At 41.1% G+C, this 71,605-nt stretch overlaps 5 protein-coding genes across 6 annotated transcripts; 2 read left to right on the top strand and 3 right to left on the bottom strand.

Annotated features, from left to right (window-relative positions):
- Positions 1–13,654: 13,654 nt before the first annotated feature.
- On the top strand, positions 13,655–16,760 carry nceh1a (neutral cholesterol ester hydrolase 1a). The gene is made up of 5 exons (XM_066662421.1): positions 13,655–14,277; positions 14,721–14,949; positions 15,150–15,219; positions 15,543–15,714; positions 15,804–16,760. Exons 1-5 carry the CDS (start codon positions 14,011–14,013, stop codon positions 16,416–16,418), a joined length of 1,353 nt encoding a protein of 450 aa, XP_066518518.1. The 5' UTR covers positions 13,655–14,010; the 3' UTR covers positions 16,419–16,760.
- Positions 16,761–18,387: 1,627 nt separating this feature from the next.
- LOC136688386 (E3 ubiquitin-protein ligase MSL2-like) lies at positions 18,388–24,202 on the bottom strand. Of its 2 annotated transcripts, XM_066662424.1 has the most exons (4): positions 24,080–24,202; positions 23,464–23,711; positions 22,769–22,910; positions 18,388–20,259 (listed from the first exon to the last, which is right to left on the bottom strand). In XM_066662424.1, the coding sequence occupies exons 3-4, from the start codon at positions 22,908–22,910 to the stop codon at positions 19,097–19,099; spliced, it is 1,305 nt and encodes a 434-aa protein (XP_066518521.1). In that variant the 5' UTR covers positions 23,464–23,711; positions 24,080–24,202; the 3' UTR covers positions 18,388–19,096. The 2 variants fall into 2 exon arrangements, with proteins under 2 accessions (XP_066518521.1, XP_066518519.1); XM_066662422.1 differs by lacking the exon at positions 24,080–24,202 and having other exon boundaries at positions 23,464–23,865.
- Positions 24,203–24,623: 421 nt separating this feature from the next.
- pccb (propionyl-CoA carboxylase subunit beta) lies at positions 24,624–31,212 on the top strand. The gene is made up of 15 exons (XM_066677954.1): positions 24,624–24,887; positions 25,439–25,558; positions 25,765–25,833; positions 26,047–26,103; positions 26,378–26,491; positions 26,621–26,731; positions 26,885–26,993; positions 27,086–27,206; positions 27,727–27,808; positions 29,013–29,136; positions 29,296–29,403; positions 29,486–29,586; positions 29,987–30,085; positions 30,271–30,370; positions 30,717–31,212. Exons 1-15 carry the CDS (start codon positions 24,669–24,671, stop codon positions 30,836–30,838), a joined length of 1,656 nt encoding a protein of 551 aa, XP_066534051.1. The 5' UTR covers positions 24,624–24,668; the 3' UTR covers positions 30,839–31,212.
- Positions 31,213–33,664: 2,452 nt separating this feature from the next.
- On the bottom strand, positions 33,665–40,051 carry gyg1a (glycogenin 1a). Its single transcript, XM_066662425.1, has 7 exons — positions 39,912–40,051; positions 38,632–38,767; positions 37,500–37,674; positions 37,113–37,275; positions 36,856–36,982; positions 34,766–34,979; positions 33,665–34,336 (listed from the first exon to the last, which is right to left on the bottom strand). Exons 1-7 carry the CDS (start codon positions 39,916–39,918, stop codon positions 34,163–34,165), a joined length of 996 nt encoding a protein of 331 aa, XP_066518522.1. The 5' UTR covers positions 39,919–40,051; the 3' UTR covers positions 33,665–34,162.
- A 2,837-nt stretch (positions 40,052–42,888) lies between these two features.
- Positions 42,889–51,735, bottom strand: LOC136702824 (ras-related protein Rab-3A-like). The gene is made up of 5 exons (XM_066677966.1): positions 51,686–51,735; positions 45,318–45,545; positions 44,163–44,281; positions 43,815–43,939; positions 42,889–43,724 (listed from the first exon to the last, which is right to left on the bottom strand). Exons 2-5 carry the CDS (start codon positions 45,543–45,545, stop codon positions 43,534–43,536), a joined length of 663 nt encoding a protein of 220 aa, XP_066534063.1. The 5' UTR covers positions 51,686–51,735; the 3' UTR covers positions 42,889–43,533.
- Positions 51,736–71,605: the final 19,870 nt, after the last annotated feature.

Here is a 71,605-nt window from a genome sequence, read left to right on the forward strand (position 1 = left end):
GGTGCTGGGTCATACAAATCACTCAATTCCTGGACCAGGTAACACAGAGGTAAGTGTGGTTTACATATAAACAACTCAGAAGCCAAGTAAATAGTATTTGAATAAGTGCCATTTTTATCCACATAACTGTATAAAAACCTTTTGTTATTTGTAGGGGATGGAGATTCCCAATTTTTAGTGTAACAAGAGCAGACTGATGACCACTCAAGCATCATTGTCCCACACACAGAATGCCCACTGACAAATGAAAGCTTTAAGACATGCATTTAACTCAAGAGCTGCATCCCACTCTGGCCGTAATATTTTCATTGTTGCTGTTCAGTTTTGTGAAAATTTTCTGTCTCTCTGAAACAACTGATCTGAGATTCGGAATGAATTACCTTTTAAACTCTAAATGTGACTGTTTAATATAAAAACTACAAAAATGGCAAATTCTGTAATCACTTTTTGGTTGGGCAATTAACCTGTCAATGAAAAAAAACTGATTCATTATTGATACCTTGGGTAATGTAAATTATTTACCTTGTATGAGACAAGTATGCAGTTATTAATTATAATCATACACAAGATAAGATGTAATATATCAAGCAGCAGGTAGTGTCGCAGTTACATAGCTCCAGGGACCTGGAGGTTGTAGGTTTGAGTCCCGATCCAGGTGCCTTGCGTTCAATTGCTCCGGACCCACCACCACCCTTAACTGGATAAGTGGTTACAGATAATGAATGAATGAATGAATGAATATCCATTGCCAATCCATTTGAGCTTCACATAGGGCCCACCACACTCTTCCTACCTGCAGCCACCAAAATTCCTGTTGAATCCTACAATTCAACACTAAGAATGCTGTGGCCATTTATGATCCAAACAGCAACCGGCTATCCTTAACAACTACGGATGAGTACCCAAACCAACCAATGTACCACTAGCTCATCAGGCAGATACCTCCTCTCATTGGTGTTTCGCTGAATTAAGCACACAACACCTCCAGAATGCTCAACAGTGAAGTCTGGTGTCCCAGACCGACCCCACCTCCAAGTCAGTGTTACAGTCCTACCTTACCCTTTACCATCAATAACCGTAAATCCACACTGACCTCCCTGGTGACTAAGGCTGTACCTAGCCCCACTGGTACTGTTAATGCATGCTCAGTGCCACCAGTTCCATGTGAACTTTACATGCTACATCACCAACAATCCTATTAGCACCTATACAGTGCATTTCTCCAAGTAATCTGTGCTCTCCTTATCCACAACCACTGACTAGACCTTTCAGCTGTTTCAGACAACTCCTTCACAGCTGCCCTTATCTTCCAGCCCCTGATGCCAAACTGCACAACAGGGATGTGGCAGATTTGGCTACAAATCCCCTAACACCTACAGTGCCTTGCAAAAGTATTGCCCCCCCCCAACAAATGATCCAATGTTGTCCCAAATGACTGATGATGATAAATAGAATCCACCTGTGTGTAATCAAGTCTCCGTATAAACGCACCTGCTCTGTGATAGTCTAAAGTTTAAAGCCGGATTTGGATACAAAAATATTTCCCAAGCTTTAAACATCCCAAGGAGCACTGTGCAAGCAATCATATTGAAATGGAAGAAGTATCAGACCACTGCAAATCTACCAAGACCCGGCCGTCCCTCTAAACTTTCATCTCGAACAAGAGGCCCATGATCAATCTGGATGAACTGCAGAGATCTACAGCAGAGGTAGGAGAGTCTGTCCATAGGACAACAATCGGTTGTACACTGCACAAATCTGGCCTTTATGGAAGAGTGGCAAGAAGAAAGCCATTTCTCAAATATATCCATAAAAAGTCTCGTTTAAAGTTTGCCACAAGCCACCTGGGAGACACACCAAACATGTAGAAGAAGATGCTCTGTTCAGATGAAACCAAAATCGAACTGTTTAGCCACAATGCAAAACGATATGTTTGGCATAAAAGCAACACAGCTCATCACCCTGAACACACCATTCCCACTGTCAAAGATGGTGGTTGCAGCATCATGGTTTGGGCCTGCTTTTCATCAGCAGGGAAGAGGGAAGATGGTCAAAATTGATGGGAAGATGGATGGGGCCAAATACAGGACCATTCTGGAAGAAAACCTGTTGGGAGTCTGCAAGAGACCTGAGACTGGGATGGAGATTTATCTTCCAACAGGACAATGATCCAAAACATAAAGCCAAATCTACAACGGAATGGTCCACAAAAAAACATATTCAGGTGTTGGAATGGCCAAGTCAAAGTCCAGACCTGAATCCAATCGAGAATCTGTATAAAGAGCTGAAGACTGCTGTTCACAATCGTTCTCCATCCAACCTCACTGAGCTCGAGCTGTTTTGCAAGGAAGAATGGGCAAGAATTTCAGTCTCTCAATCTGCAAAACTGATAGAGACATACCCCAAGTGACTTGCAGCTGTAATTGCAGCAAAAGGTGGTGCTATAAAGTATTAACGTAAGGGGGGCGAATAATATTGCACGTCCCACTTTTCAGTTTTTTATTTGTTAAAAAGGTTTGACACATCCAATAAATTTCATTCCACTTCACGATTGTGTCCCACTTGTTGATTCTTCACAAAAAAATAACAATTTTATATCTTTGTGTTTGAACCCTGAAATGTGGCAAAAGTTTGAAAAGTTCAAGGGGGCTGAATACTTTCGCAAGGGACTGTATCTCCACCGGTCTTACATTTGCCTGCTACCCAGGTTCCCTCACCTCAGCCACAAAGTCTGCATATTTCAGCTTCTTCCTTTAAAATGCTTCATCTACTGCCTCCTCAAATGGAACCGTTAAACTCTATAAAATAAACTATCAGTTTACTTTCAGTGTAGAGCACTATGTCTGGCCTCAGTGTAGTTCACACAATGCACTCTGGGACCTGCAGCTTTTTTCCTATATCCACCAGCAATTTTCAATCTCGTGCTTCACCCCATCTACCAATATTTGTGGCCTGTGCACTTTCTTGAAAACATTCCCCCTCACAAAGCTAACTATTTTGTTACTACAGCTACTCGTCAATCCATTAACCTCTAGCCGTTTGTTGTTCAACAAACATGCTGAAACCGTTTGCACATGATTAGGTCGCCACGTATACCGACCTTTTTACAAACTAACTTTACAAGCTGATAGAACATGCTTCAGCATGCCAACCCCTGTACATAATCCACAACTAGGGTCTTCACCTACGTCCAACACTGTAAAAGATTGCTGTAAATTTACAGCAAGTTTGCTACAGTATTTTACTGTGTATTGCAATGCATCCTGGGTACTGGGCTGGAAGCAGCAATGAAGCAACTAGCCAGTAACGGTAATAACATGGAAAGGCATCGGCATCTTACGTTTGGGTGATGCTGGCACATGCCAGTGACAGTGAACATCTGCCAGTAGCCTACGTTTAGGTAGCACATGAATGTGTAGGCTATAACTAGCACATGGATGTGTAGGCACTAGCACACGTATGCTACTAGCATGTAAACGGACCAAACAAGTAACATGCTACAAACATAATATATTTGCACAGTCTACTGTCAACGTGTTTAAGGACAATTGAACTACAAGCTTTTCCCATTCTAATATCACAATATATGTCTGCTTCGGGCACTACAAGCAGAGAACTGAAAAGTAATTTATAGGTGCAATTTATTTATGGCAAGTAATTTTAACATTAAAAAGCTTCTGATTATGTTTAATTAAAAACTGGATATATACAATAGAATTTTGACTAGTAACAATTATATTTTGGCTAGTCAGAATGACAATTTAAGATATCTGCCTTTACAATCTGACTAAGAACTAGTCAAAATGTATTTTAGGAAATTTGAAATTAGTATTAAAAATATAACAAATTCAAATTCGACTAGTCAAAAATACATTTTTAGATATCTGAATTCATTGTGTACGCCCCCCCTCCCATGTGCCAGATAATGATTGCCAGGTGTGTTCATTTTAACCGAATTTAGGCTTATTTCTCTGTAAAGTCTCATTGTAATCATTGTAAGTTTTTTAAATGTCAGAGAATGGGGGAAATACAGAAAAAATCTACAACTCTGAAGTTGGCTTCTTATTTGTCAGCTTCTTATTCAGATATACTGCAGATGTCAAACCAAAGTACACTATAATATGCGGATCTGCCAACATTTACATGACGCCAAATTGGGCTATGTACATCAGCTATATTTTGACTAGTCAGAATTATCATTTAAGATATCAGAACTACAAAATGTGAATAGGTTCAAGATATCTGTATTTGAAGATATCTTAAAAGGAATTCTGACTAGTCAAAATTATTCATTCATTCATTATCTGTAACCGCTTATCCAGTTCAAGGTCGCGGTTAGTCAAAACTACAATTTTGGATATGCCAGCGTCACCCAAATGTTGTATCTTAATTTACTTGCAGTATTGATAATTATAGGCTAATTATAGGGTATTTTGCTGAAGAATTATGAGCCCCATTCCAATTCTGATCTGGGATGCCCACATTTGTTTAGTTTAAAGTCAGATTTTAAAGGGAAGATACTATTTGCTAGCCAGGTATGCATATCTAGTAAATTAGCTTTGCGAAGTGTTTGTGTGTATATTTTAATTAGTCTTTAGTTAGAGTATTACTTTCAAAATGTCTAAATACAAAATGTTGAGCTATCAGTCCTTTTATCACAAATGTAGTGTGTTGGTCTATGTAATGCATATGAAATTACATCTTATTACTCTATGCTATTCTTTAAATGTGGGGAAGTTTTGTGCATTTAAGGCTCATTTACAGGTATGTGTGACTGGGACATGTCACATTGAAAACTGCAATACTTAAAAGATCTATATTCTCACTATTTAGGCTAGTGCCACAGCTGTTGATGTTGGAACCCTTAAAACCTGCCTGTGAGCCTTCAGATGATAATTCTGGGTATGTATGTATAATTGCAAGATTTGTCAAAATACTCCAAACACTACAAAAGTTTAAGACACTTTTGAATTATAATTACAGTGGAATTTTTGAACAATGCAAGATGGCAACTGACGTTGGAAGGACAAGTGGCCTGTGTTTGCTCAAGCCTTCATTAATCTCTGGAAAGGCAGCCCTATTCTCCTTGTAGTACAATTTCTGTCTCCAATATCGACAGGAAACTTCATGTGCAATTGAGTTAATCTAGAGATCTGTTTCTTTCTCTACTTGTGTTTACTTCCTTCTCTGCATTAAACTAGCCCCTATTTAGTATTTTATCTGTATTATTATATATCTTACCTGTAGTTAAAATTATTAGTAAATATCGAAACCTTGAAATATGAAAACCTTACTGTCACAGAAACCTGATGTATGAAAATGTATAAAACATTCTTAAAATGAACTGAAGGTAAATGCTTAGAAAATTTCACCCATTTCTGGATAATTCTTTATGAAATGTTTCTGAAGAGCAGTTACTGTTTTCATTCATTCATTCATTAGCTGCAACCACTTAATTTTAATCAGAGTCATTGTGGGTCCAGAGCCTATCTGAAATCATTTGTTGCAGTTGTAAATTGTGCTTTCATATGTGAAATTAAAAGTTAAATACAGGATTTTCTGATTACTGTGATAAAGGGGTGTGTGATATGACGATATCAGATCATGAAGGATAAGAATTTGTCCATGATACACCATCACAGGGAAATCATTGTATTGTGCTAATGCACATTCAGTCAGCTGCAGTTCTTATAAGTTGTTTATGTACTATGTACATATTGCACCTCAGTGTAATGGGCAGACTCTCAGGGCACAGATAATGTAAGTTAGTACTCTAAAATGTATGACTACTGAACTAAAACCAAAAGAATTATTTATTCCAGACATGAGATCTCTTCCTCATTAATTAAAATATGAATAAATAATTTTTAAAAAATTGTGGCTCAACAAAGCCTGAAGAGTCCACAAGCGATTCACACACACTCAGCATATCAGTGCTTACATAGGTTGTGCCCTTAAAAACAAGATGAAATTTGAGTCTTTCCGTCAGTTCACTCATTAGTAATCCTCATGTTTGTGTAAAGAGTACTTGCAAAAAGAAAAAAATATTAAAAAATAAATCTTCAAATAAAGTGTAGCCATGTAGCTTGGGCTCAGCTTTAACCTCAACCAAGGTGAGGAAGCGACAATGCTTCAGCACCAAGCTGACACAGATCGTTTTATATGGCAACAGCAATCAAAGTCAACAACACTCAAAACAATAAGTTTTCAAAGCTTAGATCCATTTCACTGTCTGCCCATACCGTACTGAGACCATTTAAACACAGGAGGGGGGTCAGGGAGGTGGCCTCACTCTACAGCCATCAGGGAAAGCTCCCTCCTTCCAACAACGTCTGGCCTTAAAGGGAACAATTTCTGGGTTAGAAAAAAGACTAAATATCAGAATAAATCTAGGTGAATCAGAACTTTTTTCCTGTTGGGTGAGGGCAAAAAGTCATTTGAAGTGGTGCATGAGATTAGTTTGTCTAGGAAAGTAAAATGTATAATGTTGCCATTAAAAATTTTTTTTTCTTCTTAAGTAAAACATATAATCTTCCTTATGGAGAGGTTGGGGTCTTTGAAGATTCCAAAGAAGATTGCAAATTAAATTTAGAAAAGTGCCTAAGATGTTTTGATCACTAAAGATTCATTTTAAAAGATTCATCTTTAAAAATTCTGAAGGCTTTTCATTAACATTACTTCATAAAATTGCCTCTAGTTTACTCACTGCCTCATTTGGGTTCTGCAAAGAATGAAGAAATGTGAAAGGGTTATGATCACAATAAACCACCAAGGGAACCAAACTTCCTCCCACATACGTGTCAAAATGCTGCAAAACCCCAAATCAGAGCCAAAGCCTCCTACTCAATGACTGAACAATTATGCTGGTATGAAGGAAACGTGTGTATCCCCTGCATACTCGATATAACGAATAGGGTCGTTTTCTAAATCGTGTCAAAAGTATTATGGAATGTAGCGTATGTTGTATATACACCGTGATATATATATAAATATATATATTATATATATTTATATATTGTGTTTGTAGCGTTGACCTTATTCAAACTCTTATGATTTCTGATATTTGACTAATGATAATAATTAAAATTTGATAATTGGCTTAAGTAATTAAAACGTTATTAATTAGTTTGAGAATGAATAATGGCCAAGCTAAGTGAGTTCTTCAGGATCTTCAGACTTTTCATGAACAGACTCCACACACTGTGATTTCAAATAATGGAAATATTTATTAACAAAAAGAATATTTACTTAACATAGCATAATCTCAAAATCTCACGGCATCAACGCAGGTGAAGCCGATTCGAATTTAAAGATAAGCTAGGCGCTAGGACTTGTGACTAATGTGTTGCTAACTGAGGTTTTACTTAATATATAAATTTATCAAGGGACTTAATTAGGCACCAGCTTCAGGAGAGTGAATGAATTTTGGCTTGCTTACTCTTTTTGTCGTTTTCACCGAGCCGTCGGGTCCCGCTGTTCTAACCTCCGTGCTCTAGGGGTTGCTTCTTGTCCTCCCCGCGTCGTTGAAGGTAGGCTCGTTGGGAAGGGGATTCCTTCCAGGTTGAGTCAGACACTCTCTGCCTTAGACGGGGCGACGTCGATCGGGAGTTCCCTTTTACGGAGGATTGCAGGCCTGGCTGGTCTTTCCCCTGAGTGGGGTGGCTTCTCAGAGTGGTTAGCTCATCAGTCGAGTCTCCAGGAGCTGTGCCCTCAGAAGTCGATTTATAACGCAAATATATCCGCTATCAACTAATCTAAAGGGGTGATATCTTATTCTGGCCACAAATAAGTTTCACCTGCTTTGATCACTCGTGAGATTAAACTTAGGTTGGGCGATAAAACATAAACACAATAATAAAAAAAAAGGATTATTCAGAATTACTTGACGTGACTGGTAAAAATTCTTTCACACTCTAGCTAGCGCAAGACGTCTCCTGGGGAGCTGAGTGAGGTCCTTTAAAGTTTTTGTTCGTCCGCGTAAAGAAGAGAAAAACATCTCGCTTGGAGAGGTTGAAAATTAGAGAGAGAGCGCAAGAGGGAGCGCGTGAAGCAGAGAAGAGAAACAGCGAGAATGCAAGGCGGAAGTCGAGAAGGTATCAGAGAGAGCGAAAATGAGTCAGCACCCTCTTTTCAAAGGTAGCGCGGTCACGCCCTATTAAGAGGTGTCCTTCCTTTGATAGGATCCTGGGTCTGAGGCTCACGTGACTTCACATGGGGGAGAGAGGATACACGTATACACAAAATTGAATATCATAGAAATTACTTATACATACTTGTGGTATAGCATAATGTGTCCTAGATTATCAATATCAAACATCTATGAATAATTTTATTTTGGGTACGACATGATCACATACCACTACAATATTACGTTAGAAGATATTAATTCGTTTTCTTAGTTAGAGACAGAAACTTTCTTTCATGATTGAAAACAGTAATACACATCACTTCATTGGTTGGTAGACGTTTATCTGAAGACACAAAGAGTGACATTCATACATATTGCGTACACATATTTATTGGAATTTGATTATTTCCATTATGTATCCAGGCGACCTCAGGCAAGACGTGATTTCGCCAATGTCCACTTGGGGTCGCTGTTGGTCCATGCTGTCCGTCCTTTGCGGATGAGTTTCCAGGGGTTCAGTGTAAGGTCAATTCTGGGGCCATCTGTTTAGTAGGCCGGAGATAACGTTCCGTCGTTTAGGCGCCACGGCCATAAAGAGTCCTTTTATCTCTGGTTCTCACCACTTTGTTTGCTCTTCTTTTGGTCTAACAGCATCATAAAATGGGTTTGTTATCTTTCCATTTCTGAAGACGACAGAGGGGGGTCACTGGAAAGTGTCCTGCTCAGTCTTTGATACTAGTTTGTGTGTGTGTGTGTGAGAAACACGGTCTGTGCGCACACACGCAATCCTGTGGAATGTGGGGTTTTGTCACAAACACAATCCTTATTAGAGTAGAGAGTTTTTCATTTCTCTATTCGATCCATACTCCACTACAGAAATGTATTGATATTTGCAATATATCCCCCAGTTCTAGCTTGAGCGCAAGTCACTTTCACGCACCTTTGTTGGAAGCATGCGCTTATGTCACAATATCGCTATATGGTAAAAGTCTTTTTGAATTAAAAAAAAACATACCAGAATTATTGTGAATATTTTGCCCACCTCTAGCAACAAGGTACACCTTTATAATCTGTGAAGCTCCCTACATTTTCCACAAGCTTCAGCACTTTATGTGAAGCACTATTTTTGATGGACACCCTTTTTTTATTTCTGATGTGCCATGTTGATCTGCCACATTTGCTTGTTGAGTTATATAGGCATTGAATATATGGCAAAACCCATATTGAGTCAGCTTCATCATTGTATTCACTTTTTGTCTGGGTCATCTCACATCTCTAATATTTCCAATTATTTGCAGGCACAGTTTTAAAAAACAGACACAATCTAATTTTCCCCTTACTGTATCCTCTAAGCTTTGTGTATACAATTTTTATTGCAACTTTTTTGTTCCTTTATTTCCACATGCTATGTTACTAATTATGGATTTTTATTTATTTTTTTTACAAATCCCCAGGGGTGGTCAAAGTAGACAGAAACCAAGAATTCCTGAACCATGCATCTGTGTGTATCCTCACTTTTAAAGAAACAGATGGAATAGAATTTTATTTGAAGTGTCATGTTCAATGCAAAACTGATTTTAAGTGTGTCTTGGTTGGTCAGTAACATGTAGAGTTCAATGATATTTGAAATACAAAGTTTTAGTAATCCAGATTTTTTTTTTAAATGTTCATGATGTATTAGTCAGTTTGTGTGATCTGGTAAGATCAAAAGTCATGTAATATAACTTGACTTGTAATATAATAAGATTTGGGCACCTTTCTTGTAATCCAAGGGCAATAATGGGAAAGTAGTTTGATATTGAAGTATTTTTGGTAAAAAAAAAAAAAAAGGTTAATCAAACATCATAAGGGGCAGAAATCTAAAGTGCAAGTAAAAAGATGAATTATTTGACATGTTATTTGTCGACATATATATTCTGTTTTAATAAAGAGCATTACTGATTTTAATTCTAAATGTAGATTTGGACTTTTATGTATGTAATTGTTATAGTATTTTTACAGTATTCATGCTTGGCAGTTTTTGGGTTGTTTTTCTTATTTAATTGTAACACCATAATCCTATTACACTATATTACATGCAGGTATTGTTCAGTATACATGAAGAATTTGATGTAATATGGATAATGTTTCTAATTAGTTTTCATCTGTAAAAAGGTACTGTTTCTGAAAAAAGGCAGTAAATGGCTGGCAAATCTGCTGAAATGTTTTAATGTACACTTAAATATTTACAGTAAAGTATTAATCAATTTAGTGTTCCTGTAAAAATATGGTAAATGGCTGGGAGCTCTGCTGTCAGTATTTCACTGTAAAATTTACAATACATTTTTTACAGTGAAGATTTTGCAGTGTTAGAAGGACGTCATAAGTTGCTCCCAGCAAAAACTTAATATGACTTGCCTCCATCGCCCACAAGTCTTACACTCTAAACTTGTGAGTGGTAACTCCAGTACCCCTCTCCCATACCTACCTACCACGCTACTTAAACACAAGCCACTTCCTTATAACCTTGTTAATAACCCTCTGCATCTTCAATACTTCTGTGATTGAAACATCATAAACTGTCAATGGCCACATAATACGAGGCAGTAAGCCAAACTGCAGACACCACAATCTTAACATCTAATTAATGCTATTAACAGCCTTCACCAGTCCAGCTTTTAGTCCCACAACTTGTTCTGTATCGTTTAGTGCTGCATGATACCATCTACATAAACTCTTCACTGGTCTCTTCAGTACTGTAGGGATGATTTTACTGTAGGGAAAAGTTTTCCTTTGACAATCGACAGACTTCTAGACTTGCTTGGTTTAACACTCAGCCTAGCCGAACTTAGATTATCATTTTACTTCTTCAGTAACCGGCGTGTGCAAAGCACATTACTCATTAGCATTGTCATGTAACCCATGTAAGCCCTAATTGGTTGGAGTCGAGCATTGTCATGCAACCTTTCCCTGCCTACAACCCACTTAGAGTCCTAAGATTGCACCTAGATTTCCATTGTAAATGTCCATTAAATCAGACATCCAGCCATTATACCCATTTCTAATCGCTGCCATGATGTAACAAATTCCCCTGTACTAAAGCAAAACTAAATATCCTCAAAGTATGCTTTAACCAATCTAGTAACCTTATCTGGCACCTGGAAGAATTCAAAAGCTTTCCACAAGTTGATGTGGCACTGATTCAAATGCATTAGCTAAATCTAGGAAAACAATATGCAAATACCTACCCTCTTTCTTAACTGTCTGAATCAGATGCCAGATCATGCTAATCATGCTATGTTCCAAACATCCTGCAAAATCAGAAACCCCTGCCTCTTGTACTGATGTCAATTAATTTGTTTGTTTGAAGTCCAGTTTTGGGACTTCCACCAGGCAGGACATGAACAATAGCAGGGCTGAGTCATGACAGGCATTGTCCTCAAGTGTCACTTCAGGTGTTTTAATCTCTGTGCAGGAACAAGACTTGCTGCAGGAAACTGCCTCTTTCCTCTGCTCTTGGTGGAAAAAAACCTGCGAAGGACCTATATAAAATAATAGTATTAATACATGAACTCAATTCTAAAACATTTTTTTCCTAATTACACTTAAAGATGATTTTAACCTTGTCTTGCATGACAAAGATAAACATAGGAAAAACTGTGATTCTGCTTGTTGTATCTGGTGAGCGTATTGAGTTATCATTTAAGGCCTTTAAAAGACACGACATTTTCCCACAAAGTTTATTAGCCATTACACATTAGACCTTTCTATTACATTTTTATATATTTTACTGCATGGTTACAAAATATTAAGTGCTTCCTTCCAAAGTTCTATAACTTAGATTTTAATGTCTGGAATACTGAAAAGAAGAATGTGCAACACAAGACTATGGTGATCATAATTTACTGTAAATAGCAGGTGGAACTTTGCATGTACAAATTAACAGCATTTAAAATAAATTTCATTTAAGACGTAACTGGTCTTCTCCATGTGCGTTTCTGGTTGAAGGGCTGAACTTACACTGAACTTCCTGCAGGATTGTACCCAATGATATTTATTAATTATCAATAAGTCAAAAAGTGAATATGTAAAAAAAAAAAAAAAAAAAAAAAAATACACCATACTTACATGAATTGAATTTTGTTAACCCCATATCTTGATGTGTGACATCAAAACTGTCTGTGCTTCGTTGTTTTAAGATGATTAGTAAGTCCAATATGCACCTGGCAGACTGTATGTACAATTTCAGCCTGACTACCCTCTCGTCACAAGTATAACACAAATAAGAATAAAAAGAATGTTACATATCAGCAGTACAATGATGACATTTTAAACGCCTAAACGCAACCAAAACATGAACTGTTTTGTCACAAATTTCCTGTCTATGCGTTTTATCAAACACTTTGGGTACCGTGAAATATCTGGTAATTTAATCTGTTACCTCGCTGTAAACGTACAGTCAGAAAATTTTAACGCATTGTCTGCCACGTGTATCATATTTAACTAACTGCCTTGTACCTGTGAGCAACGTCAGCGAAAAAATGCCACGATTCCAAACGTGAATATAAAAAGCATTTTACGACCGCCGCCTCAATAAAATCTCTGCGCAGAAGCCTCTTACTGAATCTTACAAACACCACAAAAGGCAAATATGTAAGTAAATGCACTCACCAAAGCGGTGCAGCTCAAGTTTGCCGCTATAGCCTCTGTCCTCCTGTAGCTTGCAAGCACCGCCGTCACGTGACCAGTGGAGCGTAACTTGATTGCTTGGATGTTGGCTCAATTGGAGACAGAATCTATTACCCTTTGTATCCCGGATGTGTACTCTGATTTTTTTTTAACTCGCATGTTGGCATCTGAATTTGGCCTATTGAATTTGAGCATCTTAAAAATATATTATTTTCATTTTTATAGCTTGATTTTTTTCTGATTAACCTTGAATAATAACAGTGAAAATGTGTTCTTGAATATTCACAAGATGCATAATTTCAATGCAAATCATTTAGAGGTGAAAATCTGAAGTGTTAAATTCCGAGGCAACACTATTCAAATGCATAATTTCATTGTAAAAAAAAATTAGTGCTATGATTTCAAAGGCTGTAATATTTAAAAATCTGATGAGACATTTGCTTCCATATGTATGTTCCACTGGTAACCGCTACACTGTGACAGTCTTTCTGTGTGTGTTTGTGTTTGTGTGTGTGTGGTGTTCCTCTGTGAGACACTGGGATAAAAGTGAGTGATACTTGTGAAATATGCTTTTGAGTGTAAAAAAAAAAAGACCCCTCCCCCAATCTCTCAGGGGGGTTACACTCAAAAACACATTTCACAAGATTCACTCACTTTTACCCCAGTGTCACCCTCAGAATATTTCCCACAATCCCCTTTTCGCCCACTTTTAGGGGAGGACGTCTGGGTCCACTCACACAACACTGTCCACTGCTCTGACTCACACAGGAATCAACACATCCCAGACACCATTTCCCAGAATGCTGTGCTGCTGAACTGTGATTGGCTACAGGCTGCACATAAGAGAGCCCTCAGAGAGAGAGAGAGAGAGAGAGAGAGTGTGAGTGATTGATTGATTGATTGGTTGATTACTGAGGGATTTTGACTGGTGTGTTACACAGATGGATTATAAAGATTGTCTTCAGTGTGTAGTGGTTTACAATGATTGATTGTAGTGATTGATTGCTCACAGAGAGTGAATGTGAGTGTAATTAGTGGTGGAGGAGACTGTTTACAGTGGATGGTATTGATTATTATGGTTATTGTTCAGTGATTATTTTTTTTGTTTACAGTGATTTTTAATTTGTTTATGGTGGTTGTGTGTTTAGTTTGTTTATAGAGATTGTGGTGTTAAGAAAGTTATTGACTATATTGATTGATTTTGAAATTCAGTGATGTCAGCTTGCTATGACTCTTGTGCAGGTGGTGCGGGTTCAGGGGAAGATTCAGTTGTTGTAGGTGCAGGTAAAGGTGTTTGCACAGGTTTTACAGGTAAAGGCAGAGGTGTGTATGCAGGTTTGAGTGTGAAGCTATTGTGTGTGTGGAGTGTGTGTTCTGTGCTGTGTGTGGCGTACTTGCTGTACCTGCCCCTCCCACCGAACCTCTCTGAGCCCCTCAAACTCATGCTTGTCGCTGCCACCTTCAGGGGAGTCACCAAGGCGGTAAGACACCTGTCTCACCTCACACTCACCCGTCTCCTCACCCACTCACCTGTGTCGCCTCTCACTTGCTATTTCTCAGGGAGAGCTCACAGAATCTCACTGAGATTTTATCCAATCTCTGGTTTTGGGAACTTCTCGGGGAGATCTCATTCAGTCTGTGTCTGCATGTATTTTAAAGGGATATATTATCTAGTCACAGTGTTTATGTGAATTGCACAGTGAGATCTCACAGAGTCTCAGTCTTTAAAGGAGATTTTCCTCATCTCAGTGTTTGTGTATGTTTCTTTGGGAGATCTTTCTCAGTGTGAATGTTTGTATACTTCTCAGTGAGATCTCATCAAGTCTCAGTGTTTGTATGTATTTCTCAGATTTTGTGTATACTTTTTTGTGTGTATGTCTCAGGGAAATCTTGCTCAGTCTTAGTGTCTGTTTATATTTCTCAGGGAGATCTTGCTCAGTCTCTGGGCCTGACCCATCATATCCACCTGATTAACTCAGTGGTGACCCAGTTCGAGAGCCTCGTTCCTCTGGACTATGAGGATGTGAGGACAGAGGACACAGATTTCAGTGGAGTCCAGGTTCGAGTTTATCAGCCGGGTGTAAACGATGCGAGTGGCCTGAGGGGGGCAGTGGTGTTCTTCCATGGAGGAGGGTGGGCCCTTGGAGCACCGAGTGAGAAACTAAATTTATTATTAACAACGGTCTCTGAATAAAGCAGTTTACCCTCCACAGACCGGGTCACCCACAGGGGGCGCCACAGGGCTTGTTAAGTCACCTGTAACTGTAGTTTGTTTTGATTGACCAGTAATTTTAGTTTGTTTGTCTGATGTTTGTTTAATAAATAGAGTTGATGTTGTTGTTTTATTTCTCAGAACTGGGCTCCTATGATCTCATCTGCAGGAAGATGGCGTCTGAGCTGAAGGCCGTGGTGGTGACAGTGGAGTGAGTGGCTTCCCACAATGTCTTTCAGCCAATCATTTACTTAATAAATAAATCAATACACCAATACATCAATCAATCAACATGTAATCAATCATTTAATAAATCAATCACTTAATCATAAACAAAATCAATCAATAAAACAAATATTTAATGAGTCAAACAAAAATTGTGATAATTGATGTCAGTGATATGGGTGTGGTCAGCAATGAGGGAGAGGTCAGTTATAGTTATATGGGTGTGGTCAGTGATGTGGGCATGATCAGTCATGTGATTGTGGTCAGTGATGTGGGAGTGGTCAGTGAGGTGTGTGTGTGTTTCTGTAGTTACCGCATGGCTCCGGATGTTCGGTTTCCTGTGCAGTATGAGGAGTGTCTGAAGGCATCCCGGTTCTTCCTGCAGAACAAGGTTCTGCAGTTCTACTCCGTGGACCCTCAGCGTGTTGCAGTGTGTGGAGACAGTGCCGGGGGGAACCTTGCAGCTGCAGTCGCCCAGCAGGTGATATCTGACCCTTGATCAACACCCTGATGGCAGTCATCATGTTCATGGTTCACTTGGGGCTGATGGTCTCTCTCTTTTCTCTCCAGATCGGACAAGACAACAGCACTGGGAAGTTTAAGCTGCAAGTTCTGATCTACCCAGTTCTCCAGGCTCTAGACTTCAACACAGCCTCGTACCAGCAGAACCAGCAAATCCCCATCCTGTACCGTGAGCTGATGGCTCACTACTGGCTGGAGTACCTGGGGGCGGAGCCTGAGCTCATCCACACTCTGCTCCTCAACAACCACACAGCTCGAGACCAGGTTCTCGCAGAACCGCACCGAGCCAAACTTGACTGGACAGAGGTGCTGCCCGAGGCTATGCAGAAGGGGTACCGGCGTGTGCTCCCTAAACATGGTTCTGCTCAGGTTCTGCGAGAGGTTCCGGGGCTGCTGGACGCCCGGGCAGCCCCTCTCCTGGCTGAGACAAACGTCCTTAAGGCCGCTCCTCGGGCGTACGTCATGACCTGTGAACATGACATCCTGAGAGACGATGGACTGATGTACGTCCACAGGCTGCATGACGCCGGTGTCCCCGTCACTAGCCATCACTACGATGACTGTTTCCACGGCTGTGTGAGCTTTGCCTTCTGGCCGGCGTACTTCTCCGCAGGGATACGCAGCGTGAATGACTACATCGCCTGGCTTCGGGAGCAGCTGTGACTCAGATGTCAGGTTACTGTATTGCTAACGCCACGCAGTCATCATCATGACCAGTGACATCACACACTGACAGTTCTGTACATACAGCATGGCATCAGAAGAACTCAAGGATTGAGAACAAGGCCTCACCTCTTCAGCACTAGAGTCTGTACTGCAGCTGAACTACTCCGCCGCCTCACACTGTGTTCACCACAGCTGTTTTACTTGTGTGTTTACGTTAAATCAAAAATAATCCATTCAGTTTGAGCATAGACATAAAACCATTACAAAATAAAGTCTTTAAATCCTACAACTCTTTAAGTAATAAAATATTTTTCTGCACATCACCGTTGATGTTCGTTTCATTCATTAATTCACTTTTTTGTAACCACTTCATCAGGTCAGAAAAGCAGTAGGTTCCCACCCAGAATTACTGACCACAAGACAGGAATACAACCTGGGTACAGCATTACACACTAACACCTGTGGACAGTTTCACACACTCAACTCAGTCACTCACACACAAACACACACCTGTGGACTGTGGGAGGACAGTGGAGCACCCAGAGGAAACCCACACAGACACAAGGAGACCACACCACACTCCTTACAGACAGTGACCTGAGGAGGGACTAGAACCCATGCCCCCAGGACCCTGGAGTGACAGACTCCCGCTGCAGCAATGCCCTCTGTTGTCTGTTTGTGTGTTTTGCAGAATGTGTTGTTGTTACAGGATGATATCACCTGATCACACATCACCATAAAGACTGATGGTATCTTCAGTCTTCGATCAAAATCACCTTTCAGTAAAGTCCTGTCTTAAATACAAACTTATTACATACTGGGGTCCATTTGTTGCTCTGCATCCTTTACCACCCTTTTCGCATTCTTCAGTGCACAGGACCCCCACAGAGCAGGTATGATGTGGGTGGCGGAGCATTCTCAGTGCTGCAGTGACACTGATATGGTAGTGGTGTGTTAGTGTGTGTTGAAACGAGTTAATCAGACACAGCAGTGCTGCTAGAGTTTATGAATTCAGCTTCAGTTCCATTGATTTAAAATGGTTCTTTAGTGAAAGAATAATAACACACTCACCCTATGAACACTGTGGAATTATAACCCTCTCACTTTATAAACAGTCATATAATAATAATCCTCACTTTGTAAACTCTGAAACAATAATCCTCTCACCAAATGAAGACAGTGGAATAACAACCATCTTGCCCTATGTACACTGTTGAATAATAACCGTTCTCACTTAATAAACACAGTGGCATAATAACCCTCTTCTCACCTTATAAACACAATGGCATAATAACCCTCCTCTCACGCAATAAACACAGTGGAATAATATCCCTCTCACCATATGAACACTGTGGAATAATAACCCTCTCACCCTATGAATACTGTGGAATAATAACCCTCCTACTCTATGAATACTGTGGAATAATAACCCTCTCACCCTACGAATACTGTGGAATAATAACCCTCTCACCCTATGAATACTGTGGAATAATAGCCCTCTCACCCTATGAACACTGTCGAATAAAATCCTTTCACTTTATAAAAATAGTGGAACAACAACCCTCTTACTTTATCAACACAATGGGAGTGAATAGGCGAGTCCTCTGTCCTGGGGTTGTGTTTAAAGGTGACCCTCACCCCAGTGAACTCTGCACACACAACTCTAGAACACAGTTCCGACAGTGTGTTCTCCCCACGAGTCTCAGAGGAACACACTCTTCCAGCACCCAGCTCCTCACACTTCACACATTGACCCTTTAATTCTCCTGAGGGTTTCTGATAAAGTGGCCAGAAACAAAGTTCCTCCATTAGGCAGTGGCCATTTTATTAGAAACACTTTACAGCTGAGAACTAGCACCGGTTTAGAATTAATCTTTAGAAAATGTTCTGATAAGAGATCCCTGTCTCAGTTCTAGATAAGCTGCTGTTCACTGCGATTGTAGTGTTGAAAATGAATAAACAGCTGAGCGCTGCCCTCGTGTGGCGCTGGGAAGGAACAGCAGCTGTGGAAAAAACCTCACAAAACTCAGACATGGGAAAAATCACAGCTTTAGTTCCGATGAATAGTTTTGATGAATACTGAAGTTAACAAATATTTGTTCAGAAAACACAGCTTAACCTTTAACTATTTCTGCTGCTCTTTATTTCATTAACATGGAAGGGAACAGAGTTCTCTCCTAAAATTCAACACTTTATTTTAATACAAAATTCAAATAAAGAATCTGAAGTCCAGAAATCAACACCAAGCTCCTGTTCTCACAGAATGGGGGATCCTCACGTCTGTCTGGAGAAAACCTACCTCCGAATCCGCTTCATGAAGAACATCAAAGTACGCTCTGGTCCAACACACACAGTTCAGAGCCAGGACACAACAGCATCACAACACAAAAAAACAACACAGTGGGACCCAGAACTCACAGCCCTCAGACAAACTAATCTCCCTAACTTTATAAAACCTCTCGAGAACCTCAGAGCCTCTCCGGGTCCTGAAAGTCATGGCTGATGAAGAGCTGAGGGACATATGTGACTCATAATCCTTCATCTCAGGCTTAAGTTATCTGGTTAAAGTCCAGTCCAGTCCACTCCTGTCTTCAAATAGGAACACTTCAAATAGACATCTGAATCTGGGTGCCCTCTCCCAGAAGTTCTAGAGGTTCCAGAAGTTCTAGAGGTTCTCAGGTTTTCTGGAGACCATCGAGATACGAGTGTTCCTGGACTGAGAGGCTGATGCCCAGACTGAGGCTCCTCTGCTCCAGAGCTTTCTCGGGGAGAGCAAAGGCCTCCAGATTCTTCTTCCCGTTGTCAGTGAACAGGTTCTGGCAGCCCCTGCACACGCATTGCACACAGGCTTTTCTGCTGGAGTAACAGGGGCAGCGCTGCCCCCTGCAGGTCAGAACACTTGGGTTCTGCACTGATCGTCCACACCGACAACCCTTTGTCTCCGTCTTCGCCATCCTCCCCTTCTTCTTTGGGGCCCATCTTCTGGGATTCCTCTGGAGCCTGACGTCTGTTCCTTTTTTCTGGGGCTTGACAGTTCTGGACGTGGAGGGGAGGTTTCTTGAGCTGAGATGTTCCACGTTTTTCAGGGAGGCGTTGTTTTGGACTCTGTCTAGAATTCTGTGCTGTAGTGAAGTCCGGAGAGACACGCCAACACTCCTGGACCGGGAAGGTTTCCATTTACTTTGGACTCTCCTCTGGGGCCCACAAGAGCGCTGCAAGTGAGAACAAGGTAAAGGTGGGTTCTGAGGAGAACATGTTGACGGTTCCATGGTGAGGGGGAAAACCAGGGGGGTGCTGTGGCAGGCAGCGCCAGAGTCAGAGATGTTCACGTTGAAGGTGTCTGTGATGAACTGCTGGAACACCAGGCTGTAATCCCTGATGGAGAACGGAGAGGAATCCACCTCAGTTTTCCAATGTTCCTCAAGCTCTTCAGAACTAGACCCGTTCTCTAAGGAACCACTAGGGCAAAAAGAACCCGGCTCTGTTTTACAGCCCAGAGACCCCTCAGCTCCCCCAAGAGCCCCCTGAGGGGACACTTCCTCCTCCACCTCTGTCTGCTCCTCCTCCAGCTCCAGGACTTCCTGCAACATCTTCAGAACCTCTGTGTGGCCCTGAATCTGGGACACATTCCTCCCTGAGGCCAGGAGAACCCACACATACTCACACAGGATCCTGTAACACTCCACTAGAACCCGCAGCTCCTGGTTCTCCTCCAAGACCCCCAGCGTCCTGCAGCAGCTGCTCATTGGCTTCGTCCTCATCGATTCCCCACAGCAACGACACACGGCATGACGACAGGATGGAGACGTGAGGGACACAGCGTCTTGCAGCAGCTCCCCTGCAACCAGACCCAACTAATCAATCACCTGTAACCACTCCCCTGCAACCAGACCTAAATAATCAATCACCAGTGACCTATCCCCTGCAACCAGAACCAAATAATCAATCACCAATAACCACTCCCCTGCAACCAGACCCAACTAATACATCACAATAACCAGACCCAATTCACCAATCACCAATAACCACGCCCCTGCAACCAGACCCAACTAATCAATTACCAATAACCAATCCTCTGCAACCAGACCCAACTAATCAATCACTAATAACCACTCCCCAGCAACCAGACCCAACTATTCACCAATATTCAGAACCAAATAATCAATCACCAATAAACAATCCCCTTCAACAAGACCCAACTAATCAATAACTGATAACTCCCCTGCAACCAGACACAACTTATACATCACCAATAACCAGACTCAATTCATCAATCACCAATAACCACTCCCCTGCAACCAGACCCAACTAATCCCCAATAACCAGACCAAGACCCAACTAATAACCAATCCCCTTCAACAAGACCCAACTAATCAATCACTTATAACTCCCCTGCAACCAGACCCAACTAATCAATCACCAATAACCAATCATCTGCAACAAGACCCAACTAACCAATAACCAATAACCACTCTCCTGCAACCAGACTCAAATATTCACCAATATCCAGAACCAATTAACCAATAAACAGATGCAACTAATCAATCACCTACAACCAGACTGAACTAATCAATCACCTACAACCTGACTGAACTAATCAATCACCAAAAGTCACTCCCCAATAACTATCCCCAACTAATCAATCACCTGCAACCAGACCCAACTAATCAATCACTGATTACCACTCCCCTGCAACCAGAACCAACTAATCAATCACCAATAACCACTCCCCTGCAACCAGACCTAACTAATTCCCAATAACCAGACCAAGACCCAACTAATAACCAATCCCCTTCAACAAGACCCAATTAATCAATCACCAATAACACTCCCCTGCAACCAGACCCAACTAATCAATCACCAATAACCAATCATCTGCAACAAGACCCAACTAACCAATCACCAATAACCACTCCCCTGCAACCAGACCCAAATATTCACCAATATCCAGAACCAATTAACCAATAACCAGATGCAACTAATCAATCACCTACAACCAGACTGAACTAATCAATCACCTGCAACCAGACCCAACTAATCAATCACTGATAACCACTCCCCTGCAACCAGAACCAACTAATCAATCACCAATAACCAATCATCTGCAAACAGACCCAACTCAATCACCAATAACCACTCCCCTGCAATCAGACCCAAATATTCACCAATATCCAGACCAAAATAACCAATCACCAATAACCAGACACAAATAACCAATCACCTGCAACCAGACCAAACTAATCAATCACCAAAAATCACTCCTCTATAACTATACCCAACTAATCAATCACCATTAACCACTCCCCTGAAACCAGACTCCGCCAATCAATCACTGATAACCACTCCCCTGCAACCAGAACCAACTAATCAATCACCAATAACCAACCATCTGCAACAAGACCCAACTAACCAATCACCAAGAACCAGATCCAACTAATCAATCACCTGCAATCAGACCAAACTAAACAATCACCAAAAAACACTCCCTATAACTATACTTAACTAATCAATCACCTGCTACCATACCCAACTAATCAATCACAATTAACCTCTCCCCTGCATCAAGGCCCAAATAATCAATCACAATGAACCACTCCTCTGCAATCAGACTAATCAACCTATAATAACTAACCACAAGCAAAAAGACCAAATTAATCAATCACAAATGCCTAATCACATTCAACAAAACTAAACCAATCAATCACAATTAACTAATCACCTGCAACTAAACAATACCATTTTATATGTAATAATTCTTTATTAATAATTTTATTGAAGATAATTAATTTGTTAAGATGATTTGTTAATACATATGATAATAAGGAATAATCCATTCACCCACAGAGTCATGAATAACTTCATTTGGTTTAACTCTAACAACCTAACTCTCAACTTATTTTTATAATAATAATAATAATAATAATAATAATAATACTGTAAATGTATTTGAAGCTGAAGTGGCATTGGAGACTGAATATGAACCAGAATGGGAACATGAATTGGAATCTGAACCGGAATTGGAATTGAACCTGAATCAGAACCTGACTGAACTCTCACTGTAAATTGAATCTGAACCTGTAAACTCTCGTGTGAGGGATGGTTGAGGATGAGACTAAAGGTGGGAGTCCTAAAGCAAGGGGTGGGTCAGTGTGTGCTGAGGTGGCAGGAGTTTAGTCGGTGAGTATGGGGGTGAGAGTTGAGATGGTGGTCCCAGACTGAGTAGTGGATGAGGGTGTGAGGGATGAGATGGAGGTCTTGTGAGTGAGGGTAGCATGGAGACTTGGGTCTTGTGAGTGAGGGTAGGGGTCGAGCATGGAGACTGGGGTCTTGTGAGTGAGGGTGTGTACCACAGAGCAGGCAGGACAGCGTGTCTCTGAAGAAGGGCAGCAAGGTGAAGAGCTGGGTGAAGGTGTCCGGGCAGCGGGGGTCACTCCGCAATGCCGCTCTGCAGGTGGAGAGGTACAGATAGGTGGAACTCCACGGATCCATCTGAAAACACAGACACAGAGACATGACATTTACCACCACGCTCACCTTTACCACCTCGGACCCCGGACCCTACGGCAGTAACCCTGACCCCACCATACCCCTGGAACATCTCAAACTGTCTCACAGTGTCTCCATGGGTAACGTCCCACTCAGACCCTGCCAGCCCCCCAGAACATCTCTCACTGTCTCCACGGGTAACGTCCCACTCAGACCCTGCCAGCCCCCCAGAACATCTCTCACTGTCTCCACGGGTAACGTCCCACTCAGACCCTGCCAGCCCCCCAGAACATCTCTCACTGTCTCCATGGGTAACGTCCCACTCGGACCCCTAGAACATCTCACACTGTCTCTGTGGAATGTTTAAATCTAATGCCGAACACAAACGTTCTCCGCACCTTCTGTCGTTTTTAGGCGACTGTATTAAACACCACACGACTGAGACGCTGTGGACACATGCCCGCTGCCCTCGTGGTGTACCTTAAGACTGTGTCCTCCATCAAACTGACCCTCGCTCTGAGAACAACGCTCCCCGGGATATCCCTGGCAAACTCACCAGATCCCCTGTTCCCCCAGCATCGGCACTCCCAGGTTCCACACGGGAGTGTCTGTTCCTTCTCCTGGGTGTTCTGTGTGTTCTCCCTGTTCCTTCTCGTGAGGGTTCTCTGTGTTCTCGCTCTGTTCTCCCTCAGGTTTCTCTCTCCGTTCTCTGTGTTCTGTCGGGTTTGTTTTTTTCGTGTTTCTCTGATAGTTCTGCTCCTTCGCCCAAGGTTTTCCGCGAGTCCGGCCTGTTCCTGAACTCCGCTGGGGAAATGTGAGTGAAGGCCGTAAATGTTTATGAAAATGTGTTTTAAATATTCAAAATTTTTTAAAAACCTGTAAATATTGATAAAGCGAGCCGTCGCCCGAAGCTCTAAGTGTGAGCTGTGAGAGAAGAAGAAACACTCAGCGCCGCCCCCTCTGCCGCCCCCTTCAGCACAAACCCACCTCGCACTGAGGCCGAGTCCCGCACATAAAAAATAATAACAAATATATAGCTAAATGACTAGCCAGATTTCTATTTTATGCTAGTGCTTTTTAATATTTATTAATTATAATTATTATATTATATATTATATATTATATATTAATTATAATATTAACGAGTTTTAAACCAAACACTAAACACTTACCGTAATATAGTGACGTCAGTTTTCTCCTCATTTGTGGATCGTGTGTTTGATGTTGTTGAACTTAAAGTTGAAAAACATTTTAATAAAATGCTTATTTATAATAAATTGTTGTAAATGAACAGCATATGCAGAGACTTTTACTGTGGCAATTTTGCTGACTTTCAGGTCCCATTGTTGAATAACCTCTCAGCTGAACTCCTCTCGGATTGGCTCACTGAAAGACACCACCCCTCTCAATTTTGATTGTGTGGGTTTCGCGTCTGTGAGATGTGTCCCAGATCACTCTCTGATCCCTACATAGTGAACTACAGTAGGACCTGAACTGAATTGTACTGTACTGAAATAAACCCCTCCCTCCTTCGCGAGTTCACACAGTAACCCTTTTGTGTTTAATGCTAAACGATGTAATTGAGGTATTATTAATAAATAAACTCAACTGTAAAGAAAACACGACCCATTTGTACTTCTTTAAAATATTAGAATTGTTTCTACTGCTGACACTAGGTCACTGGAAGAGACAGGGTTCTCCCGCGGGGACATAAGCTCAGTGCACTAGACAGGGATTTGGGGTTGGGCCCAGTGTGCAGGAATGGCGCTGTGTATACGGTCGCTGCTCGGTTTTTCCGCGGTTCGGAGCTTCTGTCTCCGAGGGAGAACCTTGTCTCTTCCCGTGAGAACAGTTTCGGTCTCCTGGCGAGCCCTCGCCTCCTCCGCGGCTCCGAGTTCCGTGCAGCAGCGGGTGGAGGAGAAGCGGAGGAGAGCGTTGCAGGGCGGAGGTGTAAAGAGGACAGAGGCTCAACACTCCCGGGTACCATAAATAAATGTCTTTATAAACTAACATTCCATCTTAAATAGATCGGCAGTTAATGGGACCGAAGAGGGATTTACATTGGAATTAATGGTGCAGCTGTCAGTGAGACCGAAACGAAATTTTAATTCCACCTTAAAGGGGGAAGCAGTCAGTGAAGCTAAAATTGTGTTTACGTGTCACCTTAAATGGTGCAGCTATTAGTTATTCACTTATTAGTTAAACACGTTAAAAGTTATTAGTAAAACACGAGTTTTATTCCATATTAAATGGGGTAGTATTTAGTGAGGCTATTACTGGTTTTATATTCCACCTTACAAATTGTGCAGCTGTTACTGAGACTACAATTTTAGTGTATTCCACCATAAAAGTTACAGTGGATTGTGAAGATGAAACTGTGTTTGAATTCCACATTAAACATTTCTGTAGTTTATAAAGCTGGAGCTGGTGTCTTACAGTTTTCCATTCCCCCTTAAATGCTGCAGTAGATACTGAGGCTGAAGTGTTCAGGGTGATTGAGGGCATGCTGGAACTGTGTTCTTTGTGTTCAGGGTAAACTGACGGCGAGGGAGAGGGTGGCTCTGCTGTTGGATCCCTGTTCCTTCACAGAACTCGATATGTTTGTGGAACACCGCTGTTCAGACTTCGGCATGGAGGCAGACCACAACAAGGTATCTCACCCAGTCATTACCACACTAACCAAGTCATTCAAACACTCACATTCTCACCCCCATATTAACCCAGTCTTTTACATGTTCACTCTGCCATTCACACACTCACAAGTGTGGACAGTTTCATACACTCTCTCTCTCATCTCTCTCTGTCTATCTGTCTGTTGCTTTGTTTGCCTTTCTCTCCGTTTGTCTCTCTGTCTCAGTTTCCAGGGGACAGTGTGGTGACGGGTCATGGCCGGATCAATGGGAGGTTGGTGTATGTGTTCAGTCAGGTGAGAAACCAATCAGTTCATTCAGTGATTATTCACCTGCTGATTATGAATGAATAAATGTCCTGTTAATGATCAATTAAGGAATCTCCTTATGATGATGATGATTATGAATACATGCCATGATGATGAATTCATAAATGTCCAGATGAAGATGAATGAATGCATGAATCAATATCCTGTTCCAGAGCTGAAGAATGTCTGTCTGTGTTTCAGGACTTCACTGTGTTTGGAGGGAGTTTGTCCGGAGGTCACGCTCAGAAAATCTGTAAAGTGAGTTATATCATTATGGCCCCGGGACATTTTCTTTTTCTACGGGACATGCTGGGCATTGTTGATTGGGTTTGGGACACATCGTGCCACTGTTGATTGGGTACAGGACACGCCGGGTCTTTGTCAGTTGTGTACGGGCTGGGTTGTTGTCAATTGGGTAGATGGGGAGACTGGGTGGAGTTTTGTGTGTAGATAGTTTTTGTTGATAAAATATGGTTTTGTTGTATAGATAATGTCCTGAGTGCTGTTTTATAATGTTTGTTTATTTGTGTAGATAATGGACCAGGCAATGACGGTGGGAGCTCCTGTGATTGGTCTGAATGATTCTGGTGGAGCTAGGATACAGGAAGGGGTGGAGTCTCTAGCAGGATATGCTGACATATTCCTGGTGAGTGGAGCTATCTCAGTGTCTTTATGTAGACAGTCCTACAGTGTGTAGAAATAGTTGTAGTTCAATGTGTAATATTTCTCATGAGTTTACCAATTTTACATTTGTGTTTGTGTGTTCTCTCCTCAGAGGAATGTGTTGGCATCAGGTGTGGTTCCTCAGATCTCTCTGATTATGGGCCCCTGTGCTGGAGGAGCTGTTTACTCTCCAGCCCTCACTGACTTCACCTTTATGGTCAAGGTACCACACACACACAAATACACACACAACCTCCCAAAACAAGCAAAACACCCCCATTAGGATGAATTAACCCCAACACCCAGCAAACTTTCACCACTTTGGACTTTAGCTGGATAAGGTACTGACTGATGGAGTTCTGGTGTGTGTGGTCAGGACACCTCCTACCTGTTCATCACTGGACCTGATGTGGTTAAATCGGTTACTAATGAGGACGTGACTCAGGAGGAACTGGGAGGAGCAAAGACACACACCTCAGTGTCAGGTAAAGGAACTCACAACCTTCCTCTGATTGGATGAGTGTTAAACACCGCACTAAGTTCACTGCTGCTTTTCCTAATCCTGTGTGTGTGTTAGGTGTGGCTCACAGAGCATTTGAGAACGATATTGACGCTTTACTGAGTCTCCGAGATTTCTTCAACTTCCTCCCACTTAGTAACAAAGACCCTGCACCTGTTACTGAGTGCCATGATCCCAGGTGAGTAGCCACACCCCTTTCAACATTCACACACACCAGCCAACTTCCACACCCCCAGGTAAACAGCAAAACCCCCAGGTGAAATAAATGTGGCCCCAGGTAAAAATCTACAACCCGGATAAATCGAGTGTAAACAATGCAGTGTTAAACAGCTGCTGTAGCAGTCACTGATTAAACACAGTGTGGTCCAGAGTACGGTGCCCCCTAGTGAATCAGTGGGATTACATTTTCTTCTGATACAGCAGACCATTGGGGCCAAAATATTTAGAACCATTCGCCTGGACAAGTAAAATACTTTGTGTTCACACATGACTGTTTTGCCCAGCTCCTTTATTGACATGCAGATATATTCCAGTAGGTGTTTTCTGATTGGCTGAGAGATGCCAAGACATGAACATGTGACTCTTTACTTTCTGCACATGTCATTTTTGTACTTGTCGTAATATTTTTCTAGACAAATGTCTCTAAAAGGATTTGTCCCAGGGCTTCTCCATGTTCTGATCTGTGTGTTCTCCCCTAGTGACCGTCTGGTTCCAGGCCTGGACTCTCTGGTTCCCTTCGAGAGCACAAAGGCCTATGACATGCTGGACATCGTCCACTCGGTACATCTTCTTTCATCTGTCTTTGTCCATCTTTCATCTTTTTCTGTCTTCATTATTATTATTAATAATATGTAATTAATAATCACATTCAGAATCCACAAGAACAAAAAAAATCACAGAGAAAACAGATTAATATATAATTTAAGATATCAGTGAAACTGAAACAATAAGTAGTATAGCCATAAAACCACATTGAAATTAAACATAGTGAAGGCCATGGTATGTCTTTAACTGGTTCTATAAAGAGGTGATGGACTCCAGAGTTCCAGAGTTTTGTCCTTAAACACGAAAAGCTCCATCACTGAATGTGTCTGACCTGGAAGAGGGACAGAATGCAAGCAGAAGACTGAAGACAGCCAGAAGGAGAGAGACTCATCAACAACAACAAAGAGGTGTGAAGGAGCCAAAGCAGGCAAAGTCTTAAAGACGAGAGAGCAGCTGAACCAGAAGCCTATGCAGAGTTTGGAAGTGTTTGAGACAAGGTCCCCACAAATATCCAGCGAATATTGAATTGTCCCCACCAATAATATGATCCCCTCCAAAAAAAACTCCAGATCTGACGTTTCATTAACCTAGAAGTGCAGATAGGGTTAAATCATGTTCTCTGTTTGAGTCCTACGTCCCTGTAACACATTGCCAGTGTGATTGGCTATGCCTTTCCCTGCTGTCATGTGAGACTGTAGCTGTTAGCAGCGCCAAAACTGGAAGGAAAAATATTCAGTCATATTCCAGACTTACTGTACAAGACTTACAGTGCAACAGGCGTGCAACAGTACTTACGGTGCAACAGGGGTGACACATAGGTGTCAAAAACGAGTATGGCAGCAACAAAAAGGTGGAAATATGTTGCTATTTTTCAAAGAAACATGGAAGTCACTTAAAGTCCAAGTTCACTAATGAAATGAGTCCATCATATGAGACCTGTTTCATTTGCACTATGGCTGAAGTAAACTGAAGGGGGTCAGGATGTATTGTGACCCCTTTGAGCTACAGGCAGGAATCCTGAAGCAGGTGGAGTCACTGTGGTGCAGTGGGGTTTAACAACTGCAGTGCGTTACACACAGGGCTGTTTGCAGTGTGTGTGTGCGCGTGTTTGTGTGTGCGTGCAATGTGCGGTCCTGTCTGTTCCCCCAAATCTACACCCTGTAAACCCCAGCGCTGCGAGACAGAACTCAGTGAGGTTTGTGTTCCACCGGTTCTGCAGATCGTGGATGAGAGGCATTTCTTCGAGATCATGCCGAACTACGCCAGGAACATAGTGGTGGGCTTTGCCCGAATGAATGGCCGCACGGTGGGCATCGTGGGAAACCAGCCCAAAGTTGCCTCGGGTGAGTCTTCAGATTCACCTGCTGTCTTCTCTGTCCACGTCTCTCGTTGTCCAAATCTGATCATGTGACTCTGTTAGACTAGACAGAACAGATTCTGTCATTGTGGGCAGGCTTCTTGCAGAGTGAAGTTACTGTATTTGTTTATTTTGTTTGTTTAAGGTTGTTTGGACATTAACTCCTCTGTGAAAGGAGCTCGTTTTGTTCGGTTCTGTGATGCATTTAATATCCCCATCATCACCTTCGTGGATGTCCCGGGATTCCTGCCAGGTCAGAATCTCTCAGATTACCTTTAGCTCCACACTTGGGCAAACACATAAACATGCCTTCTCACCTGCATGTGTGTGTATAGGTACAGCTCAGGAGTATGGGGGTATAATCAGACACGGAGCTAAACTGCTGTTTGCCTTCGCCGAGGCGACAGTGCCCAAAATCACAATCATCACCAGGAAGGTAAAACCATTGTGAAACACCCACCAATCCCAGAGCATCCCTCAGGAACTCCATAGCAACCACTAACACTGCGCCTGAGCATCACTCAGGACCTACATAGCAACCACTTACAAAACACCTGAGGATCCTTCAGGAACACTATAGCAACCATAAACACAGTACCTGAGCCTCTGTACGGGAGAAGTCTGACGAGTCTCTGGCTAAAATTACTCTGAACAGTACTTCACTCCAGGGGGCGCTGTCAGCATTTATTTGTCTATTTGTTATTATTTTTATTTTATGATGTATTTATTGGAATTAAACTAAACATTCAAGACGTTTTAAAGAATTAATGATACAGCTGAACACTAGGTTGAGCTGTTTCCTTTATTCTGATTATTTGTTTGTGTGTGTGGTGCAGGCATACGGAGGAGCGTATGATGTGATGAGCTCTAAACATCTACGTGGAGATGTGAACTACGCCTGGCCGTCGGCGGAGGTGGCCGTGATGGGGGCGAAGGTGAGACCATCAGAGTTGTTGGGGAGAAGGCGGCGTCACAGCTGGGTCTTCCCGTTTACCCCAAATTGGGTTGGGGTCCGCCTGCCGTTTACTGGACGCAGCAGAACAACACCCAGTATGCACATGGTTCCGACAATGTTAGCGTTTGTTTGGACCTCACTGTTTCCTGTTGTGTTTTTTCCCAGGGTGCAGTACAGATTATTTTTCGCGGCAAAGAGAACCAGGCTGAGGCTGAGGCAGAGTATGTGGAGAAGTTTGCAAACCCTTTCCCTGCCGCGGTCCGAGGTAATTCAGGAAAATAATCCAAAATGAATCCAGGATCAGAGTGGAGTGGGTTTGAATCTGGATCAGAGCTAGGATTAATGAGGACATGCACCTTCTCCATTCTAACAAATGATTCAACCCACTCTGCTGCTCCTGTTCTCATCTTAACAGTCCACCTTAAACAGTCACAGTTTTGCACTGATGGCTCAATCCCTTATTGGAATTTTTCATTCCAACTTAAGTTGTCCCTTTAGATGCTCATGGGAATACCACCATTCCACCTTAAACATTTCATTTCATTCCATTTAAGTCTCTGAACTTGAAACATTTTAAGGTGGAAAATTTGAATAAGCGTGTCTTGTTTCAGGTTTTGTTGATGACATCATCCAGCCGTCTACCACCCGGCTGAGAATCTGTCGAGACCTGGATGTTCTGATCAGCAAGAAACAAGACAACCCCTGGAAAAAACATGCCAACGTTCCTCTGTAGAATTACATGTATAATTCTCTGACTGTATTAAGTGAAAATGTGTGCCCCTGTATTTCCTGGTGCCTTATTCTGTAAGTAAGCACACAGAGTAAACAATACTCCTGAATTCAGTGTCTGATGGGGGGGTGTCGAGAGAGGGAGGAAGGGCAAGGTACTTTGAACAAGGTATTTTTTAAAAAATTCCACATTAAGAAACCCTGAATAATTAAAAATGACCTTTAAAATGTTAGAGACTGCCTATTCTTATATTTCTGTTTCCCTCGCACCTCTCCCCCTCACTCTGTCCCTCTGCCGGACAAACCTTATAATTCAGGAACCATCCCCCGTGGTTCCTCACAGGCCAAAAGAGTCTTAAAAGCATAAAAAGATGGCCAATACATTTTAAATACCACCTTAAGAAACCCACAATTGTATTGTGACGTCTACATTTAAAAATGACAACTTGAAATAAAGGTTAAAATGTTAAAAAGACAGCTAATATATTTTGCTAATATATACTAAGCTAATATAACTGTGTTCTAAAAAGTTCCACCTTAAGAAACCCTGGATAATTAAGACGTCCCCCTTAAAAATTCTTTAAATTGTTAGAGACTGCCTGTGTATTTCTGTGGCCCTCACACCTGCGTTCAGACTCACTCTTAAAATACATTGAGCTCTATGGGAGTAAAATCCTCCCAAGTGTCGAACAAAAATTCATAGCTCAAAAACAGTATTTTCAAACGGTCTGAAATTTACGTGTGAGAGAAACTGAAGTCTTAAATGAAGTCTGTAGGTGAAAATATAAGGAAGTTATGGCGAAATGTTCAGCAGAAAATTGAAAAAGAAAAAAAATCATTTCAATGCATTCCTATGGGAATGTACCCGCCCTCCGAACAAATGCTTATAGCTCGGAAAGATTTTCCCAAATCACTTAACTGTATATACCATTGCCACAAGGAGACTCTGGGGATCGATCTGGTATTTAAAAAAAATCTGCAGATTGAGTGTGAATTGAGCGTGTTAGGACGAGTTAAAAACAGGAGAAAGATTTAGAAACCGCACTCTGAGCCGCTCTGAAAATACATTGAACCCTATGGGAGCCGAAACCCTCCCTAGTGCCGAACAACAATTCATAACTCAAAAACCGTATTTTCAAAAATGTTCAAATTTACAGGTGCTAGAAAGGACAAGTTTCTGAAACTTCTAGGTGAAACTAAGGAAGTTAGGGCGAATTGGTCTGAGAGAAGCTAGATCACGCACTCTAGCTGTCCCCCATTCAAATGAATGGAGGGATTTTGAAGGAGGGATAGAAAGGGAAGGATGAATGCAAGAGGTCCGAATACGGACGTGACGGGTCCCGGGTGCGGGTATCGGAAAGCTGTATACAAGCCCACATCGTCGCTATAAGATGCACGATTTCCAGGTGGAATGGAGTCGATAGCTTGAAAACTGTGGGACAAGTTAAGCAGACAAGGAAACGCAGAATAATAAGAAAAAATAGAATATATATACACATAAACCCCTATTTGTTTAACATTACTTTTATAATTGTTCATTGTGCACTGTGGAAGGTAACAATGTGTGCAAATATTTTACTGCATTATTTCATATATCACGCAATAAGGGTTATGTTTAACTGACAAGAATTTATCTCAGAATTAAGAGTTTCTCAGTTTAGGCTTAAGTTATCTGGCTACGTATTAAGCTAATGTCCTTGACCAACAGGAAACATAGAAAGCATATATACAATCACATTGGTTACTATGCAAAATCTGAATTCCTAGTTATGCAGACAAATGACTCAAGCCTCTGTTCCACTGCTGCTAAAGGTAATGTATACGATTTGAGATCAGAAGTCACTGAAGTACAATGTTTTCTTGTATCTGTATCCAGCTGTGACTAACAGGAGACAACTGGAAACAGAGCACATCCAAGGCTCCAACATCACAGGCCATCTCCAGAATCATATACATTATCTTTACATATGCCAGTCTTTATCCACCAGCATTTAAATAAGCAAGGTTCTGTTTGGCTCACTCCAGTGCATAGTGAGGGATGGAGGGAACATGTTTAAAAACACCAAAGCTGTCCTACACCTGTTCAAAAGTTTAGACACCTCTCTACTCCCAGTCCAGCTGCTTGATGACACCCCATGTGGACACTTATGTATTGTATAGATTAGATGCCCTGAAGTCACTACACATGACCTTAATCTCACACTGCCCTATCCTGAGGGTGGACTGGAGTGGTTAAAGTCACACTGCTGATTTGTAAGTGTGTATTAAGTGTTTTAATATAAAACCTGCATGTAAGCTGAGGGGGCAGGGCACATGACAATGATTGGCAGAGCCATCACTACAGCAACATATGCAGAAGAGGGGAAATCAGTTTTTTGGGGGGAAAAACCCTGAGACTAAACTGGGTTTGGACACCCCCCTCAGATATGAAGCCAACCCAGACCTCTACAAACCCATGCTCTATGCTGCCCCACACTGGCCATCTAAAATAAACCCAGTCAGTGGGAGCCTGGCACTAAAATCCAGAGATTCCATCAGTGCCACAGACTACAGGGGACAAGGAGACATTGGTTTTAAACTGATCTGAGAGCTATAAAATGAGGGGACTGAACTGAGACTCCCAGAGCCCACTACTGCATTTCCATTACTTGCACATGTTAAGGACACACCCTAAATTTACCTGAAAACAAATGTAAGTGAGCTCTGGTCTGATTGCCTGCCTGGGATTGAGCTTCATTTAAGAAACCCCCTGGAGAAAAGGGGGAAACGAGGGATAACAACCCTCTCCAGATTATCTAAAAATCCAAAAAGCTGAGCTCAGAGTGCAAAATAAATACATCAAACAGACTCTTTTGGACAATATGGCCTCTTTAATGTTGGAGTGAAACTTGGGTCATCTCAGCTATTTAGGATTCTGGGTGGTTCTTGGTCACAGTGAGGTTCTGCATAGTCGGTTCTAAGCAGGTAGAAAAATACTCATTGTTCTCACATCAACAAAAACAAACCAACTACAGCAAAAACAAACGAGTTCAGTGCAAACTTTGGCTGGAGGACTAGGAAAGAACCGCAGTGGAACTATGGTTCTGTCATTAATGAGCTGTTAACTAAGGAGGAGTCAAAGTTCCTTTGGAAGTAGAACCATGGTTCTGCTATATAGTGAATATTGGTGGAGAGAGTTTTTTTGATGCAGGACCGTGGCTCTGGTGTTGGCCGAGATGGAGACTCCTCTGCAGTAGAACAGTGGTTCCAGTGCTTCCGGTGTTGGCTGAGGAAGGTGTGGAGTCTCCTCTGATGTAGAACCATGTCTTTCCTGTTTCTGGTGAGGGAATTAGTTGAGGAAGGAGTCGAGTTTCCTCTCGATGTTGCTGAAGGCGTCGATGCCGAGGTAGTCAACCTGACCCTGCTCCCACCGCTGCTTTCGCTCCTGAGACGACATCTCAGGCAGAGGGGGCATAGGGGGAGGGCCAGTGGCACCACATCCAGCACCGCCATGGAAACCCTCCTGCAACCACACAACAGCAAGCGCTAAGTGTTCCCTGAAGTGTACACTGAACTGCAACTAACTTTCAGATGCTTTCTTGTGTGTGGCTACTGTACAACATTCTATACTGTTGCTAATGTGTCACTTTGGTTTCATAGCTACCACATGAGTAACATAGCAACCATACTAACCACACTAGCTACCACCTGGGTGTCAATTTGTTGTCCCAGGTGGTTGCTCTGCAATTTGCTATAGTATCATTAACAATTGCTAGACTGTTGCCAAGTTAGTTGCTATGGTATTCCTAATAGAACCTAGGGTGCAACTTGGTTGCTATGGTTTCTCAGGTGGTAGTGTTTGTGGTATAAAACTAAATCAAGGTCCAAACCCCTCAGGGTCATTTTTATTAAAGCCCGGTTCCCTGGGGACTGTGTTGCAGGTGAGTGTTACCTGTGTGATGCCCGTGTTAAAGGGCTGATCGCTGTACTCCTCCTTCAGGAGTGGATGGATGGAAGAGAAGATCTCCCACCACTGCAGCAGAAAGTTGGGCTGGAGCTCAGGGTCCTGTGCCTGACCTTTCACTGACCTCTGACTCACATCGTAAACATAGTCCCACGGCTTCACCTTCCCCAGGAAGTGCACTACCTTTGCCTGGTGACCGTACCTGCACAAAAGTGGGTGGTACTCAGATACTTCACACCACCAGAGGATTACAACTCACATTCTACTTAAACAGTGCAGCAGTTAGTCAAATACTACAGGTTCCCATTCCAACTTAAAATGGGTCAATGCCCCCTCCCCCAATGCACAAAACCCCACTAAATGTTTCTCTGCTGTTCACAAGCTCAGCAGGATCGCTCTGAACTCGGTCCCATTTACACAGTATTACGTCTCACTCTGGTCTGACTCCATGGTAAACAAAAAACAAACAATGACCCTGTCATTCTATGGCTATATTAAGCCACAGTGACCCCCCGCTCCGTGTCCACCCTGTGCTGATGACGTATTCCTGGTTAACTTTTAAGCATGTAGAAATGCAGGATGGTTCGCTGGGAGGGAAAAAAAAAATAAATAAAAGAATGTTCCAAGAATCAGGAATGGAACCAGTTCAAACACTGTCGAAAAGAGCTATAGAAGACACTGAGGCGAAATGTATAACTCCACTACTGTTTGTCCAAAGAAACCGTGTGTTAGACCCCATATATAATTGTGACCACATCACACTGGGTTTATCAGAGGCTGGACACTAAACCCCTGGATACCAGAAGACCCTCATTCCTAAATATGACAAACCCACAGAAATGGCACTAATTGGCACAGATTTTAAAATCAGCCACAGCTTTAATTAAAATTTGAAACAGGAATAGGCCACTTCATGTCCAGTCCAGGAAATGGTAGTGAGAGACATGCTGCTGCCCACACCCCCTTCGGATCACAATGAGACCCCCCAGGTTGAAAACCCTGGTACAGTGCAGTACAGTACAAGTTCAGCATGACTGTACAGAGAGGTCAGAACAGTATGGAAAACTGTTCCAGGCGAGGCTCGAAAAACTCAGACCTCCTGAAATAAACAGCACTATTAAAAGCAGCTGTAGCAAGCATTGAGGTTGAGCCTGAGCACAACAGCATTCCCCTCATGCACATTCCCTCAGCTCCGGTTACTGACACGCTCTGCACTCGCCCAGCCTCTCCAGTTACTGACCACTGCAGAATGGACACAACTGTGACCTCAAAACCTTTAACTGAGCACCTACGTCAGAGGAATTCCTTGAACAGCAGACTGTCATCTGACACAGCACTGTGGGCCAGAACAGTATTCTCAGGACTCATGGATCCCTGTGCAGTGGGATGTGAGGAAGGGGGAGCAGTGAGTGGCTAATTATAATCAGTAAGTGTTCACACTAACATGTCTGAATACCATCAAAACAGTGCAGTGATTAAGACCCTTCCGAGGAAGTGCTAGAGAGCAGACATCCTGACACTTTAGCTCATTGTGTTAACTGTTTAACTGACTAAAAACTTGGGCCAAAATGTGTGAACATTTTAGAATGTTGATAAAATGTTTACTTTATGCTCTGATGTTTGGGAAGTATTTTGTAAATGGGGCAGTGCAGTGTTGTCTTATGTTTCCATAATGATAGGAACAACCATGGTGAGAACACCAGAGCAGCAGAGAGGAACACAGCGAGAACAGGATCAACTCTAGCCGTACAAGTGCTGCCTAAGGAGCACATCACCAGGGGGCCACAGCTTGGCTCGGAGATACTCACCCACACCTGCAGCACAGTGGATCCTGGTGGGGAGAGGGGGGTTCTGCAAAGCCACACCTGACCAGTGAAGTACCATCCAATCAAGCATGAGGCTCATTTTATTATTCTAATCTTAATCATCTCAGGGTGGAGCCATACAATGTCCCTGAGGTCCAGGACTAAGGACACTGTTCAACAGAAACACAGCACATGGACAGAACCCTGGACCCCCGCTAATCTAGTGACACTCCTCACTGCAGCTACTCTCCATGAGATTGTACACACACTCACTGTTTAAAGGCTGGGAGATAGGTGTAGATGGCGATGCTGCTGAGGTTGTAGATGAAGGGAAGGTGTTTGGAGATATCGGCAGTGGCCCAGTTGCTGAAAAAACCGTTCAGAACGCCTTGATCACCACCTGCAAGTAATGTGTTAAAAAAAAAAGTATAGGTCTGCTAAGTTTAAGTTCAATAAACAGGAAATGTCCTAAAACAGAGCCCTGTTGAAACCCACAAGGAAGGAGCTTGAGGAAGAGGAGCTGTACTGACCGTCAAAGCTGCCATGCTCTGTGCAGAAGTTGAGGAGGGCGCGGTGTGTGTCGATGGACGGAAGGAAAACAAAAACTCCAGAGTTAAAACAGTCAGGCCAACCAGGATCCGGTGCCGCAGAGAGCTCCGCCCTCTCAAACAGGTCATCAATGTTACACAACACCTAAACACAGTTACATAGCTAAAGCATCTCAAACAATTCGTCAGCTACATCACACATCAAACCTAAACTTATATCAGTTGGATGTCAGACCCTCCCCCTGGGGTCATTACGCCTCAATCCCCCCGGCCCATCTGATTACACCAGAGTGTTTTAATGCGGTACTGAAAATTGTGGGTTCTCTGGTCCAGTGTGTGCATGTTTTAAGGTGATAAGTATCTCCTCACCAGAGTGTCAGCGTCCATGAACACACACTTGCTGTAGTGTGTGAGGGTCCAGCAGTGCAGTTTGGTGAAGGTGACACCGAGGTCCGGACGCTTCATCAGAGCCAGGTGAGCATCATCTCCACTGTCCATCAAGTCCACTACCCGCACCTCATCATATAGCTTCCGCAGAACCGCTCTAACACACATGCACGCACACATGCATGTCAAACCTACACTGTATGACCATGCTCATTAAAGTACTTCAAACTCGGACAGTACTTAATACAGTGATAGTACAGTACTGCACTACGTATTGACGTCACATCTGGGACAAAATCTAGCGCCAAATTAGTGATTTTACAACATATAGCAAGAAAAATAAAGTCTTGACCAGTACCAACTCTAGCTTCATCTATGAGATTCACCAGTAACTTGTCAGAATCGTGGGACTGACCACTGACCATGAGTGGGAGACAGCGCTCTCTCAGGTCCCAGAGTCAGCAGCGCAGTCCACACGGCAGCTCACAAAGGTCAGAACGAAGATCAGAGTGCTGCCAAAGACATGTTTGCTTCCAGTTACGTTTAATTTATTCCTCTTTCTGAACTCCTAAACTGATCTCACAATTGAGGCAATTCACTTTATTCAAACAGTAAAACACCTCTTATAAAAGGTACAGAAGGAGCCATTGGATCCGGAAATTGTGAAACATCACGTTTAAGTGGATAGTAACATAACCATAGTGTAGTAACAGCACCATAGTGAAGTAATGTTTCACAGTAAAAGTAGAGTTACTTAATATACAATTAATATTACAATTAATATAGTATTGTAGTGTTGTAATGTATCATAGTGCAGTAATAGTACCATAAAGCAATAATATTACAGTTGTACTGTAGTGAAGTAATGTTACCATAGTAATATAGGTAATATACAGGTAATATAGTACTGTAATACAACATAATACTGTAGTGCAGTAATACTACAGTAATATAGTAACATAGGGCAGTAATATAGTACCATATTATAGTGCAGTAAGACAGTACCGTAGTGCAGTAAACATCCCTAGTGTCAAACTCTGGCCATTTTAAAATCCTGACATGGAACCAGACCTCAATCCAGATTAAAGCATCAATGTGATAATAGGGGACTCACCGGGAGGGTTCTGAGACGTGGGGTCCAATCAGAGCGGCAAGTTTCCGGCTGGTTCCATGGCTTCGCAGAGACTGTGCTAGAACCATTGCTCCTTTAGCGTAACTGTCATTGGTGGCAAGAGTGACAAAGGCCTGGTCTAGACACACACACACACAGACACACACAGACACACACAGACACACACAGACACACACACCAGTGAATTCTCTCTGATTTTTTGTGTGTGTATACACCAATCACCATAGAAAGTGACAAGAAAACTCGACTTGGCTGGAACATCTGCACACGTGCCAAAGATCACCATACTAAAACCCCCAGCACTGGTGTATGGAATAATATATTGGGTTCTCTGGAACGTTGGCGCTGCTCTGCTGTGTAGAACAGTGGAACTGTGTTCTCTAGAGTGATTGAAGCATGTTCTCTGAAGCGATGGAGTTCCTCCTGATGATTACGAGGCTGCACTCCATCAGATTCTCAGAGCTATGTTGCAGTGTGTGAAGAAAAGCCTCTCAGAGCAGAGAAGAACACGCTCCGGAAGAACGCCGTTCCCGCTGATGGACCAGCTGCCCAGTCTCACTAAGTACAATGCAATCAATGCACTCAGGCCCCGCCCCCTCCACCACGTTTAAGGGGGACAGGAGAGCCACAATTAGGACCTTATACGCCAAAAGGTAACGTTAACGCCGTAAGTTATCGTTAAGAGTTGCATCATTTAAAGTGGACCACAAAGATGGACGCCAAAGCATGACGTTCATTACTGCACCACTTAAGGTGGAATGGCAAATTAAAAATATGAACTAAAACGTCAAAACATAACGTTAAAAATGGAACCACACAATGTGGATCAGAAAGACAGAATCAGATGAGACGACAACATAACGTTAACTGCTGCAACGTTTAATATGTGTTGGGAGGTTATAATTGGAATCAAACACCAGAATATAACGCTACCATCAGCCCTCGTACCATTTAAGATGGAACAGGAAAATAGAGAAGTTGATGCGCCAAGTTGAGACAGTAAGTGCTAAATTTAAGGTGGAGCGGAAAGTTAGAATTTGAAACTGAAACGCCATAATGTAATGCTGTCGTTAACTATTGCACCATTAAGGTGGAAAGGGAAGTTAGAGTAATAAGCTGTGACGCCAGACTAAGGTTATTGTTTGCTGCGGCACAGTTTAAGGTGGAGCGGGACCCGGAAAAAAAACCTGGCAGTGAAGGTTAACGGAGAACACTGTTAAATCGCACTGTTTGTCGCTTAATGATATGTTTCAGTTTCTTACCCGCCATGAGCCGTAAACACTGACACCTCCAGCAGAGCAGAGAAACTGAGAGACAGAGGGGGGCGACACTGATCTCACAGCCTGTTTATACTGCAGCACTCAGTGTCACCTGATCACAGCAGACACACCTCCATATCTCACACACACACACACGCACGCACACACACCATCATAAACACAAACACACATACCATCACAAATACACACACACACACACACACACTATCACAAACACACACATACATTATCACAAACACACACTATCACTATACATGTTTAGGAGCCATTAAATAATATATAGTGTCTTTACCTGTCCAATTTCAGTTTGGACAAGGAGACCATCATGTTGGGTGACATTAAACATAATGTAGCAGAATTAGCTAGAATTCATTATTATTAATTAATTATCATGCTTACTGACCCACTGAAGTTCCTTCGCTCTGAAATTGTATCTGACCAGAAAGTACTAACTATTTACAAGAAAGATGCACACACCACCACTACATTCATATAATGAAATGTACTACAGCAATACACGAGGGAGGAGGGACATTAATATATGAGAGAATTACTCTATGGTAACTACCCTAAATGCTAAAAAGGCGTTAGTTTATCCCAGCAAAGCATTCAGCACCAATCTCCTGAGCTATGAAAGAATTTAACCAATGACCTTACATGTCCCTTGAATGGCATGGAGACGATGCCAGCTGAAGACTTTAAAGACGCCAGGCTTTCTGGAGCACTCACAGACACAGAGTTTGTAGCATTACACCTTTTCTTCCATTGGACTTTTGGTCAGAGACACAGCCTTGGACACGACAACCTCTCAGTCAGAGCAGGTGGCATTCTAATATGTATGTGGGGATTCACAGGGTCTGCTTCCTTGTGAGAGCCACGTGTATGCATGTCATTCCTGGGCCTTTGCTCAGAGACATCGCTTTAGATGTGATCATTCTGAGGCATGTGGCCTTCTCCATCACAATCCTGAAGTTCTGGTTCCACACTTCAGGGCTCAGAGGTCGGAGGTCTATTTGTTGGATTAAACTTAAATCAAAATGATAGCATTCTAAATTTGTTCATTTCTGCAGTGCTAAATTTCCAAAATGGTAGTCCAAGTTTTTGTTCCTCTATTTTCCCATTTCTTTCTCTTACTTCTCTGTTTTTCTCATGACTGACTGAGACTTGTAGCATTAATCTTTTCTTCCATTCGAAGAAAAAAAAAAACTGACTAAAAAATTTCAGCACCATTGGTTTTAAACCAGGTTTCAGGAACCCTGCCTTGAAGTCCTGATTGGCCCTCAGGGATTGAGGAAGGTAAATCTGTTAATCTTGATTGGATGTTCTTTGACTACAACCTTCCTGGAATAGTGACATCATCTGTAATTTATGACATTTGACAAGACTGCTATCTCTTTCTGTTGAATGACTATCCAAGGTTTGTGAATCATGCTTTTGCAATTATTTATCAAACAGTATTCCTAATGCAGTCTTATTACATGTGAGTCTCTCATGTGTGCATATTATTTCATGATAATTTAGAGTGAGTTAATTCCATTAGAGAGAGATTAAGATGTAATAAACAAAGATTATATGTTTACACAAAGTAATACAATTCAGACAAAACCATGTTTTATATAATTCTTAACCAAATAACACACATATTTTATCCTGGTGGTTCCTGAACAAATGTTTATACAGAAGGTCATTTTAAACACATGATTATAATTACATTTTTGATTGTCCAACTGGAAATCAATTTTGCAACATTGTTTGCCAAGTGATAAACTTTTAAGGAAATGAACGGATTAAGGAATGTTTGATTCTTTTAATTTTAACAGTCTTTAAAATGTGTGAGAAGAAATTGGGATGTAAAGTTGATCGTTATTTGAGTTTTGTGTCTCTCTGCATTCCACTGAAGGGGAACTGGTCCCATTTTAAATAAGAGTAGTAACACTTTTGCGATTCCTGGTACAGACTCTTAGGCACCAAAACGTTATCTGGATTCCTGATCCTGGGAAAAGGGGGTGAAAATAGTGACTGAGAATGAAGAGAAGTCACTAATAGTGACCAGACTAAATTTCTGTAGGTTAAGTACTAAAGTCCCAAAAGTCAAATTTCTTATTAGAAACTAAAGCACATTAATCATAATGTGCTACATACATACAAACACACCATCACAAACGCACACACACACACACTAGTGTTTGTGTGTGTGTGCACACCCCCCAGTATGTGTTCTGACCCGGTTCTATCAGAGCGGCGTTAACTCTTTCAGCAGTGTGTGTTCTGACCCGGTTCTATCAGAGCGGCATTAACTCTTTCAGCAGTGTGTGTTCTGACCCGGTTCTATCAGAGCGGCATTAACTCTTTCAGCAGTGTGTGTTCTGACCTGGTTCTATCAGAGCGGCATTAACTATTTCAGCAGTGTATGTTCTGTTTCGGTTCTATCAGAGTGGTGTTAACTCTTTCAGCAGTGTGTGTTGTGACCCTGTTATATCAGAGCTGTGTTAACTCTTTCAACAGTGTGTTCTAAACCAATTATTTGACATTTTGGACTGGTTCTGACAACTGCACACAAGGAACAACCCAGAGACCCAACTCTACAGTTCTGGAGACTGACCAAAACATAAGAACCATCACATTGTGAGCTCACTGCCTGGTGGGTTGTGATTTAGAGACTGCTGACAATGGCTGAGACCCCAGCATTTATACTTTTACTCCAGTACTAAACCCAGAGGTCCTACTTTTATTCTAGTAGTACACCCAGAGGTTCTGCTTTTACTTTGGTACTAAACCCAAAGTTTCTAGTTTTACTGCAGTACCAAACCCAGAGTTTCAGTTACTTGACAAATCTTTGCAGTGTTTCTACTTTTATTCACATATTTCTGAACATAAAACCAGAGAAGGAAACTTAAGGATTCAAAGCTAGTTTTTTTATTAAATGTTGTAAACAACACCTTCATTTTAAATTAAAATATTTTTAAAATTTTGAATTATTCTCTCAAAAATGTTTAGTAGTTCTCATTGGTCTTCATGCCTCACACTCACATTAATAAACAACACCAAAATAATAATTATTGTTTTAATAAATTCGTAGTCAGCTGGATCATTTTAACTGCACCTATAGAATGATCTTTTCATTTAAATCATCCTTCTTCTCAAGCTGTGAATAAATAAACAAATCAGTAAATAACTGATCCTCAGTCATCATTGATGATGGTAAAGAAAAATGTGAATTCATAGAGAAAAATATTTGGACTACAACAGTTTAAAGATTCAAAAATTAATGTGAATCAAATTATGTTTAAATTCAACAATAGATACAAAAACATTTCAAATACTTCAACATTACTCCATATTTTAGACACAATTCACTAAAAACAGCATATTTATATAAATACCATCATCTATCACATTGTTAAATAATGAATTAATTAATACACTGGCAGCTCTGCTGATCACTTTAAAGGGATCCAAACAGTGTGTAGAGATTTATACTGCAGATCTGACCCAAAGAGAAACGCTCTCAATATCAGCAATATCAACACTACACTGTGCATAGATTGTTTATGTTAATATTGTGTTTGTATTGTGTAGGTATACATAATTTAAATATGGTGCATTAGCAGGCGCAGTCCTTGTGGGAGCGCTGTGGCTGAGCACTCAATTCCGGACCCGGTTTGAGGCCGGACGGCGAGCTGTCAGGGGATACTAAGTTGTCTGACATTTTGTCACAGATAACATCCACCAGCCTCTCAAACGTCTGCTTCACGTTGGTGTTGTCTTTAGCGCTCGCCTCGAAAAACTCAAACCCTGAAACACACCCCGACAACAATCACAATTACATCAGTTTCTCCTGCAAGTGTGTGTGTGTGTGTGTGTGTGTGTGTGTGTCTGTATTACCAAGCTGATCTGCAAGTTGTTTTCCTCGGTCTGAAATCACCACTCTTTCCTGTTCCATGTCACACTTGTTGCCAACGAGCAGAACCTGAGCGTTATCCCAGGAGTATGTCTTAATCTGAGTTGACCTCATTGAACAAACCACAAAATACCACCTTAAAAACCTACTTCACACCACAGCTATCACTAATCACTCACTCATCACTGCACCTGAGAGTGGCTGTGTAACACTTTACAGATGTTTGCTATGGAAATACTGCTCAGGGAAATAAGATGACATCAGCTTTAACATTAAAAATGTCTAAAAATGTTCCAAAAAGCAACAACAACAATAATAATAATATGATGTACCAGTCCTGAACAGAGTTGAACGAGTCCTCGTTTGTGATGTCATACATCAGGATGAAGCCCATGGCTCCTCTGTAATATGCTGTAGTTATGGTCCTGTATCTCTCTTGTCCTGCAGTGTCCTGTAACACACACACATACACAATCACATTTTTACACACACACACACACAATAAATAAACATATATAGCTCACTGTAGCTAGAATGAGGCTAAAGTCTGAATCTCTTAAGAGAAAATGGGCGAGTGAGTAATGTGATGGAAATTTGTTTATAGAAATTATTCATAACCCATAGAGATATTTTAATCAGCAATGACCAGGCATGCTTGTGTAAACTGAAATTGTTTTATTCCTAATTCTCTGTGTGAGACAACAGACTTATGTGTGTGTGTGTTTCAAATAACAAATCGACACCTTCCCTTCAATCAACTCCCTTTGTCTCCAGACCAAAGGGATAGAGGGGGAGGCACAGGGCACGTCTGGAAAGGTGTTAGAAATACAGGAGAGAGTGGAAAACAAATGGTGGGAAACTCAGAGTTTTGGGAACAGGATACATTGAAAGATGACTGAAATGTAAAAGAGCGAACAGATGGTGAACTTCAAAGAGTTTTCCAGATATAAAAGACGCTGATCAAAAATGGTCAGCAGAGAAGTAAAAAAACAGCGTTGCACGCACATTCCTCTTTCACGTTAATAAATAAAATTGCTGTCTCACTTAATGCCAACTCAGAGACTCAAGAGCTGTCTTATTTTCTGTCATAATTTTCCACCACAGTAACTAGGTGAATGTGTGGTGCTCTGTGCAGTGTGTAACCGTTGATTCCCAGTGATTTCAGAAAAGCTCCAGAAGACTCCCAGAACAGGACATAGAACTTATTGAAGATGATTGAATGAATGAATAAATGAATGAGTGAGTATAGAACAACACAGGAAAGAGACTTGGAGGTAGTAGATTGAACCGATTGAAAACTGAACATCACAGAATCAACAGGATCAAGACTAAGGAGCAAAACTCGAGACGAACTGAGACCACACTCGTTGGCAGAACTCACAAACTGAGACAAACCTGAGAGATTTACAACATAAAAACCCAATAAAAACTAAAAATAAGAATAATGATGATGATAATAATGGATAATAACAATACTGCTGAAGTACCCAGATCTGCAGTTTGATCCTCTTGTCGTTCCTGTAGATGGTTTTGACCTTGAAGTCGATGCCAACGGTGCTGACAAAGGCGGGGGTGAAGGAGTCGTCTGCGTAGCGGAACAGGAAACTTGTCTTCCCTACACTGCTGTTCCCAATGATCAGGATCTTAAACATGAAATCAAAGTTCTGTTCGGATGCCTCCTTCTGTCCAAACCGGGAGTCACTCACGGATGCCATCTGCACAAAACAGTAAACACTAATTTAACTATCCTAAATACAGCTGCTCTGATATAACTGCACTGGTGCAGAGTTGCTACACAGCAGCGCTAGTCGTCTGGGAATGAAGCACTGCTGCTGAGAATGAGAAATGTGACTGGGCCTTTATTGCTGCAGTGATGAGTGTCCTCACAGTCCACCATGCTTCTCTTCCTTATTTCTCTCTCTTTATGATCTCTTTTCTCTCTCTTATGTCTCTCTATTTCTCCCTCTTTCTGTGTGTCTATATTTCTCTCTCTCCCTCTCTCCAAGTTGACAATGCGGTTTAAACCCTCTGGTTAATGAGCCGAGAGAGCAGCTCAGGAGATTATTCCAGAAACAGACACACACACACACACACACACACACAATGGTTATTATCATGGTGGTAAAATATGTCACATTCCCTTTCTCTGAGTAAATACTGAACACGGTCAGTGCCCCACGTTTAACACAGAAGGAATTCACATCGTGTACAAGACTCATTTTAAGTTTTGTGATGTCATATGTTTTAGTCATTTCACCCACCTCTGCTCCAAATTAATATTTAAAGTATCATTCCACCCTGAAATCTAAAATTACTGTTATTATATTCATGTATGTGATTCAGTGATTCAGGTCAGCTCTGGACTCACCACCACCCTGAACTGGATAAGCACTTACAGACAATGTTTGAATGAATGAATAATTTCACATCCTCTCACCACAGCCCTCAGAATACACCAAGTCTTTGGAAATCCCTGCCATGTCAAATCCTGAACGCTAGCCTGGACACTGATATAATTATCATTTTATTTATTTATATTTAAGGAGCCAGTGCAGAACCAAGTACCCTTGAAAACCTATACCTTAGTGCTTCTACATTTTAGCCAGCTATCATAAATTCTTCAAACTGCTCAATCTCAGACCTCCCACCTACTGTTGACATCATCAGAAGGTGTTTTTCACTTTAAAGTGGACATTCTCACAATAGAGACATAGAGGAACAGAACTAGCAGCAAATATCATTATTTACATTTAGATGTATGGATGACCTTAGTGTTGAATTGTAGGACTCAACAGGAATTTTGGAGATAAGATGAGATAAGATAAGAAGAGACTGTAGTGGGCCCTATGTGCTCAAATGGATTGGCACGGAATATTTTACATCTTATCTTGTGTATGATTATAATTAAAATGGAATGTTCATTTAAAGGAGCAGTTCACCAAAAACAAAAATTCTCCAACAGCTGTAAATGTAGTGCATTAGCCTGGACATAGTTAGGAAACTAATGTAACCATAATGTAATTCCCCATTGGTTTACAGTGGGGTTACCTGCAAGTGTCAAACGAGATGCTTTAAACTAAGGAATACAATGTAAGAATTATCTTTTTTGTCTCCTGAGCACCCCCTACCTGCTGCTGAGTGTAATTCATGTTTACAGTGCTGTCATGAAATCAAGTCTCACACATCTTTTTCTCCCTCACTTGCTTAAGCACTACCGGCTCTCATGCACACTCTTCCTGTCTCTCTCTCTCTCTTTCTCTCACAAACAAACACACACCTCTCTCATTTTCAGTTCAATTCAAGTCAATTCTGCTTGGTTTTATTGGCATGACTGTTTCAGTAACAATGTTGCCAAAGCACATAAACAAAATTAAACGGAATATATATTTTTATATATTTTGAAAAACAAATAATTGATGACCTATTATTTAAGCAAATAATCATTGATTAATTTAAATATATAAAAATACATGAATAGATAAACTCAATAACAATATTAATAATGACAATCAAATTAATCAAATAAAATATATCAAATAAAATATTATTGAATGAACAAAATAAGATATTCATTAAGTGTTGCAAAGTACAATAAGGAACAATAATCAATAAGTGTTAAAATTCTTATTTATAGTGGTTGAGGTGGGGGATTAGCAGTGTATGGGTTTTTAGTGTGTGGGTGTTGGTGGAGTGTGTGTGTGTGTGTGGGGGGGGGGTATAACTGTGTGGGTGTGGGGGGAGTGTGTGATAGTGGCGTATTGCCACATATTTGGCTGCGAGAGGCACCGTGTGTCCTTCTCTGAGGGAGATCCGTAATAATTCTGATTGGGTCAGAGTCTCCAGAGTTGGGTGGAGGTTTTTAAGTTTTTGGTTGAAATTTTCACGAATGATTGTGAATTTTGGGCAGTGGAGGAGAAAGTGCAGCTCTGTCTCGACCTCACCGCTCTCACAGTGACCACACAATCTCCACTCTCTGGGCAGCCAGGACTCCTTATATCTGCCCTGCTCCACAGCCAGGTTGTGGTCACTGAGCCAGTACTTGGTCAGGATCTGCCTCTGCTGTGGATCTCATTTTCTAACTCTTTTACTCACTCACCCATCAAGTGATGGTTACAAAAGTAGCTAATGGCTCCAGCTGCTTTTGAGCCAGGGGAATGTGTGTAATAAAAACATAATGTTGACCTATATATCGCTCATAATACACACTGGACCATATTATTACAACCATAACGTGTAATTTTGGTGGCACATATTACCAGAATGCCCAATGCTAAAAACTGAGCTAATCCAGTAAAGTAAGCAGGTGCTACCACCCTCGTTCATCTGTAACTCTCAAAACCAGATTATAGCTCTCTCCTCAACCAAGCTTGGGTTCCATTGACACAAGGTGTAACTTCAGTCATTTATTCCAAATAGCAACCAGCGAAAACCACTTATTATCAAAATTGATGTCTAATGTGAAATAGTGAGCTAACCTGGCTAAAGTTAGCAGCTGCAAACCCTGGTTCACTGCTCAGTAATTCTCAAAAACTATAAAACTTTCGTCAACAGAACTATTACTAACTAGCACAGCAACACATGTAAAAAGGGAACAAATTCTTACTACTCCAACTTGTGTCCTAATGTCTGTTTCAGCTCATTCTACTGTGTAAATTCAGTCCAGTATTTTATGGCTGCTCATTCTCTGTCTCTCTCTTTCTCCTCTTTGCTCTCTGTCATATAATGTCCATACTGGGAGGACACAGCTTAACTGCAACAGAGGCTCTGTTCTCCCTATTGCAGCTCAGTGGAACATTACACTCATTTGGAAGCTGTAATTTTAAGTTAGAAATACTACATAGTGTTCCTTTAAGAGACGTTTAAAAAAATAGTTTGAGAATGAAGCATTCCGAGGTGTTAACATCACGCTAATATGTAAGGAGTTAGTTTGAACTGCATGGGTGTTGTTAGACCTGTTATACTGTGTGTGCATACCAAAACTGCCAAAACCCACATGGCGACTGGAAGTCATTCAGTGAGAGTCAGCGACACTGAGTGACATTGCGTGACGCAACCATGAGCGACGCAAAGTGGATGAATTGAGCAACACAATGAAGTTCATCTGTCTGCCCGATTTGCGTGACCTACACGACTTGGATGACGCATGCGTTTACCGTCAAGAAATTAGTAAAATATCAGAGCTATCAGTAAAGTATGAAGCCCTGGAGGGGACATGGGTAAAAAAAAAAAAATAATAATAATAATTCGAGAGAACGATTTACAATTCGCTCACACATTTTAATTAATTCGAGTGAAAGAATTGCAGTTCATGCACATGTTTTAGTTAATTCGAGTGAATGAATTAGTAATTTGTGCGCATGTTTTAGTTAATTCGAGTGAGTGAATTAGTAATTTATGCGCACCAATCACTAATTAATTCATTGGGGGCTGGTAGAAGCCAGCTGCCTTTTGCCAAAACTCTTATGTTCGAGGTACTAATTGTACTAATGACTGCAGTCACTGCACATTAATAAAATGACTTTATTTAGTCCGTAACGACAAAAGATATCAGTTTCAGTGATTATCACACTGTGTACATATGGATTATTAAGTGAGTGTAAGGAAGTGTTGACATAAAAGGAATGCAGGCTGAGCACTAGAAGCTCATAGCGGTCATTTAAACACAATGACACCAAAACAGAATAATTATTTGCACTGGTTCGAATTCCAGAGCCCTCAATTTCACACATTTGTCCTGTTTATAACTTAGGAGCCATAAATATTTTACAGAATTCCTGTGAACGTTGGATAGGCTCCTATCTGTGTGTCAGCCTCTCCGGGCACTTAAATGTCTTAAATGCTCAAATTACAGTTGATATTTGAATAAATAATTCAATAATTAAAAAAATAATGATATTATGTTATTGTGACATAAACAAAATAAATGTAGCTGTAGGTTTGTAGGGGCGGCACGGTGGCGCAGCAGGTAGGTGTCGCAGTCACACAGCTCCAGGGGCCTGGAGGTTGTGGGTTCGATTCCCGCTCCGGGTGACTGTCTGTGAGGAGTTGGTGTGTTCTCCCCGTGTCCGCGTGGGTTTCCTCCGGGTGCTCCGGTTTCCTCCCACAGTCCAAAAACACACGTTGCAGGTGGATTGGCGACTCGAAAGTGTGAGTGTGTGTGTCTGTGTTGCCCTGTGAAGGACTGGCGTCCCCTCCAGGGTGTATTCCCTGCCTTGCGCCCGATGATTCCAGGTAGGCTCTGGACCCCCTGCGACCCTAAATTGGATAAGCAGTTACAGATAATGGATGGATGGATGGATGTAGGTTTGTAGTTTCAGGGCTTTTTTTCTTATTATTATAAAACAAGATTCTGATACAGGAGGCGCTGAGAACAGCAGATCAGAGCTGAAACACTGGGAACTACAGCTCTGGTTTCAGTCAGAACTATCGTTAGCACCATGTCCTGAAGAAACTTCATTCCATTTTCTCTCAACGTATCACAGACGGATTTTAAAATCGAAGTAATTATTTATACATAAAATCACATTAGATCATTTCATATAGATTAACAATAACATTAACAAACTATTATTAGAGCGTAAGACAAATGAGTCCTAAATAAGCAATTCCTTCTATGACATTTGACAGGACATGATAATGTAATGAGGATGAGACTTACAGACTCTTAAATCAATAAACATTTTTCACTTCAGTTCTTACTGTAATTAATGAACAATTTAAAATAATAGTTATTTTAAACTGGTAATACAGTATTTGCATAATACATGGACATATTGTGCTTTGCCATTGTTAAAGGCTACTGACAGTCATGAAGGCAATTAACTTAATAAATGTCTGACAACAAAAATATTTTATCTTATTTACTACAGTCAAAAAGGATATACAAGTAAGTTGGCTACCCTGCGCACACGATGTATGCAAGGAGAAGGTGTATTGAGTGGCGAGTGTCATTTCAAGACAAATATAAAGAAACGGTAATTGAATGCCTGTTACAATCTTTAATTTTACCAAACTGAAAAGCCACTGCTGCACTAGTTGATACAGCTAGCGGAGGAAACCTGATTATTGATGAAGGTAAAATGTTGAAAAAGCCAGTTAAAATGCTAAAGCATTAAATACTGTAGTATTTAAGAAGACTGAACTGATATTTATGTTCTTTCCTGATAATATGACTGTGTATTTAACAGATACCTGTATATAATGAGTTTTGTTTTTCTACCTGCAGATGTATATTCGAAATTTGTTTTGTAAAGCAGCAGCTCCGTACAGGTTTTGCTTCATCTGTACCTAGTCAAAGAAATTTGCTATGAGGCAATTACTCCAGATCCTTCTGGGGTAAAAAAAAAAAAAAGCTAAAGCTTAGCCCCCTAATCAATAATATCTAGTGGCGGGCCTGTTGTACTGTATATTAGTTACACTAGTGTCGTCGGTCCAAAAAACATAGTTTAACAATGAATGACAAGCCAAAGAAATGGGGATGAAATGGGCTTCTCGCAGATGAATGTGTACTCAGTCACCAGAATGTAAATGCTGCCCATTTAAGGTGGAACGGAGAATTACCGAGAGAAGCTCAATTTAATCTCTCCACTTTTTCCTATAGAATATCGTATTAAATCATTTTATCAATTACCAATACAAATAATGTCATAGAACATTAAAAGTCATATGATTATATCTAAAACCAGTTTCTATATCTTTATCTAAACCACAAAATCCAAACTAAATCAGATAAAACTTGTTAAACGAAGAAGCCACAGTTAATTACGCGTTTAAACTAATTAAATGACAGTTTGTGTTGTTAATATTTTAGTTTTTCTGTTTAAAATAAGTGTATTATTATTATTATTATTCTTACTGTTTCATTCGCCGCGCTCCGCTTCAGTAACTCTTAACTAAAGAAGCTAAACAGGGCTTATCAAAAAAAAAAAAAAAAAAAAAAAAAAAAGAAGTATCTCGTCAAAGCCCGCCCCCACAGTGCTCTGATTTGCCAAGATTCCCGGTGTCCTGTGCTGTGATTGGTTAGAGGCACACACCCGGAGATTATGCTTCCAATCAGCTAGGAGGCTTGCCGGAATACGGGTGGGAGAAATAATGCCCGATTAAGATTAACGCGCTCCACCATTTGACAACTATAGGGAATACAGTGTGTTTAAAGGCCCATATTCTAAAATTAAAGGCCCTCATCTAGATTTTAAGACACAGTGTCCTTAATTAGAGCAGTGGATATGTTTGTGGTACAGCTCTGGGGTCTGGGATTCAGTCCTCACCTCTGCTGACTGTCTATACGGATTTCTGTGTGTTCTCCCAGTGTCCGACGTCCAGCCTCCGTGGGCTGTGCTAGTCAGTGTGCATTGGTCAGTTTCAAGCCTTGATTAATGGGGAGCAAACTGTGAGATATTTACTCTTCTTAATCATAAAATGTCCAGGGTGTGTGATCATAGATTAAGGAAACAGTCAAAAGTCAAAAGACTGCTGCCGCTCAGCATTGCTGAAGTAGTATATTCTCTTTGAGAAGTGCCCAGTCTGCGGAGCTCCTCTGATCCCACCTCTGTCCAATCACATTGCAGCGTATTGAAAGGTCTACAGTGTTTTGCAGCCATGAAATGACCAAGTGAACAGAGTTAATGTTATGATTTACGCGACCTAAAAAGCCCTAAATTTACTCGACCTAAAAACAATATTGAACCTTTTCACAGTTTTTCATAACTTGTCAGTTATAATCATCTAATTAAAAGAAATAAACACTTGAAACATATCAATTTGTGTATAATGAATGAGTATAATATACAAGTTTCACTTTTTGAATGAAATTACTGAAATCAACTTTTTCATGATATTCTAATTTTATAACCAGCACATGTAGATTAAAAGTTCTATTCAAAGGTTGGAGGTATGTCTCCTCTAAGATACTGTAATATCTTGGCCATTAACAGATGTGCAGACAACTAGTGATGTGTCGGTCGCGAACGAACTGGTTCAAAGAGCCGGCTCTTGTAAGTGAACGATGAGAGTCGGTTCCCGTCTAAGACCGAGCCATTTTTTTTCTAAGGCTTGTCATTCAACCAATCAGACAACAACAAGCAAAGCTGAGACGCTTGGTTTGTTTGTTGACTGTTGTGGTTGTTTTAATCACTACCGTTGAATGCTGCTGTTCTGCACTTTGCAGAGTACAGTGGAACCTCTTCTTACGAATTTAATCCGTTCCGTGACCCGGTTCGTAAGTAGAAAATTTCGTCTCTTGAGTAAATTTTCCCCATTTAAAATAATGGAAAAGCAATTAATGTGTTCCAGCCCAATGTTTACAACACTCTCAAATTAGTAAAAAAAAATACATGTAGCATTCAGAGGCGATTGCTCTAAGACTGCAAGGGGAGCTCAGCTTCCCCTAAAATGTAAAAAAATAAGTGATCAAATATATACTGTTGTGTGTACATGTCATTGAATAAATATGCACTACAACGCACTCAACTTTTGTTCAGAATCAGCTTCTTATCACTGGTAAAGACGCGGCTTTCCTCTCAATCATTCGCGCAGATTCACAGCGGTTTAAACAGTTCAATAGCGAAGCAGCGAAGGGCGGCGAAACGAGACGAGTCATTGGATAAATGCTGGGCTTTATCCCGCCCATCGGACGCTCAACGTCTCTGGGGGTCTATGGGGCAGTGTGCTGGCCTCGGCTGGCCCAGACGCTCAGCTTCTGCATGATGATTGGATGATCTGTCTGAGGCTGAATCCCTTTTTGATTGACAGCGAAATGAGCGAATCAGCGATCCTTTGGTTTAAAGATCCGTGGGAGCATTATTTTCATTCTGTTCTGCGTTGAACCAGACTCTTAAACCTCTTAGTGGCATTTTCTTTGTTAAAAACGTCTAGCGACAAATCGAGTTTCTATTTTTGGTGGGTTTTTTGTAACTGCTTGTGTTTGGAGACTGACTTCTATCGCAGTTTCTAACGGATGCTGCTGAGCCCCTCCACCGTCACAAAGCATTCACAGGCGGACACACTTCACATGGACCAAGGCCGTTTAAGCAGCCTAGCTCTGCTGGCCATTGAGAGGACACACACACACCCCTCCCTTCCCTTCTCTCAGAAAAGGGTAGAATCAGGTTTATGGGGAAATTATTGCTTTATTAAATAACTTACACTCTCAGAAAAAAGAAAAAGGTACATTATTGGTCACTAAAAGGTACAAGTGTTTAAAAGTCCAGTTTTGTTACTTAAAGGTACATTGCATTCTCTTCTCCGGTGGAGACACCTTTGTAGTATTTCATTATGGAAATGTCATATAACAAAAAACATAATAAAAGTCCTGGAGATGAAACAGGGTGTATGAAATCAACACATTTTAAAATCTACAATTATAATATAATCATGTTCCCTCATTAAATGTACAAATATGTACAATTGAGGGCACCACCACAATGACAACATATGAAAACCTTTAAAAAATGGAAACATACAGCAATTGCAATGTATACAAATAGTACATAAAATTAATACATAGAAAATATATTTGTAACTGGCATTGAAATTTGAAATTGGCAGTGTCATGATTTCCTAAAGCCAATTAACATTCAAATGACCTAAGCGCAGCCTTCGATACAATAGACCACAATATTCTCATAGAAAGGTTAGAAAACATGGTTGGAATCACAGGGACAGCCCTATTATGGTTCAAATCTTACTTAACGGAACGTTAACAATTCGTAAAAGTAAATCTAAATTCAAATTATTCTAAAGTAAGATTTGGAATTCCACAAGGCTCTATTTTAGGACCATTATTATTTACATTATACATGTTACCGCTAGGCACAGTTATAAGAAACCATGACATTAACTTTCACTGTTACGCAGACGACACACAATTGTATATTTCAGCCAAGCCCGATGACAAACACAGATTAAAGAAAATAGAGGACTGTGTAAAAGACGTGAAAGGCTGGATGTTGCGTAACTTCCTCCTTCTAAACAGCAACAAAACAGAGGTCCTGCTTTTGGGTCCAAAAGTGGCAAGAAATAAATTATCAGATGTAATTTTAAATCTCGCTGACTCTCCAATTAAACCTGGTTCAGCAGCAAAAAATCTTGGTGTCATAATTGACCCGGATTTATCATTTGATCAACACATAGGTAGTATCACTAGGACAGCTTTTTTACATCTTCGCAATATTGCTAAGATTAGAAATGCCTTATCCCTTCAGGACGCAGAAACATTAGTACATGCCTTTATTACTTCAAGGCTTGACTACTGTAACGCACTACTGTCAGGATGCACCAGCAGCAATTTAAGAAAACTTCAACTAGTTCAAAATGCTGCAGCTAGGGTCCTCACTAAAACTAGAAAATTTGAACATATTAGCCCAGTTTTATCATCACTTCATTGGCTGCCTGTTAAATTCCGCATTGACTACAAAATTTTGTTATTAACATATAAAGCTCTACATGGGCTTGCTCCTGAATATCTTCAAGATACAATTTCCTATTATGAGCCTCCACGTTCACTCAGATCACAGAATACTGGATTTTTAATTGTTCCCAGAATTCAGAAGGCCTCAGCTGGGGGAAGAGCCTTTTCTTATAAAGCCCCCAGACTCTGGAATGATCTTCCAGAAAATGTTCGGGACTCAGACACAGTCGCAATCTTCAAATCTAGGCTAAAAACACATTTGTTTAGTTTATTTTTGGTAGCTAATGCTCTCCCATAGATAAAGGCGGCAGATCCGGGGGATCCATGGACACAGGGAATTATAGTAAACTGAGACGCTGGTGCTGTCGTCCCGCCGCTTCTCGCGATCACTCAGGTTTGTTGACGGTGGAGCGGAGGGATGCCAGTGTTTCAGGATGCTCCCGTGTCTGTGTGTCCTCCTGGTTCTCTCCTTTTAGTTAAAGCTGTCATAGTCAGATCTGCCGGAGTCATTAGCCACACTCTGGAAATTTTCATATTTTCTACTTTACAAACACAAAACAGTTCAAAACTAATTCCATCCCTTTACATTTTTCCGAATAAACAACTGCCCACCTGTCTGTCTGGACACTGATGAATGACTGTCGATGACCTCCACGCTTCAGACCAGCTGCCCACGCTCCAGCAACCACCAAGTGCCTTGAAGCTGTCCCTACACTGAAGTTCTCATGGACTACTAACTACCATCACCAGTAGATTGACCAGAGGAGGATGGGTCACCCCTTGTGAGCCTTGGTTCCTCCCAAGGTTTCTTCCTCAGCTGGGGGAGTTTTTCCTTGCCACTGTCGCCCCTGGCTTGCTCACTTGAGGGTTTTAGATTTGTTTTTACATTTCATGTCAAGTCTTTGTCTTACTGGAATTCTGTGAAGCTGCTTTGTGACAACATCAGTTGTGAAAAGCGCTAAAAAAAAACAAACAAAAAAAACAAAAACAAAAATACTGTTTAAAAAAAAAAACACAACAATATACTATGCTAAGGCCTTATAACAATAGTACACATTTGCCACTTATTCATGGCACACATCAGTTTGATCAACAGTTTGCAAGCCTCTGCTGTGTTGTCACACTTTGTCAATACCTCACTGCCCTCAACAATGATGGAAATATCAGCCATATCCTCATCTCTTGCAGCCTGGACAACAGGGATCTTCAGGACGTACAGTGTATTGAAAGAACACTCAAGTGTAGTCACCTCGGTTGTACTCCTTGTTGAATTCCAGCTCTATAATTAAACATATAGAGATTATGTACATGTTCTGTTCTCTTCAATATATTTTCTATAAAAATATTGAATGAAAAACTAAACTGCTTATGCATGCAGATTCATTAACTACAGAACTTCAAATGTAAAAGATTATCAGATTATATTACAAACGATTATGCTACAACTGATGCTAAAGATCTCATCTAAACTTGAATTAACCTCCTATCTGCTTTTCTCCCTGCCCACCTGCATTATTCACTGCCCCACTTGTTTTCTTACTGCAGTCCATCTTTACATAATTACATAAAGAAAATGAATTAGTTCATGTTAATAGTTAATTTTGAAAAATGTAACTAACTTCACAGCTCCAAAAATAAACTACTTCACATGCTTTTGTTTATTTTTTTTCTCTCAGTAAATAGGCTTCTACCGTTTTCAATATAACCGATGTCTAAAAGGGGAAAAAATGGCAATCATTTAAAAAAAAGTGAGTTAGAAATACTGTACAATAATTTTGAATGCAATAAATTTGAAGGCAAAATTGAATAATTATACAACAATATACAGCCTTCACACTATGACCTGTAGTCTATTCAGCCTCCAATCCCTATGCCCTAATCATGTTGAAATGCAGTAGCAACAAATGTGCTTAAAATAAGCAACAAACCTTTTCATCTAGATTATCAAGAATGGCCTGCACATCTCCTCCAAAGGCTGCCATTCTATTCCTGTACAGTTTAAGGAGTTTTGGCACGTGTCCAGTGCACCATGCAACTGACTCTTCAGGTTGATGGCAGTTATTCTATGAAACTCACTGCATATCTAGAGAGAGAGAGAGAGAGAGAGAGAGAGAAGAGTAAACAATAGAGAATACAGATCATCAGTCATTATGTACAGAGCCTGTACATTTCTAGACAAACACTGGTTCAGTTGATAATAGTTATGCAGGGATCCAGACTAAAACCATCCCGTCATCCCAAGGCCAAAAAAAAAACTCTTTTGGGACGCTTTCATGACAAGTGTTGTGTGCGATAAAACTTGTTGCCTTTAAATAACATTACTGTGGTTGGACAATGCTGTACGCTTCTTGGTTAATAAGTAAATAAGTAAAAAAAAAAAAGTAAATAAATAAATAATCCAAACAGCTGATGACTTCACATTATAAGAGTTTTGGAACTGTTTGGGGGAAAAAAAGTTAAGTATCATTTTAGACAAGTAAACTAGATTGGTTCACACTAGGTTTTGCAGTGTGAAACAATCCTACAAAAACTATAAAAAGAAAAATATGCTGAAATGGGCCAGAATCACAAGTACAGCAAACAAACACACTACTCACCTGACTCTCCAAGAACAGTGCTGGCCATCATTCTCGAACCAGACCAACCAAAGGTTCCTGCTTAACAACCTCCTTCCGCCGTAAAAAAAAGGTTCGCTCCAACTCATGTTTGGACCCTTTTTATCCATCTCAGCCCTCATTGCCTTTCTCTCTTCATCCAAGGAATCCTCACTCAGCCCTGCAGGGTTATATCGCAAACATCTTTGTAATCACAAAGCTCACATTTGAAGGTAGAACTTTGGTGACATGTAGATACTTTACTATGACATTTTGAAGATGACATCTCAAGGAACCAGCTGTTTTAAAGGAACACAAACAATTGGAGTGAAAACAGGGCCAGCGTGTACCATGGAATCCGTGGCGTACTCTGTGGTGCTTCAACCGAATATCCGGGTCTTGGCTTGTGAAAGAGCAGACTTTCCACTTCATCTAATGTATCCCTTTTTCCCTTAAAAATGAAAAAAATATTAGTGTTAGTAATGTCATTGTACACAAGTATAGTTTGTAAATGCAATTACAGAACCACAAACGATGTAACGTTATTTAATGTGTTTGTAATTTATCTACACATACACACACATTATATATATATATTACATTTAGCTAAATGTTTTGATAAACAGACGTTGCTAGTGAAGAATTAATGGTCTTTTAGACCGTTCCCAAAGTAATTAAAATTTAGAAGATCTCCAAAAGATCCAAAATACACCCTCTCTCCTGAGGGAGGCGTGCTCGTTCCGGAAGTTTTACAAAGACCAGTCGAGTGAAGTTCAAAGCAAATCAAAGTATTTATTACAATACTGGATCCAGGAGAGCTAATACATAAGAAACGCAAAGTGCCCTTTCCACGCAAAGTTCTGACCTTCCCATCTGACTCCACAGTTTTATACCCCAAATGACGTATACCCTGCTGGCAAGGCGTTTCTGGCTGATTAACATATATTAATATGCATAATTAGACATGTTAGTACTCAGGTTTCTCGCGTGCAAGTTTCACATGCACCTATGACCCCAAAACACTCATCATGTCCTTCTAACACTGTAGGTTTTATTTCCCACATTCCTTTTCTGTCACCAAGATTCAGAGGGTTCACTAATGGACTTAAGGTCACTGAGATGCCCTAAAGTTCAACTGTCCTAACTAACACTTGTAATTTATACTACAACCTAAGTGCAGATCTGTTCAATGTTAGAGGTCTAAGAATTTAGAAAGGTGTTAATACTGAGTCAGCATGCCAGTTAGTGTGCAGATTCTAAACTGTTTAAATGCATGGTTAAAATACTGGTTAATCATTCATCTGAGTACATATTTAAATCTAAGATACAAGATTTCACACAATTATAAATGCTTAATTTTAACTAATCATTTAAGGATATTTGTCCACTAACATAAAGTAATAAAATTGTTTTTACAACAATTCCCCCTTTTGACCTGTCCAACTGACAGGTCAATACATTTAGATAAATGGTAAGCAATTAATGTTAGATTGGTCTGCCTAGGTCACCCCCGGCTTGGCGAGTGACTTAGGTAGAGCGTGATGGCAGATTGTGGTGGTAGCGGGCAATTACACCCCTCCTGTTAGGAGTGGACACCTCTGTCCTACCAATCACTCTCTGGACTAAGAGATTACAATGAGCCCTATATGTGTATGTGTTAAAGTGTATTCTTCATCCGTTGTTAAGGATCTGCGCCGGGGGCAAGGATAGACTTTCCTTGTCGTGCCCCTGCCTCAGGGGATTATTCTGCCCCTATGTTGGTTGAGGCTGCTTGATCAGCCTCTTCTGAGGTGTTGTTTTCCTTCAGTGAATGTTTAATGTTAGGTGTCGGTGCGGCTCTGCACTGTGTGAGGTGATACCACTGTAAGCCTTTACCCTTCAGCCGGACTGCCCAACTGGTTCTCTCTGTCACCTGGTAGGGTCCTGTCCAGCGAGGTTCGTACCACTTCCGCTTGATGACCTTCAGGAGGACCCAGGGTGAGACTGTCACTTCTGGATCCTTCTCCTCCGTTTCTTCTCCTTCTCTCCTTTCCTGCACCTGTATAGAGAAATCTTTACAAACAGCTTTTAGTTCTTCATATAGCTGTCGGTACTCTGCTTGAGGTGGTTTCTGTGGGGACGCAAGCGCATTGTTGGTGCCCGGAAATGGCATGCCTCTCACTAATTCAAAATGAGTAAATCCTATAGTTCTATTTACTGAACTACAGACACTAATTAAAGCAATTTGAAGGGCATCAAGCCAATTCATGCCCGTGGTCAGTTTGATTTTTGCTAATTTGGTTTTCAAATTTTGATTCATCCTCTCCACCTGACCTTGTGAGGCAGGATGATACACACAACCATAGCTATGGCGCAGCCCCAACGACTGCTCCACCCACTGCAGTGTTTTACTCGTGAAATGACTCCCGTTATCTGAAAAAGTATAAAAAATAAAAAAAATTTTCCTAGGAAACTCATGGTTCGAAATCCAACAATTAATCAGAAACTTACAGACTGATTTGCATCTTCCCTCAGAGTGGGGAATGCCTCTACCCACCCCGAGAATCGATCTACAACGACCAGGAGATATCTATATCTCCTAATGGGGTCAATCATATCTGTGTAATCCATTTTAATCTCATGTCCATGAGAATCTGGCAATGGAAACCTTCCTGGAGCTACTTTAAATGCTTTTGTTACGTTCTGAGTGTTACAAATCTGACATTTAGTGATGTAATCAACTACTAATGCTGACATGTGTGGGTGCCACCATTGTTTTAGATTTTCCAGTGTTTTGTTGTTTTCCTATATGTGGCACTTCTAATGCTGAAATTACTGCTAGCAGTTCTGCGTTCCCCATTTTTCTGAAACAGTACACCATTAATCACAGTGTCTGTTTCAGAAACATCCATGTAAAAAGTAATGAATAGTCAGGTCTGGGTAAGTCAACTGCAACAGATAAGGTTTGTTTAACATCAATAAACTCCTGTTCAGACTCCACCGTCCAATTGAGCTTACCAGACAAATTTCTCATCCCTAGAGATTTCACCATGTCCCTAAAAGGTTATGTTGTCCGATAAAGTCAGAAATTTATTGTCTGCTGTAACCAGTCAGTTCTAAAAATGCTAACATGTCTTACACAGTCTCTGGCTTTGTGGTTATATTGGGCAATCCAAATTGGTTGTGTAATATTCATACAAAAAGAGACAGGTGTCTGATTAGTTTATCCTACATCATCTGGCCCTATGGACCACAATGTGTCAGGTAGTGATGCTAATAATACCACCGTCTGTGGATGATCAGTGTCCTCACAACCATGGTGTCTAGGCAGCAATTGATGGTGCAATGTGACTAGGATGGGTGAGTTATCAGTGATGTGATATGTCTTTGTGGACTGCAAAACATGACACCAGGCAGCTGGGTCCAGACCCAATCCGTGGCCTCATTTGCTCTTTTTACCATACGGCCCAACTGCTTGGCCTCGTGTCTCTGATGGAGAGCTAGTGAAATTTGTGGTGCCGCCGTGTCAGACAGTTTATACCAATAATGTTGTTGTGTTGTTAGTGAAACAGGAGATGCCACCCCTTCAAGACCCACATAAATCCCTGTGGTGTTAACCGACCACTGTGTACCCTCTAATTCTGTTTGAAAAGCTTCATAGTAAGTTAAATCTCCCCCTATATCATAGAACAGGGTGACATGGAATGGGTCGAACGGAGAGACGTAGGGTACCATGGCTGTAATCCAAGGCGACCACTGGTGGAACAAGGCAATGAGTCGTGGTGACGGGTCCGTCTGTCCAGTCACTAAACCCCAATAAATGTCTACCGACTCATCCTGTTGAGGTCTCATCAGGTACATACCATCAGTGTACCCCACCACTGCCACAGTTTTCTGTCCGTCCAACCACGTAATTATGATCCTATCTGGTTGGCATAAAATAGTAACTCCCATTTTCATCAACAAGTCTCTACCACAAATGTTCAAGGGTGCTTGTGATGCAATTAAAAATGAATGTGACACAGTCTGTGTACCAGTACTGACTGGCAAATGTCTTGTTTTTGGCAGTGATGTAGATGTCCCCGAGAAGCCCCTTACTTGCACAGTGTGTTCGCTCATCAGATATGCAGGTAATACTTTATTGATGGCTGACCATGTGGCTCCCGTGTCTACCAGAAAAAGGATTTCGGAGGCACCCACAGTTAATGACAGCATGGGTTCTGCCCTGGCCCTGCTGTCCTGGTGCTCCTCTGGGCCCCGTCAATGTCCACCCCACGGCTCCATGCTGTATTGGCCAGCAGGAAGATGTGATGGCTCCGGTTTTGGTGCCGCCTGTGGGTGTGGTGCCTGGTGTGGATAGCTGGTGTCAGTAGAGAGTGGTGCCCTACATTGTGCTGCCCAGTGGTCCAAAGCTCCACATCTTAGACACGCCCCTGTCCGACGGCGGGCCCTGCCCCTCCACCTACCATTACCGCGCCCCCTGCCCCATGAGTAGGGCTGATATAAGAAATATGAACTTGGTCCATATTTATACGGTGGGTTTTGTGGTGGCCCTGATTGAGTAGGCATGTATGTGTTTGTGTACATAAATGTTTGTGGTGATTGCATATGTGGCAGTGCAGTCATAGGCATCATGGTGTCAGACTTTGTTTGCTTTTTATTATCATTTATAGATTTCCTGGCTTCTGCTAGTTGAACAGTTAGTAGGTCTCTTTGTAACTTAAGTATCTCCTTGTCTTTATTATCAAATTTTTCCTTATATTTGTTCATATAGAAAAGATCATAGTTTTAGGTTGAGTAAATGTCTGAGCCTGTTTCTCTATTTCAGCTGCTTCCATGGAAGTAGTCGATCTTTTAATAATGTTTCTAAAATCCCCAAGTGCTAAAGTCATGCCACCTGTCAGACTGTCCAGCTTTCTAATCCAAGCAGCCGCTCCACTACATAAAGGCGTAAGCTGATCGGCCAAAGTCTGTGCATCAGTCAATGATAATGGTACATATTTATATGTTCCTATACTAGTGGCCACTAATAGAAACATAATGTCGACGTTAGTGTCAGTCCTATATCTGTCAGGCGGGTGTCGGGGTCTGATGCTTCGTCTCAAAATGTCCGTTTTGTCTGAGGTGTGCATGTCGCATTCTAAAGTCTGTTTTTTTAAGTCCAATTGTCTCTGTTCTTCTAATATTAATAATAATTTTTCCATGGCACGCAATGTTTTGTTCAAATCAGTAATCCGTCTACCACCACGTCGTCCATTCGCAGTGTCCTCATCATCTGCTATATGTCCGTCATCCTGATCATAGTCAGCCGTTATGACATGTCCCTCTAAATCTGCTTTAATCCTGTTGTTTTGTTTAATTTTACGTGGCATCGGGTTCTTAAATGGTGTTGTCAGTGTTTGTTTATCGACAAGGCGCGGTTTATCCTGTTCTATATGCTTTCCCTTGTCATCTATAATGTCAAAACAGTCGGTGTTAATATCTTTTTGTTGATTCAAAATTGACTCGTAGCTTTCGCAATTGGAATGGGTCGTCTGTGTTTACGTTTGTGTTTCTGACTCTGTGAGCTGGCTGCTCAGAAGTAAAGCCCCACCCTTGATGTCCATCCAAACACTCACTCTACCCGATTCTACACTGAAGACTGGTAGGATATTATCAACTGTTGTGACGAGGCCTAGGTTGTATGGCGGAGGCGGAGCTGTAGGCTCCTCCCCCTTGTGTTTCATATACTCAGTGTCCACTTCCGTGTTCTCGGCAGTGAGTTAAACGGCGTTCGAGTGTGACTGACATGTTGTTTTCAAAGTAAGAGCTGCGGAATGAGACTGAGGAATGCCATGTTAAAATTTAGAAGCTCCGCAATGTCTGTTTTAGCTATTTTTAAACTTGTCTTTGCCTTAGGTCTTTGGAAAAGGCTAGCCTTACTAACCTCTGCTTCAGCCTGACGTAATATTTCCTCCAGCTCTCTTTTCAACTGATTAATACCGGTGTTTAAAGAAATGTTCTCCCCTGTGTGTATTTTAGCCCACGTTTCAAATCTCTTTAGCACACTTTTGTGCACAATATCCCGCTTTTTAAAATATATTTCTCCCTGTTTTAATCCTCTCATTTATTATTTCAATTTGTTGTACAAACGGTTTCCATTCCCAATTCCCCACGCCGTAAATGCCGTTTAATTCATAATGTGAATCACTAGTAGTAGCCATAGTGTCTGTAAGAAGCTGATTAAAAAATTGGACCTTACCTGAATTGGTCTTCGTTCCAGTTCACCCTTTAATTGCAAATCAATTATCACCGCTAGGTTTCATTGCAATTCAGAGTGAATTAAAACAGTTTCCCAGCACCCACGCAAATCGCCCACGCAGCCGCCGCTGCTCTCAGCACAGTCCGCCTTAGTTTATATAAAAGAAAAAGTCCAAAGTTTTATAGTCAAGTTTACAAACTCAGCCAAGAAAAGCATGACCACCTCAGCCCTGTGTAGAATTTCACAGGTGGATAGAAAACATAAGCTTGTCTTCAAACACAGTATTGAATTTAAAAGCAAGTCAAGCTTAATTTACATGAAGTATGAAACCGACCCACTGACCGAAAAAGCTTATAAGTCAGAAGCAAATAACACGCCAATATATGAAATAAAATTTGTACTCAACAAGAAAGCTAGGAAGACAGGACAGTGAGCTCACACCACAGAATTAAACAAAAGACTATTTTTAAGGTACGAAAACAAATTTCCAGACACACTTACAGTCAACAAGCCACAGTGCAATCACAAGATATATATTCTAGCAAGCAAAAACAAAATTTTATGAACTACTGAATTTAGCAAGCAAGTTACAAAATATGTTATGATGAACGAAAAATTGAAACCGAGGCAGAAAATATTTTTTTAGACGAACTACCATAGTTAAAAAATGCAAACTAAACCGGAAAAATAATATTCTTAGGACAATAAGCAGTAAACAAAATACAAAATATATTTTATCCACCACAAGTCTAAATTAACAATATAAAAGAAACCAGATTCAAAATTAGAGCAAGTGTTCAATTAACAATTTTCCCTTTAATTCCCATGTTTAAACCTTACAGTTACCCCAATGTACCCTATTAATTACTCAGCTTTACACCTTGCTCACCTTTCTCCTATTCTCAACCTCTAAAAACGTCTTTCTGGAGCTCATTGTCTATATTTTCTTAATGTATAGTCTCCAAGAAAGCTCATTTATCATCATCATCATCATTTTCTTCTCCGCTTCTCCATTTCAGGGTCGCGGTAAAGCTCATTTAATTTACTTTATATATTTTGTTTTAAAACGTCTTCTGTTCAGGCTCATTGTCATAGATAAACAAACCCCTCATTTTATTGAGGTTCATATACTTTAAATAACTGTCCTTCAACGAAGCTCATAATTGTTACCATTACAAATTTCTTTCCCTATTAATTTCTAAATCTCTCTTTCTGACACTTTCCGTTCTCTTTAAACACACTCTCTCTCTGACACTCTCTAGGCAGAGATGTCCTTTCCCTCCTTTTCTCTAAACACACTCACATAAAATTTATGGCTCTTTACAGCACATGGAGAGTTCTCCACACACACACACACTCAAAAGCAACCGCAGAAGAAAAGGGGGTTGATCAGTCCCCCACTTTCTCCATTTTCTCCCAAAAAAAAATTGTTTCAGCTGACACACACACATACACATACACAGCAAGACACTCCTCTATCGCCCTCTAGCGAGCAAAAACATACACGACAGTCACATAACAGCCTGTAAGAATAACAGGCAATTCCAAACAGACATAAAACATGAATACACAATCAAATTTCATTAAAATATACAACAAATTGTGGCGGGAACAACATCCGCTCTTTTTATTTTTCGCGGGGACAACTTCCGCTCGCGGGAACAGCATCCGCTAATATTAATATATTTCTGAGGAGACGAACTCTCACGGCCTACCCTTAGACCAGGCAATTAACACGAAACCTCGTCAGGTTCCGAGCTGAGGACGCCACCACTCTGTCTCAGATGGGCACAACATCCATCTATTCCATTTTAAATACCATGATGGGTACAGCATCCATCTATTCCATTTTAAATTCCATAACCAAGCAACCCCAAATGTATAAACCAATAACAAATTATAAAAACATATTTAAAATACATTGATTTGCTCATTACCTCATTCCAGACCGCCTTCAGGCCTCCGCACCACTCTGATTTAGAAATGCCAATATGCAGAATTTGAATAAAACAGGGTCTGCTCACCCACCTCAATAAATTGCAGCAGCGAGTGGAAAGGAGTCCGAAGTCGGTCTTGTTCTCACACTTCCGCACGTCCGGGGTCACCAATTGAAGAATTAATGGTCTTTTAGACCGTTCCCAAAGTAATTAAAATTTAGAAGATCTCCAAAAGATCCAAAATACACCCTCTCTCCTGAGGGAGGCGTGCTCGTTCCGGAAGTTTTACAAAGACCAGTCGAGTGAAGTTCAAAGCAAATCAAAGTATTTATTACAATACTGGATCCAGGAGAACTAATACATAAGAAACGCAAAGTGCCCTTTCCACGCAAAGTTCTGACCTTCCCATCTGACTCCACAGTTTTATACCCCAAATGACGTATACCCTGCTGGCAAGGCGTTTCTGGCTGATTAACATATATTAATATGCATAATTAGACATGTTAGTACTCAGGTTTCTCGCGTGCAAGTTTCACATGCACCTATGACCCCAAAACACTCATCATGCCCTTCTAACACTGTAGGTTTTATTTCCCACATTCCTTTTCTGTCACCAAGATTCAGAGGGGTCACTAATGGACTTAAGGTCACTGAGATGCCCTAAAGTTCAACTGTCCTAACTAACACTTGTAATTTATACTACAACCTAAGTGCAGATCTGTTCAATGTTAGAAGTCTAAGAATTTAGAAAGGTGTAAATACTGAGTCAGCATGCCAGTTAGTGTGCAGATTCTAAACTGTTTAAATGCATGGTTAAAATACTGGTTAATCATTCATCTGAGTACATATAAGATACAAGATTTCACACAATTATAAATGCTTAATTTTAACTAATCATTTAAGGATATTTGTCCACTAACATAAAGTAATAAAATTGTTTTTACAACACTAGGTATATTGTTAGGTATAGTACTAGTGCTGTTAGACACCTACGAACTTTTTGAAGGCAAAACAAAAAACAAATAGTAGGTCTGAAAACTATTTAAGCCTATTCCTAATGTGGAAAAGTAATGAGAAACGTTTTACCAAGCTGATTCATGTCTGTGCATCTGTTGAACCGATTCAGACAATACGGCTATTTTTGTATCTTTTACGGCTTAATCTTGTAATAACATCCTGCTGTCTTCATATAAATGATATCAGACTAAAGGAGCGTTGTTGCAGACAGCTTCCTGAATTTTCAGTTCTACCTTCAACAGCTCAACAAACACTGAGGAGGCTCAAAATAACGTTACCTACTCTCTCTCAAACTTTCCATGGCTACCGTCGAGGTGGCAAAGTTAGCTAATATAACAATGCCACGGCAATTTCCCTCACATATTCATGGCTTTAAGATAGCGTTAAAAAAAAAAAAAAAAAAAAAAAAAAAACTTTTCTCAACACATTTTTTTATGTTCTGCCTACAGGTTGATCAGAACAATACATTTCGATTTAGATGAACTATCACACAATTGAGTTCTATTCCCAACACTCTATTTTAAGTATAATCAACTAAATTTGAAGATTTTTTACAGTGCATTAGTCACTAGCCCAAAATCACTGCTACTGCCTAATAAAGGATTAGTGTATGTGGAATTATGTATTTAAAACATTACATTACACCAAAAACCAACCCTGAGATTGAGAATGTATTTTAACCTACTTAGCTAGTACCTTAATGTGTTTAAGCAGTTTTAGTTCTTATTTTATTTCTTATACTGAGGTATGCAGTTCTGTGTGACACAAAAACCCACACAAATGCTCACATTGTCTTGTAAAATACACCATCAAACCACATAATTACTCAAATTAAAATAACTCATGTATGAGCGATTGTCATGTCATTTCAATGTTTTCTATGTCAGAGGAAAAAAAAGAGCTAGCTAAACCGTAAAGATAAAAATGTTCTTTTTGGACCATTCCCAAAGTAATTAAAATTTAGAAAATATCAAAAAGTTCCAAAATACAATCTTCCTCCTCAGGGAGGCGTGCTCGTTCCGGAAGCGTTACAAAGACCAGTCGAGTGAAGTTCAAAGCAAATCAAATTATTTATTTACAATACTGGATCCAGGAGAACAATACATAAGAAACCCGTCTAATGGCCTTCCCCAGTAAAGTTCTGAGGTCTTCCCCCATCTGACTCCACAGTTATACCCCAGATGACGTATAGCCTGGTGGTGAGGCGTTTCTAGCTGATTAACATATATTAATATGCATAATAAGACATGTTAGTACTCAACTTTCTCGCGTACAAGTTTCCCATGCACCTGTGACCCCAAAACACTCATCATGCCCTTCTGACAAGTACCTTTCTTTCCCACACTCCTTTTCTGTCACCAAAATTTAGAGGAGTCACTAATGCACTTCAGGTCAAAATGGCCCTAAAGTTCAGCTGTCCTGGCTAACACTTGTAATTTATATCAGCATGCTAAAAGCCTAAGTGCAGATCTCTTCAATGTTAGAAGTCTAAGAATTTAGAAAGGTGTAAATACTGAGTCAACATGCCAGTTAGTGTGCAGATTCTAAACTGTTTAAATGTATGGTTAAATACTGGTTAATCATTCATATGAGTACAAGGTTTCATACAATGAATATATAATTATACTTTCTAATTTTAACTAATCATCATTTAAGGATATTTTTCCACTAATACAAAGTAATAAAATTGTTTTCTACAACAACCGGTTAGCTACAAAGTTTGTCATTTGAAAAACAAACGGTTCAATATTAGGTATGTAACGTATATCAGTTTATAAAATAACATACGTAACATTAACGATGTTAACTACATTTGGGCGATACCAAAATAGTTATGTATCCGAAAATATAAGGTTAAATTGAAATACTTATGGGATGAAGCTGTTCCCTGAGGCCGGTGAGGGCTCCTCGCGCGCCGCGGTCACAAAAAAGAGTGCGAATCTTCATCGTCTTCTTCTTCTGTGTTTTTACAGCGGTTCGCTTCTGCCACCTTCCGTTTTCTCATTCAGAGTTCATTCATTTTAAAGCTGTCGTCTTCAAAAACTTAAATAACAATTTCCTCCGTTCCGCACGGCACCGTCTTCTTATTAACCCTATTTATCATAATCATTTCTGTCGTTCGTGTCCCAGTCATTACATCAATATTCTAAAATATTACAATATTAACAGAGCTTACCTATAACTGTATGGCATTTAACAAGTTAAAATGATTATTTTATTTAAAATTTATTACATCGTTTTCCAGACAATTACCAGTATTTTCTTTTATTTTTAGATGTGGGCCACATACGATTAATACCCAGTATTTAATAAAATGCTCTGATCAGTGTGCTAACTGCAATGGCAATCGCCTCGCCAGCCGACAGTGCCAACGTGCAGCCGCAAATGGGCCAGATGCAGCGTGCCGCATTCATGCCGAGCCTCAGCTAGCCGAGAGTTCCAACGTGCAGCCGGACTTGGGCCATATACAGGGTGCCGCATTCACGCCGATACGGCAGCCAGCTGACAGTGCCAACGTGCAGCCGGAACTGGGCCAGATGCAGCGTGCCGCATTCACGCCGAGCCTCAGCTAGCCGACAGTGCCAACGTGCAGCCGGACTTGGGCCAGATACAGGGTGCCGCATTCACGCCGAGACGGTAGCCAGCCGACAGTGCCAACGTGCAGCCAGAATTGGGCCAGACGCAGCATGCCGCATTCACGCCAAGACGGCAGCCAGCCGACAGTGCCAAGCCTGAGCCAGAATCGGCCCAGATCTACCTTGCTAGCTGGGAGGCCACTGGCTGTATGACGGGAGGTGGGGGGTGGGTGGAATAACGGAGAGTAGGCGGGTGAATGTGGGGAGACGAAGCATAGATAGGGCTTAACTTAGCACGAATTTCGATGTCTGCTATTTACCCTAGTGCTAAATTGCTAAAAGTACAATTTGCTAATCTTAAAAGCTCACTCAAGTCTGGACGCGCTGGGAGACTCGCCGATTGGGGTCAGTGGCCATTTCCAGCCGCCGGCTCAGCGGAACCTCGGGTTCGTTTCTAGAGTCATGGTTCGTTGGTGAAGGCAAAACATATTCAAATGCCTGGTTCGTATCTTGGAAAGTTTGTTAGTATAGGCGTTCGTAAGTAAAGGTTCCACTGTATTTTTTTATCTTATTAATCAGAAATGGATGATTATTTAATTTAATAAGCCATTTTGTAATACCTACCTTTTGGGTTCCAATGGCTATATTTCAGAGTTTACAAGTGTTTTTTTATTAAGTTATTTCCAGTTATTTAAAATTCAGTTATTTATACAATTGAATGTGTGAGTGCAATAAGTGAGTTATTACAAGACAGCCATAAAAACAACTGGCCATCCATCCATCCATCCATTATCTGTAACCGCTTATCCAATTTAGGGTCGCGGGGGGTCCAGAGCCTACCTGGAATCATCGGACGCAAGGCGGGAATACACTCTGGAGGGGACGCCAGTCCTTCACAGGGCAACACAGACACACACACATTCACTCACACACTCACACCTACGGACACTTTCGAGTCGACAATCCACCTGCAACGTGTGTTTTTGGACTGTGGGAGGAAACCGGAGCACCCGGAGGAAACCCACGCGGACACGGGGAGAACACACCAACTCCTCACAGACAGTCACCCGGAGCGGGAATCGAACCCACAACCTCCAGGCCCCTGGAGCTGTGTGACTGCGACAACAACTGGCCATTGCAACACTATTATTTTTAATATTGAACAATAATATTTTGTCCATATAGTCATGTAAAATGTGGGTAATATTGTTCTGTACCAGTGGAAATAAGTGGTAAAACAAAGGAGCCGAAAGAGCCGGCTCTTTATGAAGAGCCGAGCCAAAAGAGCTCCCCAAAAAGAGCCGAAATTCCCATCACTACAGACAACCAGTTGTAGACAGCTCTTTATTAACTCCATGAAAATCCCAGCTCTCCAAGTAACATCGACTACTGCCACCAGGAACACTCCACGCACTCCTCTACCTAAAGAAAACCGCAAATACCCCCAACAGGTCATTTTATAATATGACATTCCCATCTACTACATCCCTCCCCTTCTACCATAACTTTTAATGACAACCTATTAAGAAGTTAATGTGGTTTTTTCTGTCATCATTCATAGAAAAGTACGGAGCCCCTAAATGGACTGGGGGGAAAATAAAAAAGAACCACTGATTTTGCATTCCCTCGCAAATAGTTTTGCGTTCCCACGCAAACATAACTGCGTTCCCTTGCAAATAGTTTTCTCTCTCTTAAAAATCCGGTCATTCAATAACAAGATGGAGGGTGTAAGGAAGCAGCTTAAAATAGAGAGATCTCAGGGCACGCTGCGGACTGATTTTTACAGAGACGTAGCTCAGCGCGATAACTCCAGACACGGCTGTGGAGTTTTATCTGGGAACTCTGTTTTTTTTAAAGCTGCAGTAAAAAAGGATACCATTTTCTGCCAGAAACTTTTACACACATACACACATTACTCCAAAACACTACCAATAGATACACATTTATTCAGGTGTTCACTCTCCATTCTCTCCCACTGTTTGGAAACTGTGTTCATTGTCTGTATCTCTGTACTGTTCACGTAA

The sequence above is a fragment of the Hoplias malabaricus genome, chromosome 1 (genome assembly GCF_029633855.1).
Source record: "Hoplias malabaricus isolate fHopMal1 chromosome 1, fHopMal1.hap1, whole genome shotgun sequence".
Lineage (NCBI taxonomy): Eukaryota > Metazoa > Chordata > Actinopteri > Characiformes > Erythrinidae > Hoplias > Hoplias malabaricus.

Excerpts from the sequence above, each read along its gene's own strand:
- pccb (XM_066677954.1), top strand. The coding sequence starts at position 24,669 with ATGGCGCTGTGTATACGGTCGCTGCTCGGTTTTTCCGCGGTTCGGAGC. Across the intron at positions 26,492-26,620 it reads GATATGCTGACATATTCCTG|AGGAATGTGTTGGCATCAGG; the intron begins GTGAGTGGAGCT and ends TTCTCTCCTCAG. Across the intron at positions 27,809-29,012 it reads TGCTGGACATCGTCCACTCG|ATCGTGGATGAGAGGCATTT; the intron begins GTACATCTTCTT and ends CCGGTTCTGCAG.
- nceh1a (XM_066662421.1), top strand. The coding sequence starts at position 14,011 with ATGTCAGCTTGCTATGACTCTTGTGCAGGTGGTGCGGGTTCAGGGGAA. Across the intron at positions 14,950-15,149 it reads GTGGGCCCTTGGAGCACCGA|AACTGGGCTCCTATGATCTC; the intron begins GTGAGAAACTAA and ends TTTATTTCTCAG. Across the intron at positions 15,220-15,542 it reads GCCGTGGTGGTGACAGTGGA|TTACCGCATGGCTCCGGATG; the intron begins GTGAGTGGCTTC and ends GTGTTTCTGTAG.
- LOC136702824 (XM_066677966.1), bottom strand. The coding sequence starts at position 45,545 with ATGGCATCCGTGAGTGACTCCCGGTTTGGACAGAAGGAGGCATCCGAA. Across the intron at positions 43,940-44,162 it reads TTCAACTCTGTTCAGGACTG|GTCAACTCAGATTAAGACAT; the intron begins GTACATCATATT and ends TTGTTCAATGAG. Across the intron at positions 43,725-43,814 it reads ACAACTTGCAGATCAGCTTG|GGTTTGAGTTTTTCGAGGCG; the intron begins GTAATACAGACA and ends GGTGTGTTTCAG.
- gyg1a (XM_066662425.1), bottom strand. Across the intron at positions 37,675-38,631 it reads CACGTCTCAGAACCCTCCCG|AGCGGTTCTGCGGAAGCTAT; the intron begins GTGAGTCCCCTA and ends CATGTGTGTTAG. Across the intron at positions 34,337-34,765 it reads TTAACACGGGCATCACACAG|GAGGGTTTCCATGGCGGTGC; the intron begins GTAACACTCACC and ends GTGTGGTTGCAG.
- LOC136688386 (XM_066662424.1), bottom strand. The coding sequence starts at position 22,910 with ATGGATCCGTGGAGTTCCACCTATCTGTACCTCTCCACCTGCAGAGCG. Across the intron at positions 20,260-22,768 it reads GCTGTCCTGCCTGCTCTGTG|GGGAGCTGCTGCAAGACGCT; the intron begins GTACACACCCTC and ends GTCTGGTTGCAG.